Raw genomic sequence first — 66722 nt, 5'->3', positions numbered from 1 at the left:
TCACCCTCATAGAAATCCTTTAAAAAGACTTCATTATTAATAGTTAAATATCTACCATTTATTGAGAGATTATTGTAGAAGTACTAGATGTCTTACAGTTTGGATCTCATGATCTCTGCACAACACCCCAGAGAAATATGGTCAAGTCTTGGTCAAGGTCACGTGGCTATTGGCAGTGGTCAGGATTCAAAGCAGACCCATTTATGCTGTGAACAAATTACCTGTCCACTCTGCTCCCTTCCTCAGTGACTGAGCATTTGTGAGCCTGAACCAGGTGAGGTGGCAAATGGGGGTCCTCAAGGAGATTTTAGAAAGGGACATGCAAAGTAGGCCACAGACCAGGTATCAGGCTAACGGGCCAAGGGTCAGTTGTTTGTAGTGTCAGGGAAGGCGGCAGAGTCAGGGGTCAGCAACACTGTCACAGCGGTGCTTGAAGCATCCCATGGGAAGGAAGGATGAAAATCTCCCTCTTCCTTGGTGATGGAGAAGCCCAGGACAGGTGGGAGTGGAGAGACTGGGAAGCCCCAGCAGTGAAGCTGCTGGCTTGTGATCAACGGGTTAACTTTGTGAACTGAATTAAGTAACAAGAGTGGATGCCTGGAGTGGAGCAACTTGGTTGGTTTGTGCCCAGGACAGAGGGGACGGTATCTGCACTTCCAACAGCTGGCTGACCGGGTAAAACACTTCCCTCAAAGCCCAGGTCACTGCGGTTGGCGGGGGCGTCCTGGCGCCTTCAGTGGCAGAGGCAGAAGTGGAGAAATACCAGGCAGCCTGAGCTGATTTCCAATCACAGTCTGGCTCCTTGGTTCAGATATTTTGTCCTGAGAGGCAGAGAAATTTCCAGGAAAAAGCCCCAGGCTAGGAACCCAGAGGCCTGAGTTGGAACCCCAGGTGGACCTCATGTCAAAGGACCAGACCTTGTCACATAACCCCCTGAGCGCCCATGTCCTCAACTGCAGACAGAGAATCACAGAGCCCTCCCTGCCCCTCCCGAAGAAGCCAGTTCTCTTGGGGCCTTAGTGTCCCCTTCTGTACAGGGGAGGTGATAACAGCACCTCCTTCTCCCCAAGTAACACATAACACCTGCCCTGAGAAAAAGCCTGGCGCAGAGGGACTTTGCTGCTGCTGCTGCTGTTTTTAGGCTAATTTGAGATAGATGTGGAAGTGCTTTGAGAAACACAAAGCACTCCATGTTCAAATAAAAGCTGTTACTTCCATTCTTCCTTCTTCCCACCTGGGTCCTCAAAACATCCCTCTCCACACCAGGCAGCTGCATTACTCACCGGTACAATCACCCCAAAACCTGCCTTGAGCTCCCTCCTGCCCCATGTTCTCCCTAATCTGACCACCGCTTCACCTGACTGACTCAGACCCCCTCCCCCTGGCTGACCCTGAACCCCCTCCCCCTGGCTGACCCTGAACCCCCTCCCCCTGGCTGACCCTGAACCCCCTCCCCCTGGCTGACTCTGAACCCCCTCCCCCTGGCTGACCCTGAACCCCCTCCCCCTGGCTGACTCTGAATCCCCTCCCCCTGGCTGACTCAGACACCCTCCCCCTGGCTGACTTGCTCCTGCCTGGCCCACAAAGCCCCGTTCTGCTTCCTCTGCTCTGGAAGCCTTCCCTGACACCCCCAGACTGGGCCAGGGGCTCTTTCTCTGGGCTTTGCCAGCACCTGTGCTGACTCCTAGCTGAATATGCTGTAATTTTCTGTTTTCACATTTTGTTTTGTTTTGTCTTTTTTTTAGTCTCTTGCCCTCACCAATTCCCCTCCCCTCCCCTCCCCACTCCCGACCCCCACCACTATGAGCTCCCCACACACAGACAGGTGTCCAATGTGTCCTTTGTGTCCCTGGAATCTGGTGAAGTCTAGGCATATGATTTTAGGCTCAGCAAATGTGTATGTATTTGAATGAATGGGTAAATAATGTATATGAAATCACTCTTGACAGTCTTAAGAATGATTATTTTTAATAGTTCATTCCACAAATACTCATCGATCACCTGCTATTCTTTGCAAAACCTCTCCTAGGTGCCTTAGGCAATGCACATGAGTCCCTGCCCTCAAGGTGTTTGCAGGGGAATGGGAGAAGCCCTAGTGTAACTTTATTCCCTACAAACTTCAATAGCATATATATATTAGCATAAAGATGTGCTATGAAACAGGCCCAGGTGACGTGGAAGTACAGTGAGGAACAGCTCTGCGGTGGTGGTGGTGGGGGGCGGCTTCGGGAAGGCTTTCTGAAGGAGGGGGTGGCTTGAGCGCTGCCTGTCAAGGAGCCTCGGCAAAACCTGTGGCAGGACCCAACCCTCCCCCAGCCCTGGCCCATTCAGTCTCACAGCCCGGCCCTGCCTCCCTGAAGGCGGCCAGCCCGCCTCAGCTCCCTGAGGCAGCCACCCCGGGACCACAGGGAGCCCTTGCCTGAGACCTCTGAAGCGCCCCCTCTGGCCAGGGCCTCAAGGCCAGCAGAGGCAGAAGTTGGTGGAATAAGGCTTTGGAGATACCAAACCCTGGCCCTGCCACTCACCACTGTGTGGCCTGACATGTTGACTTTACCCAAGGCTCAGTTTCCTCATGCATAAAATGAGGGCAACAATTATAACTGGTGAGATGGTGACACAAATGAAACAATACATATAAAGAACCTGAAACATTAAAAAAAAAAAAACTCTAGGGCTTCCCTGGTGGCGCAGTGGTTGAGAGTCCGCCTGCTGATGCAGGGGACACGGGTTCGTGCCCCGGTCCGGGAAGATCCCACATGCCGCGGAGCGGCTAGGCCCGTGAGCCATGGCCGCTGAGCCTGCGCGTCCGGAGCCTGTGCTCCGCAACGGGAGAGGCCGCAGCAGTGAGAGGCCCGCGTACCGCAAAAATACAAACAAACAAAAAAACCTCTATAGGGCTTCCCTGGTGGCGCAGTGGTTGAGAGTCCGCCTGCTGATGCACGGTACGTGGGTTCATGCCCCGGTCCAGGAAGATCCCACATGTCGCTGAGCGGCTGGGCCCATGAGCCATGGTCGCTGAGCTTGCGCGTCCGGAGCCTGTGTTCCTCAACGGGAGAGGCCGCAACGGTGAGAGGCCCACGTGACGCAAAAAAAAAAAAAAAAAAAAACCTCTATAAATGTAACCTCTTTTTACTTCTAGGATCCATCAAACTGCAGTACTTCTCAGGCAGGGTGGGTCTCTGGGCCTAAAGGGTGTGTCACTCAGACATCTTACAGGCCCTGCCCCTCCCTCTGGTCTTCAGGTTTTTCCTGGGATCCCAGGAAAATGATGCAGGTTAGTAAAGCCCAGACCTCCTAAATTTTACAGGTACATTTAAGAATCTCTCCCATCAGCTGGTCAAGAATTAGCCTGTAATTAGACTGTAGATGTCTGAAAAGAGAGAATGGTCCCATCTGAGCCCTGACCCTGTGAAGCACAAGAGGGCAGGCGGAATTACCCCAGATGAGGAAACCAGGTCTGGAGAAGGGAAATGACTTGGCCAAGGTCACACAGGGAGCTAGCAGCAGAGTTCAAACCAAATCTACTCCTGCTTCTACCACGTAGAGTTACTATCTAACAGGCTTGATGCCAGGGCTGAAGGCCCCAGCAAATACAAGTCACACCTAGAGCCACGCTACCTAACTCAGGGATTGGTTAGGTTTGGGGGAGATACTTCTGGGAGCTAATCAGAAATGTCTAAAACCCTCAGCAAATAGATCTAGTTCTTAGCTCTGCAACATAAAGCCCTGAGACCTTGAGCATGTCCCTTTCCCTCTCTTGGTCCCCCCCTTCCTCCTTGTGGAATGAGGCAATTTTCCTTGAAGTCCCCAAGATGCCTTGTCCCCTGACTCTCAGGGGCTCCCAGCATTCAGAGGAGGGGGTGTAAGGCCAAGTCTCCAGCCTTGATCTCATTCTCTTTCAAAGGACACAAGCCTTAGGAATATCTGGCCATTCATCCTACTCCCTGCCCCACCCCCTTCCCCTGCCTCCTGCTTCCCAGATGGATCTGTCCCTAGTCCCCTGGTTGTCAGTGCTGCAGCTGGCTGGCGGGGAGGGAAGGAAGCGGCCAGATTCATAACAGCCTTGCCTGTATCTACCAAGTAGATAAATACCCCCACCCACCCCACTCACTCTGCAACTGTATCATCTCCAGTCATCCCTCTCCTCCCTGCACCCCATGCCCCAACCACAGGAGCCTAACAGATTCCCAGGTCAACAGCTCCTTGTAGCTGGACCCTTTGCTGGGGGGATGGGAGCCTTCTGAGCTGCACATCTCAGGGAGAAGACGACTTGGACCTCTGCTTACTGGGTCTCCTCTCTGTTCCATTTGTCCCTGTGCACGAGGTTGGTAGGAACAGTCACAAGTCACCTTGCCTGACACATTAAGGATGACGCAGAAGCCCAGGAACGTTCAATGGCTTGCTCAAGTTCAGGGTAGGAGCAGGAGGGGGAATTCGCTCACTCAGTGTCTGGGAGGCACTTGGCCAGGACACCAGGCCTCCCCTGTACCCACCCCACTCCCGCCATAGCCTCACCCAGTATGGTGGTTGGGTAGATATGGGGGAGGGGAACTCTGTCTTCTAACTCAGTTTGTTGTGCAGATTCAGGGAGAACTCAATTTCAAAACTGCCAGTGAGGCGTGGCAAAGGGGGAAAAGATAAATCAAAGACCACTCACCCTAAAGAAAGGAGGCTTCAGACCCACTGATACACTCCCCCGGCCCCCTGCCAGCTCCCAGAGCCTGACACAACACCCGCTCCTACTGAATCTTTAATTAAAAGAACCAGGCTTACATGGGGATGGGTGCCAAGCTATATAATTAATCTGCACCAGAGACTGCCCCTCCTGGAGGGCTGAAACAGATCAAAGCTCCCTCTGTGGAGCACACACTCTCCAGGGGAGCCAGAAGCAAAAAAAAGATTTGGAAAACCAAAAACATAGATGAGGAAAAAGAGAAGAGTTGGGAGTGAGGGAATGTTTGAGGAATGCTGGACAAGAAGGGCACAGGGCTCCGGGCCACGCTTGTTCCCTTGTGTCTCTCTTCACCCCCGGCCTCAGTGACAAGACAGTTGGTGTCCTCAGCTCCAGGTCACTGCAGCGAGCCCCCTGTCTCTGTCCACCTGACCCAAATGAAGCTCCCTCTTATGACTTTCTTTCATCTCTGTTCCCAGTAACTTACAACCCTCCCTGACCACCCACCTTCTCTTTCAGGCTTCCAGGCCTTTGCAACTGCTGCTTCATCTACCTGGAGCGTCCTTGGGTTGGGTTTTTGTCACCGGCAATCAAGAGTCTAACATAAGAGAATGCTCACCTGGGGGCACGGAGCAGAATGGATAGCTGTTAAGTGTGTGCACTTTGGAGGGAAATTGCCAAATTCAAATCCCTATGCCACCATTTGCTAGCTGTGTGACCCTGGGCAAGTCATTTAACTTCTCTGTGCCTCAGTTTACTCATCTGTCAAATTGGGTTGTAACAGTACCCAACTCACAGAGTTGTCATTAATGAGTTAGTATCTGTAAATATCTGATTAGAAGGATACACCATGTAAGCACAGGCCGTTATTACTGCTATGACCACACCCTGCTGGATTGACAGGCAAGGGCTCCTTTGCAAAGTAGGTATGTGAGTTACTCATTCAGCCAGATGGGCCGTGCCTGGTTCTGTAACCACGGAGCATCCCCTTGTGTGTTGTCCTCCAAGGCCACATCTAAGAGTGGGAGGACTGGACCACCAATGGGGGAGGAGTTAAGTGGGAGAGGACTGTGGACAGAGAGAGAGGGGAGGGCTGGGGAACAAGGGAGTATGCACATGGGACATCTAGGAAGTCCTTGTCTTCCATGTAGTACCAGGAAAGGGACACCCGCAGGCTCTGCAGAGGACAGGGCTGAGCTCTGGTCTCAGCAATCCTTGCAGGGGGACTTCTAGCCCACTGAATGCGGCCTCCTATCCCCACAGCAGCTGGTTTCCTCCTAAAAAGTCTTAAGTCAAATATACCTCGGCACCAGAAGATTAATTTATCTTCAGAGCTCCCCTTTGGTCTATTGGAGGTATTCACATTCCTCCGACTCTCATAACTTTACTCTGTCTCACAAGAACTCAGACTCCTGGCCTTATTTTGCAAATAGAGCATTTGTCCCCCATCCTTTACCTTACAAATTACTTACAAATTTGCTCCTCCGACTGAGCAAAAACATTTTAATCTGCCCTGTATAGGAAGGGAGGAAGGCAAGTGGGGAATGGGGTAGGATGAGGGATAATTAAATACATTCTGCTACATGAAAGAAGGAACAGCACAAAGCTTTTTTAAAATAATTAATTAATTTAGGCTGCATTGGGTCTTCGTTGCTGTGCGTGGGCTTTCTCTGGTTGCGGCCAGTGGGGGCTACTCTTCGTTGCGGTGTGCAGGCTTCTCATTGCAGTGGCTTTACTTGCTGGGGAGCACAGGCTCTAGGCACTCAGGCTTCAGTTGTTGTGGCACGCGGGTTCTAAAGCGCAGGCTAAGTAGTTGTGGCGCGTGGGCTTAGTTGCTCCGCAGCATGTGGGATCTTCCCGGACCACAGCTCGAACCCGTGTCTCCTGCTTTGGCAGGCGGATTCTTAACCACTGCACCACCAGGGAAGTCCCATAAAGAATTTTTAATGTGCTGCTTTTCCCAGTGAATTAACATAAACAATCCCTCTCTCCTATCTGGTACTCAGTAAATAAGACAGAATGACTGTCTTTCCTTGCTCTGATAAGTCATAAAGTCCATGCAGCCAAGTCAGCAGTAAACCTAGTTTATATGCAGTTTTTGTTTTGGGACCCCAGGCCAAGGTGAAGAAAATATTTGTTGAAAAGAAGTGAGAATGTTCATTCACTGTCTGTGTTTGGTAGTGGGGGGGGGGTCTACCTGGCTTGGTGTTGGGAACTGCAGGGTGGCCTCCCTCTCCTCCAAATGCAGTTCTCTGGTTTCCAGACAAACCAGGGTTAGGCTACCCATCCTTATGTGGGACCCCACAGGCAGCTCCAGTGAATGACCGCGATGTGGGACCTCATTCCAGCTGAGCACAAAAGTGCGCAGGAAAGAAGGGGAGATTCGGGCAGGACAGGTTCTGGCCTCAGTTGGGCCCTGCTTTACTCATTACAGATATTTCAGGCTCTCCCTAGTGCTGTGACCGGTCTGTCTGTCCTTGGTTCCACCGGGGAATCGCACGCAGATCCTGGTTACTACTTGTACATTGAGCATGCTGGGAGATTCTAGGGACAATAATTTCTGAGTAAATTACCTAAGTGCAGAGGGTCTAACATGGGAGCTAGGAGAGCACAGAGCAGGGACAGGAAGTGGGAATAAGTGATTTGTGCATTAATCACAAAGCAATCAGTGGATGACAAGGGGCCCTGGAGCCACTGGGTCTGTCCAGCTGGACTCGACAGAGGGAAAGGTCACACTTGCTCCATCCATCACCAAGACACCCACATACCTGGCTTCCATGTGCCCAGGCCTCCTGTTTCTGGCTCAGCAGAGATGCTGCTCTGACCTGGCTCATTGTCCTTGATCCTCTGGGCCATCCCAGCACCCACATGCCCTGCCACACCTGGCACAGGCCACGGGGTCCCCTTAGCCAGCACAGTGCAGAGGAGGGCATGGCTTTGGCCAGTTAACCTTTGTAAGGCCAACTGGCCCGAGGCAGGGGAACGCAATCAGACTCACAGGTTGCATCAGACCGAAACTTTCCGGACCACCCAGTTCCAGAAACTTACCTGGAGACTTTCCGGACCACCCAGTTCCAGGAACTGACCTGGGGACTTTCCACCCGGCCCAGGCTTCCCGCCTTTCGAGGGGTGGGACTAACGGTCCCAAGACTGATGCGACCGGCACCAGATATTGCCACGATACCCGAAAAGACCACCAAATAAGGAATACCCTGCGCCCTCCCGGATTCACCACACCCCTTTCCCTTCTTCCCCTATAAATTCTGCCCAAACCCTCGCCCGGGCGGGACTTCTCTGGCCCCTTTCTCTCGGACCAGTGAACCTCGCCCGGGAGCGTTCCCAAATAAAGCTTGTTTAAGCACTCCTCCGTTTTTGGTGCCATTCCTTACAACCTTTAGGAAGCCGTATTGGGGGCTGGCCCTCCTCAGCTCCCGAAGTCTGCATCCTCCTCTTCCTACACCTTGTATCTTCCTGGTTGTCACGGGGCAGGGAGAGAGGGCACATTTCCCACTGCTCTGCCACCAACTCACTCTGCTGATCCTCCCCAGCTTCCTCCTTCTCCTGTCAGGTCCATCCCTACCCGTCAGTCCCAGACAGCACAGAGGACCCTGCTGGAGGGAGCTCCTTGCCTACCTTCCCCAGCTCCTCTCTGACTGGAGAGGAAACCAGGTCTGGAGAAGGGAAATGACTTGGCCAAGGTCACACAGGGAGCTAGCAGCAGAGTTCAAACCAAATCTACTCCTGCTTCTACCACGTAGAGTTACTATCTAACAGCCTTGATGCCAGGGCTGAAGGTCCCAGCAAATACAAGTCACACCTAGAGCCACGCTACCTAACTCAGGGATTGGTTAGGTTTGGGGGAGATACTTCTGGGAGCTAATCAGAAATGTCTAAAACCCTCAGCAAATAGATCTAGCTCTTAGCTCTGCAACTTAAAAGCCCTGAGACCTTGAGCATGTCCCTTTCCCTCTCTTGGTCCCCCCCTTCCTCCTTGTGGAATGAGGCAATTTTCCTTGAAGTCCCCAAGATGCCTTGTCCCCTGACTCTCAGGGGCTCCCAGAATTCAGCAATGCACATGAGTGCATTGCCCTAAAGTCTTGGGTCCCAGGTGCAGATCAATTTGTTTCTGACATTATTTTCATGGCAAGTGTGTTACGCCTTAAAGGGCATTTCCATTTGAACGGGAGCACTGTCTTTGCCCAGATGTGACACTTGGCAGTGGATCTCAGCAGTGGTGACGGTCTGGGGGAGGAAAGAGTCTTGACTATAAGGGCTGATTCATGGTTCAAATCCACAGCTCTGGATTCAGACCCTGGATTTCAATCTGGCACAACAACTTCCTAGCTGTACAACCTTGGGCCAGTCATCTAACCTCTTCTAGTTCCTCATCAGTAACAGGTATAAACATACCCACCTCACAGATCAAGGAGAGGATTTAATAAGTGTATATTTTAAGAACCTGGTACAAGTTTGAAACTGCTCCCCTTTGCATGGTAAGGCTGGTGTTTCTGGCATTGGAGAGGGGGTGAGGGGAGGTTGAATCAAATTGTCCTCTGAAGCTGAATGCCAGGAGGGCAGGTTATTTTAAAGGTACTTGGCCCCAAATATCTATAGCACAGCACCCCTCTGGATTTTCACCATTATAGTCATTTTTCAGGGGAAGCATCATTGTTCCCCTAGGGTCCTCTTTTGAAATGTGAAAATCCTTGGGAAGTCAAAGTCACTAATACTGTACCGTGAGAAGTTGAATCCGATGATTTTGTTTATTTCATTGGAGAAAACACAGGGTGCCCTGCAGCTCAGAGTCCAGAAGAAGCAAGGATTGTCCCAGCTGTGGAAGGCACACTATGTGCCAGGACCTGAGCCAGGCACTCGCTTACCCATGACCTCATTCCACTCTCACGACAACTCTCAGAGGTAGTTATTGTAAAACGGTAATTTTTTTTAAAGGTAACATCAAGATCTTTGTACAAATATAAAATTAACACATGTCAATGATATCATTTAACTCATCAATTAATGAGGGATCTAGCAAGATGTTACAATTGCTCAAAAGAGAATCCAAAGCGCAGATGTACATAAGCCATCAGGAATGCTTGCAATTAATTTACTCAACAGACACAACATTGGTCAATATCCACAGGGCAATAATCCACTGCATGTCCACTGGATACAATTTGTATTTTTATTGGCAAAATCATTTGCACTATGATCAGTTTTCTACAATTTACAGAGTGGTAAAAGAGCTCAAAGACAATGAAAGGCAAAGATAATCCAAAGAGAAACTACACAGGACACCCAATAACCTTTTTTGCCCATTTCAAAGTCTTTCACAACTTTTCCTAACATGATGACTATCCTCCTTTCATGACAAAGCAGAAATGACAGAGACGGGCACAGAAAGTGGGAAGGGAAAAGCCATCTAGTGCCAGCCCCATCGGAGTGCTGAGGAAGTCCATGACAAAGATGTCACATCTGGGATGAAATTAGGAAAATAAGAATGAGATAACTTTCTCATAAAGCTATAAGATTTTATTCAAAGGACCATCCTTTATTAGAGACCATCTCCTTCACACATTTGTGGCATTAAAATGTACTTTCCTTTATGAAAGGATGGCGGTAATATATGGTAGCAGTAGTTGTTCTTTTTTTTTTTTAATTTATTTATTTGGCTGCGCTGGGTCTTAGTTACGGCACACCGGATCTTCGTTGCGGCATGCAGGATCTTTTAGTTGCGGCATGCAGGCTCTTAGTTGTGGCATGCATGTGGGATCTAGTTCCCTGACCAAGGATTGAACCCTGGTCCCCTGCATTGGGAGTGCGGAGTCTTAACCACTGGACCACCAGGGAAGTCCCGAGTAGTTGTACTTTTTTTAATGTATGTGTTTGATGAAATAAAGGCTGGCAACCCTATGTAAGTCCCCATCTTAAAAAAAAATGTCAATTTTTATTGCTGTGCTTTATTTTTAATTCCATTCATCTGTGATAGCCAAAATTCTGGAAATGCTGATCCTGTTCACAATTCTGAAATTTTGTGCTGTAGGTAAATTCCTTAAAGGATGATTCCTGAGCAATACTACCGAGGTCCCCTAACCTATCAGAGTTCTCCTTGTAGTGGAGGATGGGAAGCTGATTTGGACAGGGCATCCAGATATGAGGCTGAATAGAGAAGGAAGAAGAAAATGATGACCAATGGTCTGACTCCCAGGGATGCCAGAGGGGGGTTAAGATGGAGGAGAGCTAGGAAGTCACCTTCCCTGGCACTGGCCTCAGAATTCATTCTGTGCGTTGTGCTGCAGGCCTGTCAACAGCCTTTACCTACACCATCCTCCCTGCCCGTAGCAGAGAAATTTTTGAGGCTCAATAAAACCTGGCCTACGCTGGATGTGGTCCAGGAAGGATAGGCAACAGGGCTTGGGACCACCTCCCTTCTGAGAGCCCACCCTAAGGCCTAGGGTATAGGGATGTAAGCAAAGTAAGGAAGGAGAGGCGTTACAGACTTCTGAAGCCAACGACTGACTAGACCTGGAGGACTGGAACAGAGATTTCCTGGCATGTTAGATATTAACATTTGCAGCCTGGTTTTCAACTCCTCCATATCAGGAGTTTCCTTGGCAAAGCCCTGCTGCCTCGCCCACATTTGCCTGCCCCACTGCTACAAGTCGGAAACAGCAGAGGGACTGCTTTTAAAGGCACGGTGCTGCCCTCCAGAGAGCAAGACGCCCCGGTGGCCCCTCCCCAAAGATCAGGGAGGGTAGGCGCTGGAGTTTGGGGTTTCATTTGGGAATGGTGGGTTGAGTCCGAAAGAGGATCCACAGGCACAAGCATTCTGTGTCAAGTGCCTGCTTTCTGCTGGACTCACAGCAGAGAAAGAGAGCAGAGGGAAGGAGATAGCTCCCGAAGGTTTTCTTAAAAAGTGCATTTAAACTTAAGACTATAGTGCAGCTGAACAGCTGGATTGGAAAATTGGTTGTTTAGCTCTGCAGTCGGTGTCAGGGCCCACTGGCTGAGAGAGAATAAAAGCTGTTTGAGTTTGTCAACTGCCAGTGCTATGAACCAAGGCAAAGGGCCTCTAGGGAGCGGGGACTCAGAGACCTCTTTTCCCCATTTCCACACATCAGGGGGAATGACAGCACTGAGCTAAGGAACCATTGCCAGGGGCCTGGGCTGGTAGCACGACAGGCAGTGGCCCTGCTCTAGAGTTTTCCTGTTCCCAGCTCTGCCTTTAAGGAATCACAGACCCAGAATTCCAGAATCTCAGATCCAGAGGGGACCAGAGATTGCACAGAATGCCCGCTTCAGCTCCCGGACAGATGGTCCCCTAGCACAGATGCCCAGTGCCCCAGGGAATGCTTACAACTCCTCTGCCCCGATGTTTGCCAGCTCAGATGGGTAGTAAATTTCCTTCTTGTGTGTGCTGAAACCCACATCCCTTCCACCAACCAGCATGGTGGGTATATCCCTTAAATGGGAATAGCCCCTCAGATGACCTGACCCACAGGTCACAGACTACCCAAATTCACCTGCAGGCATTTTTTTCTTGGCCTAACTAGTGCTTAAAACTCTTTTGTTAAATCCAATATTTACTCCAGCCCCAGCACTCCCTGTTGTCCCCTGGCCCAGCCACTTTCCTTGTCTGTGAGACCCGGCTGGTCTCCAGAGTTACACTATGGGTTTTTGCAGTGACCATATATGAAGAGCCTCCTTGGTCTAGTGTTCATTCCCTTCCTTTATAAATTAGCCTCTTCCCTTCCAGAGCTACACTCACCCCAGGGATTTCCTTCCTCTTGTCATGCTCTTATCTCCATCTTGTGACCTTTATTAATATAAAACCAACCAAACCAGCAGAGCAATTTTACTGTTCCTTTTCCTGTGCACGTGCATTTAAGTCAGTGGTTCCAATCAGCAGCAGTATCACCTCTACCCTACCTTCTGGGATTTGGGGAAACCGGGGGTGTTATCATAATGACTGGGGCAATTAATGCTTGGGGGCCAGAGATGCTAAGTATCCTGCTGTGCAAGGGACAGTCCCATTAAAAAAAAAAAAGCCACTAACCCTCACGGAGAAACACTGATTTAAATGGAACTGGCTTAATTTTTTTCCTATATCTTTTATTTAACTTCTTTCTCTATATTTCTTTAAAATGGGGATAACTTATTTCACTCACAGAACACTACATTTCCTTCATAGGGTTGTTGTGAAGATTACGCAAGATAAAACAAAACAGATGCCTGACACATCTGAGAACATAATAAATGTTAGTGATGATGGCCGATTTAAAAAATTGAGTGGTGAGACGAGAACAGGTGTGTCTACCCATGGATCTGGAGTCTAGTCCTACTAGAATAGCTAGTCTGCCATTAAACAACCATGTAATTCTGACCATGGCATTTCTCCTCTCCAAACAATGAGAGGTTGTACTAGATTTCTGGAGACCTGTTCTTCCCAAATATTCTACGGTTCTGTGTTACTAATAAGATGCATGACATACCCTTTTGATTTTCTTTCAGGCTTTCCTAGTCTGGGCCAGCACTCCCAGGAACAATGTTGAGAGCTGACCTGAGGCTATATTTCCTCCTACATCAGATTAAAGGACAAAGAAGACAGGTAAAGAAGAAACAGTGTGTACAGGACACATACACACAGGATATCATTTCTTCCCTGAAGTCTGTGATATTTTGCGGGAGGCTGTGTTGGCTGGTGGCTTCAACTTTTTCCAGTTGTCTCCCTTCCTCAAATGGAGAAAGAGCTTTCTCCCCAGAAAACATCCTTTTGTGCTGATCACTAGACTCTCACCACAAAGGGATTCAGGGAAGCAGCTTCTGAGGCTCAGCAGTGAGGCAGAGGCTCAGAAATAGATCCCCCCATCCTCCCTTCCCACCTGCTAGAAGGAAGGCTGACGGTGATTGGAGGCAAGAGGACATCAAAGTGAAAAAACAGCGGTTCAGCTCATTTGAATAAGCCAGGAAGAAAGGAACTGCAATAGCTTCTTATTGAGAGAATAATTCGTACCTAGGTTACATATAGTAAGAGGAGATGGAGCATGGATGGTAGAAATTAACAAAATAAAAATCAGAAATATAATCTTCTTTGTGCCTGATGTGGAGTTAGAGTACCATTTACTCCGAATTTCTTACTTCAGATTTCCCTCCTGGATATTTGAGGAATCTTACAAATGATTCCTCTAAGCACCAGGAAGAAGAATATTCAAATAAGACTTGAACCTAGGGGGTTATCCTCAGGCAGATTCAAGTATGCTGTTTTAGTGGCAAAGGGACCTTCCTCTTAGATTTTACAGATTGCTGGGGCCCTCTGGTGGAAGATAAAGGTTACATCTGCTGGTTAAAGGCCACACTCACGGTTGAGGAAGCTGCAGCCCCCAGTTCTGAGGTAAGCAAGAGAAAGAGGAAATATCAGGTGCTAAGTATCTCACAGGCATTACTTCATTTGTTCCTTAACGCTCTGTTTTCTAGATCAGGGAGCTGAGGCTCAAAGACCCTAAGTGAACTGCCAGAGGTCACCTGCTAAATAGCTAACTGGCAATCCTAATTCAATGCCAAGGATTCCAGAAATCCTGATGGTCACAAATGTTTTAAATACAGACAACACACACACAGAAGAAAAAGAACACAGATGCAGTTATCCCCAGAATGTGTCCCATATTTAGGTAACAGATTTATCCAGTTTTAAGCAGTGTACTTTGCTGGAGTTTGAATTAACGTTTTTCAACACAGTGCCCCAGAAGTTTCATGTTTCTTTAAATTGATTTGAATACATGGCTTATTTCCCACTTTTTCTTTTAAAGGTTAATGATGAAGGGGAAAGAGCCGCAGAGGGAGAGGAAGCAAGATGGGGCTACCTAGACCAAATGTGTTAATTAGCCAAGCAATGCTTCATATCACTTCCCCTCTTTGGGTGTTGAAGAAAATGATCTTTAAGGACACGTTAACCTAAAAGATTTTTTTTGCATACCTTGCCCTAAACCTGAAATGACTGCTTACTCCTCTCTCCCTTCTTTTCTCCACCCCTGAAAGTTTTCTGTGTGTGTGTATGTGTGTGGCAGAAACATTTGAGTATCTAACTGAAATTTAGGAGTCTAGTACGACAAAGCAAAAATCCATTCTTATACTCATGACCTTGCCCCCAGCAATTGCCCGCTGTTCCTCTTCCTCCCAAAACTTTCTATTATAATTATAGACTACAGCAGTGATTCTCAGAATGTGGTTCCTAGACCAGCAAAACCAGCATCACTTGGGAACCTGACAGAAGTGCAGGGGCTTGAGCCCACCCACACATACTGGTCGGAACCTCTGGAACGAGACCTAGCAATCTGCTGGCCAAGCCCTCCAGGTGATTATGATGCTTGCTAAGGATTGAAAGTACTGCTCGAGAACAGGGTTCTTAACCCAGGGTCCACAGAGAGTGTTAGGGGGTCTAAAAGTTCCTTGGGTTTGCATGTAAAATTTTACATATGTATTTACCCTTCCTGTGGAGACAGGATCCACAGCAGCCACCTCCTGACCCCAAACAAGCTAGGGACTACTTACGGCCCTACAACTCTGTTTCATGGTAAACATCCTCCTGCTTGCGCCCACAAACTCTTCTCTTTCCTCCACTTCTTTACCTTAAAAGATGCCTGGCTTTCCCCCAAAGAATCTTAGTGGTCATTTTCCCACACCTCCTCTACCTTCAGTACAGGAGATGGGCCTCCCCTGTACTGCACCCCGACCATTATCCGTCTGCACATAAGTCTCTGCTCTTTTAAGACTTAAACGTATTCTTCTCTTTTCTCCTCCTTTATTATGTCATCTGCTGACCTTCCAGATACCTTCCCTCATTCATTATAGACTTTGGGTTCCTACAATCCTGCCATCATCCTGGGTGATATCAACATCATATGAATGAATGATTCATCCGACACCCTAGCCTCACAGGACTGTCATTGACACATCAACATCAAAGAATTTCACCCCCATAACACTTCAACCACTCACTCTGTGCCACACCTGGGACTTGCCCTTACCTGGGATTGTACCAGACGGCTAAGGCTGAGTTACAGTGTGGTAACAAATCCCCAAATCTTGGTGGTTTCCAATAAAACGTTTGTTTCTCTGCCCACTGCAGGACAGCTGCAGCTCTACTCCCTGTTCTCGCCAATCTTGGAGCCAGGCTGAAGCAGCAGCCCCCGTTCTAGGGTGCACTAGCCTTGTGCTGAGAGAAAGGAGCAGACTGGCCCCCTCAATGGTCCCCAAATCTCTCCTCAGAAGTAACATGCTTCATTTCCACTCACATTTCATTGACAAGCCTGCTGTGAGAGAGGCAGGAAGCACAGTCCTCTCCAAGGCCTGGTGGAGAGATGAGGCAGACGTCTTTGAAGTCTTACTAGGACATCAATCTCTCTCAGAATGTGGCAACCTGTCTCTTCTGCTCTCGGCCCACTCCTACTATGCCATTCTTCCAATTTCATTAAGGCTTGCCATTTCCTATCAGCCCCCTCCTGGAAATAGTGAGAGTAGATACCCTGAACACTTAGTCAGTGCTGACTTGACATCTGTTATCCCGTGAGGTATCTGGGGCTTAGAGAAGTTACATAACCTGTCTTCACTTTCTTCTCATGATTGTCTTCTAGATTAGAACCATCACTTCAACCATTAGGGAAACCGAAGAACCAGGCAGAATTGCAAGCCCAGGTGGGGCACATGAATGTGTAGTAACAGCAGACCGCAAGTTGTGTGATTTTCCTCCTGAAGCACTCAGCAGCTGGACCTACTGGTTCTCAACCCGGGGCGATTCGCTCCTTAAGTGACATTTACCAATGTCTGAAGACATTTTTGATGATCATAATTGGTTGGGCAGGGAGTGCTACTGGCTGCTGGCATCTAGTGAGTAGAGGCCAAGGATGCTGTTCAACATCCTACAGTGCACAGGACACCCTTCCCCACAACAAAGAATTTTCCAAACCAAAATGTCAATAGTGCTGAGGTTGAGAAACCCAGGTCTAGAGATGGGGTAGTCTCAGGCACTTGTCTTGCAAAAGTTTCCTACTCTGTTCTCTCTCCTGTTCTCCAGCGTATCGGTTTCAGACCTTCTCCATTCTCTTCAAACTCTTATCCCAACTACATCCTCTTATCATACTCAACTCTCTCCTTCCGTGCTTTCAGCTACAGTCTTCTCAGATGCCATTGTTTCCTCACCTAAAGGCCCTTGCGTGTCTCCTCTTATCCGTGGCATTCCTCCCCACCTCTTCAAACTCCTATCCTGCCTTTAGATCTGTTTCTCATTTCTTCAAGGAGGTTGCTCTTAAACCCTTGATTAAATGAGGCCCCTCTTCTATATTTCTCATAGCAGCATGTATTTTTCCAACATAATTCTTCACATAATAGTATGTGCTTAACTAGTTAGTTTCCCTAAGCCATGAGAGCAGGGCCCACATTCATCATCTTCACCACTGTATTCCCAGTACCTAGAAAGTATAAGATACGTAATAGATACTTAATATTTACAGCCCAGGGCTTTCCTGAGCTCCTTTTCCACTTGAATCTCCTCAATGCACAAAATCAACACATCCAACTCATGACTTTTTTCCTACCTCATCACTGCCACCAAAACCCTACACTTTTACCCATATTCTTTATCTCAATGAATGGCACCACCATCCACCAACTGTCCAAACCATGCTAGACACCTCCCTTTCCCTCACATCCACATTCATTCATGAAGTCTGTCACTTCCACCTTGATTTCTCTCAAATCCATGCACTTCTTTTGGGTTTTTGTCTCAGACACAACGGTTTTAACTGCTGACTCTTCAATTCTTAGTTGCCTTGGACATATTAATTTTGCTAAGCCTTAAATACCTCCTGGGATAATAGATGCCAAGTCAGCACATACTAAGTGTTCAGTAAACGTTACCTATTATTCTTTCCAGTTCCACTGCCATTGGCTTCGGAGTATCATCATTTCCAGCCCAGATAGCTGCCACAGCCTAATGGTTCTCCCTGCCTCTGATCTAGCCAGCACTCCAGTCTCTTATCAACAATGCAGCCAGAATGATCTTTCAGAAATGTAAATGACATCATGTCACACTCCTGCTTAAAATCCTTTGATGGCTATCCACTGCCTTCAGGATAAGGTTCAAACTTGTTAGCTTGGCTTATCACATCTTCATTACCCAGCCCCTCCAACACTCCAGTCCCATCTCTCGTCACTTCTCCAGGCACATCGTTTGCTCCAGTTATGCGGAACAACTTTATGTTCCCAAACAAGCCATTCTCTTACCTGCAGTACTTTCATTACTGCTTCCTCAGCCCATGTGGAAACTGTCTTCTGTCCCTAACGTGACTGGTAGACTGTTAGGCAACTTGAGGGAGCTTCCTTATTCACTGTGGTATTCCCAGTACCAAGCAGGCTCTGGCTCCTATTAACCCTTAATAACTTTATTGAGCGAGTTTAACTCTTACCCTTTATTTTGAAAAGAAAGCAAAAGGAAAACATTAATCAAATGAATTTAGGGTTGGAGATATACATAGCAAGATTATCCCTGTATCCCCAAACCTGTAATGACCTGAAATCTTTCTAATAGCACTAATGCTTTTTATACTTTTAGAGGTTGGATTTGAGCAAATTCTAGCAAACAATCACTGGCTAGGCATTCGTCTGCTAATAACAGATTAGCTCAGTTACTAGTTTCAGCTTGCCTTCTTCTAGCCTCAAGACTACTTTCAATAAGGATAAACCTGCAGTACCAGGAATTAAGGTGAGTAGGATACAAACCCCAGGAAACAAAACATGGTATGCAGTTGTTATTATTAAAAAGTAACTTTTGGGACTTCCCTGGTGGCGCAGTGGTTCAGAATCCACCTGCCAATGCACGGGACACGGGTTCAATCCCCGGTCCAGGAAGATCCCACATGCTGCAGAGCACCTAAGCCAATGTGCCACAACTACTGAGCCTGCGCTCTAGAGCCGTCGGCCACAACTACTGAGCCCACATGCCCAAAGCCTGTGCTCGGCAACTATAGAAGCCACCGCAATGAGAAGCCTGCGCACCGCAACGAACAGTAGCTGCTGCTCGCCACAACTAGAGGAAGCCCGTGTGCAGCAACAAAGACCCAATGCAGCCAAAAAATAAATTAAAAAAAAAAAAAACTTTAAGAATTCACAAAACATGGGAATGGTTGTGTGGACACAGAAGCTGGCCTCATCCTTGTCTCTAATGCTCCTCTTGCTTTTTTTGTTTTCATTTTTTAAATGCCATCCCTACTATTTCCACTCTCTCTCCCACCCCACCCCCAGGCCTCCTCATACAGGTGTATACTACCTAACTCTAGGGGGATATCATTTGTATGGCAGCGTATGAAAGGTGCTCCCAAAAGTTGTGCAGTGAGCACCAATCTGTGCCTACTATGTGACAGCCGTAAGCTCAGGACAACTGACCAGATGCTTTACCCACCTTAATGGCCTCAGCTACCAGGGAATGATCTTTTGAAAAGCATGTGCGTACTTTGTGACAAGCCCTCAGTACCTTTCACACTAGCCCCAATTCAAAAACACAACAAAATAGAACCCTGCACTTGGCACCTCTTCATAAACTCAATAGAGGCAAATCCATTGTCATCATTTGAAATCTCTTCACTAGCAAAGAGGGTGTTGGACAGGTTGATATATTCATGGGTTCAGAAGAGTTTGGCAGTCTTGGGCCAAGAAGAGGGCTTGCCTTAAATCATTCTAGACATGCAGTTGCTACTGTATCTGCTCTAATTCTCAAGGCCTCTAGTGGGGGTAACTCCACAACTCACTGCCTTAGCTCAATGCTAAAAATACTCTGCAAAATTTTGAGGTTTCCTTCAAGATTGGGAGCCTAAAAATGAAATACAGCAATTACTCTAACAGTTAACTGTGTGTATGTTGATTGGAGGTGGGGGGGGGGATTAAAAGTTGTTGTTGTTTTTGAGTACAATAACTTCTATTTATTCTCTTCATTCCTGTCAGACCAAAGACTATATAAAGACAGAAGACAAGATTTTGCTATATACAAAGCCAATTACATACTTCCCCAATAATGACACCATGAAATGGCAAAATGAAAAATATTTAATACACAAAAAAAGCACAACAGAATCAACAGATATTAAAAGCATTACATAGTGCAAACACCGAAAAGATACATAACTTAGTGGTGCTTATAAAGATTAGGCAAGAACTCATGAAAATATCTCCTTTTCTCATTTGGTGGGCTGGTCACTATTCAGTTATTTTAAATTGCCTTTTTCTTCCCATTTTATGAAACCACATTTGCTACTCCTATTAATTATGACTACCTGATCAGATATGTTATTTGGAAAATTGCATGCTTTCTGTATACCGACTGCATTTTATGCCATCTACTCAAGTGCATGTAAGACAGAATTTTTTATACCAAGACCATAGCAAGGCAGTTGTAGCTACTAGCCAAATCTACACACACACTTCTCTCAGAATCTAGAGGCAGAACTCTTCTAGACAAGAGCTCATGTCAAGCAAAGGATATCTGAGCTAGAGGCATGGGTAAAAGGAAGCAATATAGGCTCTGCTAGGCAGGCACAAAGGGGAGTTCGTGCTCAGCTTCCAGGACATGAGGTATTCTGAATATATACCCCAGAGCTTGGTCTACCCAAAGCGTAACAACTTCTAATATCTTATTCAAGGCAATTAGAGGTTCTATTGCGCTCCCACACTTAATCCCCACAACAAACTATGAGGTAGAAAGAGTAGTATGTGGACTCATTTTACAGATGAGAAAAATTGAGGCTTAAGAAGGTCAAGACTGGGACTCACCATGGTGGAATAATCTTACTCCTTATCTCTATCCAAGAGGCACTTAACAGCTCCTAGCTATAGACTAGGAGAGAGTTCTATTCAAGAGGCTGCTTTGCCAAGTGCTGAGGAAGCCAGAAACATTTCATTCCTCCTTTAAAACATGTTCTATAACTTTCTAAAGGGGGAAAGAAAAAACCAAAGGAGACATTTTGATTCTTTATGAAAAAGGAAGTGGAAAAAATGAGGCAAACTGTAGGGAACAAAATGTATACATTGCTATATTTAAAATGGATAACCAACATGGACCTACTGTATAGCACAGGGAACTCTGCTCAGTGTTATGTGGCAGCCTGGATGGGAGGGGACTTTGAGGGAGAATGGGTACATGTATATGTATGACTGAGTCACTTTGCTGTGCACCTGAAACTATTACAACTTTGTTAATTGGCTATACTCCAATATAAAATAAAAAGTTTAAAAATAAATAAATAAAACGGATAACCAACAAAGACCTATTGTATAGCACAGGGAACTCTGCTCAATATTATATAACAACCTAAATGGGAAAAGACTTTGAAAAAGAACAGATACATGTATAACTGAATCACTTTGCTGTACACCTGAAACACATTGTTAATCACTTATACTCCAAAATAAAATAGAGTTAAAAATTAATAATAATCTTCCTGTAGGAAGAGGACAGGCTGACCTCAATTTCTAAATGCTGAGACAATAGGGGAACTAAATCCCCTGTTGCCCCATCATACACACAAATCCTCAACTACCGTTGTTTTGTACTAGATGGTAGTTCTGATGTCATATCTTTCCTTCTTATTGCTAGAATCTACCACCTAACTCTGCAAGAGAAACAATCCCCAGGACTGGCTGGAAAAGAGGAACCTTATCTAAAGATACTGTAGTTACAACCACCCAAGGGGTAATACAGAAGGCCTTTGGTATAAAAGCAATATTCAGAAGTAGATAATAACTTTGAACTCCAAGAAAAAAGAGCAACAGGATGGAAGGAAGGAAGGGGAAATGTCTGACATCAAAGTACTTACTGTTTAAAAAAAAAAAAAAAAGCCTTAGGATAAGAAATTAGATGCTCTAATAGACTGTTATAATAATGTCAATTTGCCAAATTACAGCAACTATTACAGCAACTATTCGAGAAAGGAGTTGCTCTGACAGCACTATTTGGCCCTTTTTAGGATCCTTGACCCATCCTGCCCCAAGAAATGAGGAGTTCTATTTGCTGTGCCATGTTCCCAGAAGACATTTAATAAAGATCCTGAATGAAGGAAAACAATCTGAAGAAACAGCATCTTGGATTTCAGATAAGCTACCAAGATATACTAACTACCTCTTTCTGCAGATACACTGCTTTCTCTAACATTTCAGTCATTCAAAAGGCTCTTGAAAGAAGTACAGTAAACCCAAGTGTAGGTTTATTATAATATGCTCTTTAACAATGCCACATTCACCAACAGTAGAATTATTTGGGATTGCACGTTCATTGCATTAAAAGATCTCAAAATGCTAATAGGACATTCTCCCATAGGAGAGAAGAGATCTGTGGCTCTTAAAGAAAGAATATAGCAATGGCAAACAAGGAAAGCTCTGTCAACGAAAAGGATATCTCAAGGCCATCTGGAAAACTGTCTTCAGATTAGGTCTGGGGAGCTACTTGAACCACTACCTCAGATAATCCTCATTTCCAGTTTAGCTTTAGGGTCCTCTATATTCCTCCTCAGCTAATCACAAATCTGGGAAATTCCAGCAAAGTAATCTCAGCATAGCGTATGGCAGTGCAAAATTTCAGACATTTGTAAACACTGTACATGTTACTTTTGGCACAGGGGAGGGCTTGCAGGTTCCTTTATCTTTGAAGTACAGATTGTAAACACAGCCAGTCCACAGACATTTTTAGCAAAAGCTTTAACAGTCTTGATAGTGTGTGTGCACACATGTACACCCATGAATGGGAGATCTGTCAAAATGAATTCTTTAGAACATGGGCCTGAATAATTTAAGCAGCTATCTGGCTAAATGGAAAACAACAGATTCACAGTATCTAAAATCATATACTTTCAGAAGTTCATATAACTCTCTGTAGGAAAAAAATCAAATAGCTGGTTAACAGGTTTCCTCCTTTCTAAAGAAAACCAAGAGGTAACACTACAATAGCTTTGTAGAACACGAGAGCTTAACATTTACTAATTTCTCAGCGACTGTCAAAGGAGCCAACATTGCATCGAACTGACATTAAAAAAGTTTACAAATGATCCTGACCTTTAAAAATAAATTCTTACAAACAAAATAACGTCCCACAAAGCATTACATACATCTAAATATACATAAATTATTATTAAAACACAACTGAATACTTCAAATGCTTGGCAGTGATTCAATCTTATATTATACAACTTCATGGCAGTTTGGAAGCTGGCCTGGCTGGACACTGACCACTGTTCAAGCCTAGGACTGGGAACCTATGATATTCCATAGATGGACTGTGAAGAAATGCTTATAAGTTTAAAGCCTTGATCTACGATTTTTATAAAGTCTGATTTAAGTATTAAATACAGAAGCATACCAAATATTATAATTATGGTGCAAGTAAAATGAGCTAACAATAAGAGACGGAAGACATTTTTAGCTATAATCTAGAAATTCACTGCTTTTCTAAGGATTTGTCATTTCTGGTCTGAACATTTTGTCTGGGATAACATGGTCATAAATATTAATTTATATAACTAAAATAAGAAATTTGATGCTAATGTGGGATGATTTCATTAATCACAAGTCTATGGCGTGATGCAGCGGAAACTATAAACTCCACTGACACCTACTTTAACAGATCCTTTCCTCACAATTAAGATCTCAATCCTAGCATGGCTTACCTATAACTAGGAAGACCATAATAATTTAATGTCCAAAAGAAGACATTTGAGAGTGAAAGGGGAGCAACAGAGATGAACTGGATAGGATGCTGAAAAATAGGGGTAAACTGGCACTGTCTCCAGAAAACCAGAGTACATAGTCACCCTAACTACAAAATAAATGACAGTGCTTGGAAGTCAAGAGTTTCATCATCACATAGCAGTAAACTATGACGTCTTCAAATACAAACCATGTCTTGCTTATCTGTACCGCAGTGACATTGAAAAAAAGAACAAAATCAAAATCAGACCAAGAAGATGGCTTAACGATTCTTGCGGGTAAAGAATTGCTCTGATAGTTCTATTTGGCCCTTTTTAGGATCCCTGACCCATCCTACCCCAAGAAACAAGGAGTTCTACTCGCTGTGCTATGCTCCCAGATGACATTTAATAAAGATCCTGGATGACGGAAAACAATCTGCAGATGCAGCATCTTAGATTTCAGATAAGCTACCAAGAAACACTACCTACCTCTTTCTACAGATACACTTCTTTCTCTTTAATATTTCAGTCATTCAAAAGGCTCTTGATAGAAGTACAGTAAACCCAAGTGTACATTTATTGTAATACTTTCAGCTCAAATGCACAGCTTAAGATCTTCTAAGTAAAGTACTTACTGCTAATGGGGACAGTAAAAACCCAGGTGACCCAAGGGGAAAAGAAAGTAAGTAGAGTAACGTAAGAGGATTCTGTGCTAGGCAAGGATGCACCAAATTAGCATCAAACATCTACACACAAATAAAAATTCTAAATTTTTTCTTATTTAAGTTTTCTAAAAAACTGCAACTTTATAAGGAATCAGAGGGTACAAGTGCAGATTCCAGCTCTCCCTGCTCCTTCTTTGAGTTATCACTTGCAAAAGCAATTAACTGGCAAAAATAAAACAAAATCGAGGGCTATCAAACTATTATGAAGAGAGTAATGGTGGGGGGGAATTAGGGTAGAAAATTATTTAACTTTCTAAATATTCAGAGCATTTACCATAGTCTAACAAAACACTGAACAGTCTAACAAAACACTGAACTTGAAGAACTGGTTCTACTTATTGGGGGGAAAAAACCCTTGTCCCTAATGCCCGGAGGGAGCCAGAGACCTGAGTTTCATTCCCCAAGAAGGAAAAATACTGGAGAAAAGAGTTCAGGTTCCTCTGCCATCTTTACTTGTCTTCCCAATGGGAGGAGTAACTTATCTGATTATATAAGAGAGCTTGATATTTACTGTGCCTTTTCTCTTTGGGGAGAAAGGGTTAAAAGTCTCTGTTCTCTCTGAAGTCCTATTTTGGCTGCAACTCATATTCTCCAACAATATTTTAAGGTTATCAGTTGTTCCAAATTCAATATGCACCACCATTTAACAAATAATGAGAAGGAAGCAAGTACGGTTTAAAGGTTTACTACAAGAGACTTAGATTCTAGTAATAGCTCTATCACTAGCTGTGACTTTCAGAAGTCATTTATCCTTTCAGCCTCATGTGCAAAATAAAAGGGGTTGAGTAGACGAGTGCATCCTAATTTTAAAGTTCTATGAGTTTAACAAAACTTCTCTAGAAATTAAATATAATGCTAAACAAAGGGATCTTGTTCTACTTCCTGCACCTTAAAACACCCTTCCTTCTAAGGCACGGCAGGGCTTCCAAAAGTGTGGTTTGTGAACTTGCGGCAGCTTCCAGAAACACTTGTTCAAATGGAAATCCCTGGCCCAGACCTCAGGGATCAAAGAGTCTGCGTGTGCACGCACTCCTGTGAGTGTATGCACGTGTGTGTGTTTGGGGCCGGGGGTTGAGATGGGCGTATAACAAGCAACACAGGTGATTCTTATGAGCCTTAAAATTGATAATTCTAGGGCCTTGGTTTTCAAAACGACTACATTCATACCGGTACCCAGGCATACACCAAGATTTTTTCCACAGGGAAAGCAGACAAGAATATCTGTAAGGAAAACAACTGAAAGATCTTCAATTTCCATATGTATTATCCTAAGATTTACGTGATCAGATAAGGCCTCTTCAGAGCTATCATTTCTCTTTAATTACTTTCCTTTTCACAACTGCTATACTGTTTTCAGAAGAAAGGCTGCCTCTCACCCATCTAAAATCTTACTATGGGGCATTGCCTCAGAATGTAAAAAACCTCAGAGGCATCAAACAAAGACAAAAAACCCCTAGCAGACTCCCAAGAGACAGGAGGAAAGAGTAAAGCAAAGAGAGCTTTGGTTAAAAACTGTGTGCCTTCTCTTTTTTAGAACTGTCGTTGAGAAGAGGTTGTGCCATAGATGTATATAATACATTTAACTGAATTAAATAAAGTCAAACACTTTGACTGAAAATGAAATCTGATTTGGCTGATTAGTTTTATAATGAGAATAGGCTTTGCCAGTTTATATGACCCGACTTTTTCTATAAATTCAATCAGCTAAATCTACAGATCCAAGGTTTGGGCAAAAATATCTTGAAAGGACATCTACAATATACTGGATGATACATCCTCTGTAAGTACTTAAATTTTAAAAATTTAGAAGTCGAATTAAACATGTGCAAAAGGAAAACTAATCGAAGGTGAGAGCCATGAAATGGTGGAGGAACTGCCTGCAAAGTGGCACAAGAGAACATTCTGAGGTGACAGAAACATCCTATTAGAAGGGAACACTTTGTTTGCTAATTATACCTCAATTTTTAAAGTACGCAAAATATCATATATACTTTTTCAAAATTCTTTTTGAGGTACATTAGCAAAAATGTTTGCTACCACTGTTCTAGGCACTTTACAAACATATTGGTTCCTCTGAACAATGCAACATAAAGTGATCTACTTTATACATAAATTACTTATGTTTTTTTCATTGTTAGCTTTAATATTTTTCTAATAGCCATCTTGGATTTTGAGGCCTAAGAACATTCCCTAACAGAAAAGAAGAGTAAGGAATAAAATTAACAAAAGAAATGATTAATCTTCAAGTAATTTGCTAAATGAAAGAATGAATGTATTTCTATTTGTACTGGTAGTTGCTCCCTCCCAGATCTTCATCTTCTTTTTTTTTTTTTTAAATAACTTCCTTTTTTTCCTTTTTTTAAATATTTACTTATTTATTTGGCTGCACCAGGTGGGAATCTTCGCTGTGGCATGCAGGATCTAGTTCTCCCACCAGGGATCAAACCAGGCCCCCTGCACTGGGAGCTCAGAGTCTTAACCACTGGACCACCAGGGAAGTGCCAGATCCTCATCTTTGAAGACAGAATGAAGTGATTAACTTCTCTTTTAATGTTACTGGTGTCTCCAAATTGATAATCTAGTTCGAAAGAACTTATTATCAAATTCCATATAAGTTTAGAAGCAAAAATATGTCCTACAGCACAAATGTTTCCATGAATAAATGAAAGTATGAAATGGGTCACACTGAGATGCTCAATACTGACATTTTGATATATGACCAGGCCCTGTTAGTATTTGTCTGCAACTCATTGATTCAGCTATGCTATAAAAACCTTAATAACCAACTGAATCTCCTTCTTGCAAATAGGACATGAAGCCCCAGCCTTCTTTAATCTTCTGGCACAATGAAAACAAGTGACAAGATGGCCTGTCCTCCCATGAATTATGTTCCCGTCTCGTGGTCTTTTCTCACATAGACTACATGGCTTCAAGAGATTCTGGCAATCCTCCATGTTTTCTGTACCTGTTCTCTGTTCATAAAGGTTATCTGATTTTTCTCCCATGCTTGATATGGTCTCTTGGCTTTCAGAACTGTGAGCCAAATCCAAGAATTCCACTGAGTTGCAGGGACCAAAAAGTTTGGAGTTTTCTTCCTTTACATATATATCTTTAGGTCTAACAACTGGAGCTGATATGGTTCTTCTGCAGTCAGGAACATCAATTCCTTCACTTTCTTGCTTTTCAGGTATGGCAGTGATATCAGACGTGGAGAGAGAATGGGTTAACTTAGAACAATCTGAATACCAATCCTTCCTCAAGGCCCAGCAACGAAAACAGTACCTCTTGCTTGGAGAGTTAAATTTCTTGCACTCAGTACACTGCCACTCATCCTACAAAGACAAGTGCAGCCAATTAATACTCACTCAGTGGAGAACATGATGCTGAGGAAAAGGGAAAGTAGGCCAAATTCTCATCATCTCACACTAAGCTAGTAAGAATCCAGATATTCCAAACCAGTGGTCTAGCTTAGAACTTGAACAAAGTCTATGGCTACGTGTAAATAAGTCTTGAGAAGTTTTACAATGACAGTGACATAATTGCCATTTCAAGCCAAAATTTGATGTAGCTAATCTTTTAAAAAAAGTTAAATCATTTTAGCTTTCTATTTAGTCTGGGTAGAATTTACATTGTTTGCTTTTCCCCACTGCCTTCTTTTTAGGTCATTTTTCTTTGTATAACTTACTCTTTTATTGAGCAAGAGGCTAAAGAATGAAGAAAAGATAATACTCTTTCTTTCCTACTAATTAAGAAATGTTATAAAATTTGTCAAAAAGGAAATTAAAATGAAATTTGAAAACTACTACATTTACTCATGCTCTCTCACTGCTCTCAGGATCATAGGTAGCTAATTGTATGCCTAAATCACATTCTCTGAAAAATGAATGTTCTTGTCCTTGAATGCCAAGTAATTTTTTTCCTACTTCTCCATGTTCAAATTAGGAGATACCAGAGCTCAATGAATTTCAAATGCCTTTCTTAATTCAAAGGTAGCTACCTGGAACAAGTCAAGAATATTTAATGTGGATAATTGCCTGGCTTTGACAGGATCAATGACTTGACACATGCTGACTTGATTACTTTCAGAACGAAGGCCAAGCACTTCAAGTTTAGAAGTCATAACTCAACTGCCTATACTGAGAGGCAGGGACACAACCATTTGTTAAACTGGGATGTTCTCCAGAGAGCCTCGGAACATTCTTGCCAGTTTAAGATCCTCAGATTTCATCTGAAATGCTATACAAATACCCAAAGGAACTTCAAAGATCTGGAATTCATAATTGATGGTTTGTCACAGTCTAATTGGCATCACTTTTCTTTTTTAGTAGTACATAAAATAATAGGGCTTATTAAATTCCATGGCATCTCTGAATTGATGAAATATAGTCTATTTGCTTAATAGGTTTTCTGGGCCCAAGTAGCCTCAAAAGTCTGATGAAGATGGAAACACTTATCTCTGCTACTTGTATTATGGTCAAGAACACTTAATGGACCAATATATCTCACCTTATTACTTAGCTATGCACACACAATTTTCAATGAATTACCATAATGGTTAGCAGTGGTGGGGTGTGAGCTAGGGGGAAGGATCAACACTAGAGACAACCTAAAATTTTTATATCCTTACACAGCAAAATGTAAAATCCCCTCCTTATCCTTCCCCCACCACCCTTCTTCCCACAGTGAGTTAGCTGAGGAAGTACTAAAAGGGAAATGGGGAACTAGCATGAAAAGAGAAAAGCAAGGTATACATTTGAATCTAAACCTGAGTTGCCAATTGGTGACAAATCCACACCTGTTATCTAACAGCTTAATACTCAATATTCATTTATCAGCCCCCATTAATATAAACCTGTGTAGAAGTTAAGCCATTTTCCATTTGTTTCTATTTAAGAAAGCACTGAAAGTATTATACTTGACCAAGAATTTTAGATAGCTTATAGGCGTATCTTTGGGATTACAGAGAGGTGTTTAGTGGGAAAAGCAGTACAGGACTATTTTGAATAACTGTGTATCCACTGCATAACGTCCAAAGAGTTCTGAAAGCAGGGAGAAAGGCACACAGAGAGGCATTTAAGTCATCCCTTTTCAAGGCAGGGAGAGGATTAGATCAACTCATCCCCTTCTCTTCTCAAATTCCAATAAAAATCTAACAAGATGTAAAGAAACCAATACCTCTACCTAGGAAAGGTAGATAGAAATGGGGGATATGGCATTCTTCAACACAAGTGAACTGCTGGAACTTTAACATCTGAAGACGTGGGTGGTGTAAAACAGCTCTTTTACTAGAAACTCATACCTCAGAGGTAACTTCTATATCAGTATCATCACTTATGGACTTAGAGTCCTCAAGGTCATCATTTTTTCCCACTTCAATCACCTGAGAAAGCAAAGACATCTTATTAGCAAGGTTTACCTATTTTATTTTATTTTATTTTATTTTATTTTATTTTATTTAGGTTTACCTATTTTAGATGTCATTACCTGAGAGCAAAAAAGACAGAAGAGCTTCAGTTTAAAACTCACATTCTTCTCCCAACACTAGCACTTAAAAAGGAGACTGCTTATATGTGAGACATGATTCCATACATACCTAGCTGACATTTCAGTAGAATAAAGCACCCAGAGGGGTTACCAAATATCTTTGGCATTCAGAAGAGAGAGGGTTCCCAAATTTATGCATTTAAATAAACAATATCAGAGTATAAATTATTAAATGGGGAAATTTTTTATCTTGAGAATCTATGTAGGCATTCACAAGAATAAAACAGGATTACATGAGAAAATGGAAGTAAAAAGCACCATACAGAATGAGAAAATTAGATGTGAAGAATGAAAACAAAGTACATTTTACTTTTCATATTCAAAAGTAAAACTAGTTATGTGATACTCTGGACTGTCCTATAAAAACATGCCCATGGACCAGGAAAAAAAGTCAAGAAATGTGGGAAGCGTCTTTTAAATTTTGAAATTTAAAATTCTAAAAATTAAAATCCCAGTTTTGTGATCCAATGAATGGAATAAAACCAATTATGATACAATTATGAACCACTGTATAGCAACTTTCTCACAAAAGTTCAAGTATTTTAAGTCCCATCTCTCTCTATAGAAGTTTCCAATGTCACCTCTGTCTTCATTCTAATAACTTGTACTCCCTCCTAATGCTACCAAAAAATAACTAGCTCAACAAAGACCAAGCATTTCCTGCCTCCCACAAACCTATCAGAATACCCTTCAGGGACCCAAATTACTATGAAAAGCCTTTAAATTAAAAGAATGACCCAATTTAGGTCTGGTTTTTGCAGTATTTATTCAATGGATATTTACTGTGACTCTCATCCAAGTCAGCACTGGACCTGCTGCCCAATGCTTTTTGAGACTTGAGCATGTGCCTATATGACTCTTCATCTTGGTGTGCTTACACCATGTGTACTATGAATTCTAACTCTCTTCCTTCCTCCTATTTAAACTCTAAAATATGTAGGAAGAGCTCATCTGTTTAGTTCCATTTAGGTATAAAGCAGGTATGGAAACTACTGAGAAGTCTAAGAAATAAAGATTTTTTTTTGCCCTACAGGATTTTGTGGCCATTTAGAACTTTGCCTTGTTAGCAAAGCAAGGTCTCCAGAAGAAAAAACTCCACAATGAGAGATTAGACAAGCAGGAAAAGGGTACCTTATTGCTTCTAACAAACTAGGAGATTTACCCATGAAGGCCTATCCTATTTTTAAGACAGGCTTGGTTAACTTAATGTAAATCTTGAAACTAGATATAGGAAAAGTATTTTTAAAAAAGGGGGGAGGATTAGAGCTTCCCTGGTGGCACAGTGGTTGAGAGTCTGCTTGCCGATGCAAGGGACACGGGTTCGTGCCCCAGTCTGGGAAGATCCCACATGCCGCGGAGCGGCTGGGCCCGTGAGCCATGGCCGCTGGGCCTGAGCGTCTGGAGTCTGTGCTCCACAACGGGAGAGGCCACAACAGTGAGAGGCCCGCATACCGCAAAAAAAAAAAAAAGGCGGGGGGATTACATGAGTCATTTGTTCTACAAAGCAGCACAGGGTCAGGTCACCAGATTTGAAAAGATTATACTATATGCATGTAAATCCAATCAATGTGAAATTTTTCCACAACATACCTTTTTGTCTCTCACCTTCCCTACTTCTTCACTTGTTTGTTCAGGATCAGTAGCTTCAACTTTTATTCCAACACCAAACTGCTCTGATACTGACTCATTCAAAAACCACAGGTCATCTGTGGTGTCTGAAACAATGGCAGTACCTATATCCTAATATAAAGAAAACAAACATGAGTTTTTGTAGTCAGAGGTTTATTAGAGATGTTGAACCCAAGTAAATGAAGCCAAAACTCAATGTCCTCACACATCTCTAAAGAACGCCTAGCCTTTCTTCCACAGATATGTATTCATTCAACAAATATCTACTTGGCAGCTACTACGTATAAACTAATGGGTGGGTATAAGAGCACCTGGCAAGGAATTTTCTATTTTAACCATAAATCAGGCATTAACACCAGAGAAACAGCACTAAAGTGCTTAAAAGCTAAAAACTCGTAGTTGCTCAACTAAATAGAATCTATCCACTACAGTCCGTTCTGAGGACCTAGAAAACTTCTATTAATTGTGACATATTCTTTCCTGTAATAGTCAATGATGTTTACCAAAGAAATATGAGAAATACTGATGATAATTCAAACCTTCTGTCTTCTTTCTGAACTTTTTTTTTTATTTTGAGGTAAACTTGGTATATAACACTTCTTTCTTAATTCTTAACTTTAAATATAACTTTCTACATTCATCAACGGACATTTTATGACGTGTTTTTTCTACAATATTCATAAGAGACAACTTATTATTTTGCCATTATTATACGTCCATTCACTTACTGAACAAATACTCACTAATTGCCTATTATGTGTCAGATGCTGCCTATTGCTTCTATCTAGGCAACAGAATAGAGTGGTCAATAATACAAAAGCTCTGGACTTGTATTTCAATGTGGTCAGACAACAAACACATAAACAAAATAAAATAATAGTTTTACAATGTGAGAAGTACAATGGAGAATATAAAAGAGCAGAATGGTGATAGCCTGAATTAGGCTGTAACAGTGAAAGTAATAAAAAGTGGATAGCTAGATTTTAGGTATGTTTTAGAAAAAGCGTTGATAGCCTGAATGTGGTATATGAGAAAGAAAGAAATCAATGATATCCCTTGATACTTGGCTGGAATAACTGGGTGGAAGGCAGACTTATGAAAAAGGAAACGCTGAATAGGAGTGTTAGTTTAAAAAAAAAATCAAGAGTTCTGTTCTGAACATGTTAAATGTCAGATCATCTAAGTGTTGAGTAGGCAGCTGGATATGGAAGCTGGGCACTGAGGAGAGAGGTCAGCACTGAAGATACAGATTTGGGCAACACATGCATAGAGATGGTACTTAAAAGTCATAGCACTGAATGGGAATTCTTAGAGGATGTAATGTATGGTTCAAGAGTAACCAAGAATGTTACTCTTCCAAAAGAAAAAAAAAGTTCCTCTTCAGATGTGAAATTCACCTGATTTGTCTGTAAATCAGTTGAGCCATTACTTCTAGGTGTATAGTTATTTCTCAAGTTTCCTAAAAACCACCAAGGCAAGCCAGCTACATCCCACTCCTCAAACCCGAGGTCCAGTCTTGACGTCTCATCTTGGGTTAAATTTGCCACCAAGTCTTCATCTACAAAAGTCAAATGAAAAGGATGGTAACTATGTACACAACACTTAAGAATCAAGACTCTCTTTATAATACTTACAATCTCTTGTGTAAGAGAGGTAAAAAGAAATTGCTCTTCCCAGTAAGAAAGAATCAGAAATCAAATACCTGTCTCAGTGGCAGAGCCCAAATCTCCTTCCCCCAGTTTTAGGCTTCATTAGCAAGTAATGACACTAGAGATCATTCATCTAGTGTCATATATATATATTATATATAATATATATATATATTATATTTTATATAATAAAATATAATATATATATAATATATATAATATATATATATTATATTTTATATAATAAAATATAATATATATATTATATATTTTATATATATATAATATGTATATTATATATATTATATTTTATATATTTTATATATATATAATATATATTATATATAATATAATATTATTATATTATATATATAATATATATTATATATATTATATATAATATATATTTTATATATTATATATTATATATATAATATTATATATATATTATATATTATATATAATTATTATATAATATATAATATATATTATGATATTATATATATTATATATATTATATATTATATATTATATATATTATATATAATATATTATATATTATATATAATATATATAATATTATATAATATATATTATATTATATATAATATATATTATTATATTATATTATAATATATATTATATTATATATAATATATATTATATTATATATTATAATATTATATTATATATAATATATATATATAATATATATTATATATATATTATTATTCTATCAATAAAAGGATATCTAAATGGTCATTTATTGGCAATTTAAACATCCCTACCACTGTAACAACTGAAGAATGACTTGCTCCAGTACATGATACCTGACAATGGCTTGATTCAGTGGACTGCAAATGATGACGGCATAGTGGCCCAACCCTTGAGATAGAAACAAGGTGGTACAGACCATAATGGGCAATCACAAGGTTGCCAAGGCAGTCTCACTGGTACCACATATTTTCGGACATTTCTCAACAATTCATATGTTTTAATAGGTAACAACCACTATGAAACACTGAGCTCTAGGCTGTCCAAATAAATATATACATATGTCCTTTCTGGATCAATAGGCTCTTTTGCAGTTAAGATATCTAAAATCTAGAAATATTGCAAATCCAAAACATATTAAGGGCCCACATGTTCTCAATAAAAGATCTCGCGTTATACATCGGGCTTCCCTGGTGGCGCAGTGGTTGAGAGTCCGCCTGCCGATGCAGGGGACACGGGTTCGTGCCCTGGTCTGGGAAGATCCCACATGCCGCGGAGCGGCTGGGCCCGTGAGCCATGGCCGCTGAGCCTGCGCGTCCGGAGCCTGTGCTTTGCAACGGGAGAGGCCACAACAGTGAGAGGCCCGCGTACCGCGAAAAAATTAAAAAAAAAAAAGATCTCGTGTTATACATCTAGATGATATTCAAGGGAGTTACAAACATAAGTTTGTTGCTACCACATGAAATTCTTTCCTTCTTTCCCACGTCCAATCTTTCTCGTTGTGCTTTACTCTTTTCCTACTTTCTTACTCTCCTCTACCTCTTCCCAATGCCCTAGGGATGCCAATGGCGACCGAGGTGTTTAAATGTGCTAAGACACATACGGTTGAAAAAATGTCTGCAATAAATGGATCCCTGACAAAACAAAAGGTTACCCTCTCTACTTACAAATTTTGTTGTTCTTGCCTATTAAAAGGCATATTTGTGCTCACGGAAACTTCAACTATCTTTTACTTACTCATTGCTGAAATTATGAGAAACCTAATTCCTGAGAGGGTGCCACATTAAAGTTATCTTCAACTATTCAAGCTCTATAACTTCTTGGGAAGGGAATGAAAAGAGGTCATTCTTTCCACATATAAAAATTCTCTCCTTTCTACATGTACACCTCCCTGAAAATACTAAGCTATTTCTTCTCAAAATTTACATCACAAACTTCATAGAGTCTCTTGAATTGGCTGTTCTTATATTCTAAACAGCCTTTTGAGTAGAAAATAAGCCAGCACCTGTATTTAAAGAAACAAAATTACACATTTAATACCATGCAGACTGGAATAAGCTCCAACATAACTAGATAGTCCAAAATTCAGTTTATATTCAAATGCAATCTGAAGAAGACAATCCAGCATGATAAACAGATTAAATTTTAATTTAATCATTTAAAATAATTTCAGCAGCATAATTTTCTGGGATGTTACTAGAGGTCTAACCTGCCAATTTTGCAAGTTTGAGTCAGGTACCTATACTAGAAACCATCGTGCCATAAAATATCTTTGAGGAATTTATGATTTTACATTATCTTTGCAGGAAAATTTTTAGGAAATGCTTTATAAAGTAGGGTTTGGGGAAAACTTCCAAAATGTTGATCAACTCACTTAACCTGACCATACTATATCTAATATGAATGGTAAAGATCTAATGACTACCATCCAGGGGCAAAGGAGGTACTAGGCTTCTTATGTCTCATTCTTGGCTGTGAGATATTAAGTATATTTTACCATCTTTGCAAACTTCAAAAAAATCTATGAAAATTAGCCTTTGCCTCAAGCAGACAAATAAAAATAAAAATTCTAACCAGATCAAATGTATAACAGGGATGCCAAGATTTAAAAGGCCAAGGCAGCTGAGTTACCAGGTGGCAAACTGATAAATGTGTGGCTATCTTCTGTTAGCATGCTAGCTAAAGGAAGGGTCTTGCTCCATCCAGTCATCACATGTTGCTAAAAAAGAACTACCACCTTCTTCAAAGTTAACAGTGGTGACTAGGGTAAAAAAAAAAAAAAGGTTTTCGGAAAAGAATGAAAAATAAGTATGACATATGCCCCCACGACTCGACATACAAAGAGACAGCATTATTATTTTCTGAGTTCTCTATAACGGTCTTAATTACTGCTTGTTCTTAATATGGATAGATGCCATTTCTAAGTCACCACTGGGACTTCCCTGGTGGTCCAGTGGTTAAGAATCTGCCTTGCAGGGGTTCCCTGGTGGCGCAGTGGTTGAGAGTCCGCCTGTCGATGTAGGGGACACAGGTTCGTGCCCCGGTCCGGGAAGATCCCACATGCCGCGGAACAGCTGGGCCCGTGAGCCATAGCCGCTGAGCCTGCGTGTCCGGAGCCTGTGCTCCGCAACGGGAGAGGCCACAACAGTGAGAGGCCCGCGTATTACAAAAAAAAAAAAAAGAAAAAAAAAGCATCTGCCTTGCAATGCAGGGAATGCCGGTTCGACCCCCGGTGGGGGAACTAAGATCCCAAATGCCGCAGGGCAACTAAGCCCGTGCACTGCAACTACTGAGCCCTCGTGCCACAACTACAGAGCCCACGCGCTCTGGAGCCTGCGCGCCACAACTACTGAACCTGCGCACTCTGGAGCTCGTGCACCACAACTAGAGCCTGCGTGCCACAACTAATAAGCCTGTGCACCACAACTAGAGAGAAGCCTGCGCACTGCAACAAAGAGCCCACACGCCGCAATGAAAGATCCCACGTGCTGCAACTAAGACCCAATAAATAAATAAATAAACATTAATAAAAAATAAAAGTCACCACCAAAAAATAAGAAACAGAGAGAGAAACAGAGAGAAAAAAAGAAAGGTCTACATAGCCTTAATCCAAAACTTACCTTCTCTAGAATTTCTGCATTTACGCTGTGAGGTAGGCAGTGCGGGAATATTGCCTTCTTCAGTTCTTTTCCTGGAATTGGAACTTTCCTCTACACTTTGCTGAAAAGAAGGGAAAGGTGTCTCTCAGTGCAGTAGAAATGACTGTGACCAGGGGATGTAGCAGTTCCATTCTGGCTCACCAGTTAGTGTGCGACACAATGGGTTACGCACAAGAAAGGAAAACTCTGGAGTTCACAACAGTCATCAAATAAAGGCAACCTCTCCTCAACCCACTGTGGGGAAAAAAATCTGCACAAAAGGCCAAAATCTACTGTTAAAAACAGGTTATCAATATAAAGCCTCTAGCCTACACAAAATTAGGCATAATTCAGAAAAAAAGAACGTATACCAAGATGATCATAAAGTTTTCCCAGGTTTGGGGAAGCTTTAAGAAATGGCCTGACCTGAACTTAATTGCAACAAGCCTGTTAAAATTTAATAAAGCAATTTCCTCAGACACCTACATACCTACACCATCACACACACAGGCACATACAAACCCTAAGAAAATGCAACTGGAAGAACTGAAGATCAGAAGTGCTACATCCCAAGGAAAGATTCAGAGACTGGAACTCTGTTATGGGCAGAACAGAGAAGGTTCACTCTGTCCCTAGTCTGTGAACTCCCAAGAACCTTTCTTGTTAAATTCTTACCGCATTCAGGGAAAGGTCTTGGGAGTCCAAGATCATAGGTACAGAGAAGGGGCCACTCTGTACAACAAAAGAAGTCACCGTGTGGTGATTTTACCTTCAGTTGGTCTTGACTTGGAATATCCATACTGTGATCCTGTGCGAGAGCGAGAGTCTGAGCAGCATCTGGATAGCAAGTAAAACAAAAGGAAAACCTTCCCTGGTAATAACCATTCTTTCCACACCAAAAGGACCTCAGCAAACAACCCTGGAGCCAGGTTTGGTCCCTAAAGATGATTCTGACCGGCCAAGGCTTTCATCCAAAAGGAAAGGAAAAATGAAAACTAATAAAAATGGCATAGATCAAGAGAGGCTATTTTCAAAATATATTACCAAAATATAATCTGAAGAAAAATCAAAAATGACTAAAAAATGTTCTTCCATAGCACGCTTTCAAATTCAATACAGAAAGTGATTCCAAGCACGGAATAATGGAGAGTATTTTATCATCTATTCCTATAGGTGTGTTTCCAAATTTGCCTAACTTGTTAACAATAAGAAAAAAAATTTGGCTTTTTAATTTAATTTTTATTTTCAAGTGTTAAAGCTATACAGTATTATGAAATCTAAAAATCTGGGATTTTTCCCACTTGCTTTATGACACAATAGCATCCTCATGCATTCTAAGTGTCAATGATGATTTCACAGTTTAAATTCCCATCCCCTGAATATAGATTCGTTTTTTTAATCAACCAGTCTTATTTTTCCCAGTTTCTATAAACATTTCCTAAGAAGGAAGAAGTAGATAAAGTTTTTCTCAAGGCCAATAAAAAGAAGCAAAGGAAAGAATAACCTGAGAGAATTTCTTAGATAGAGAAAAATGTATTTCAAGGCCTTGAAAATTTTTCAAGCACAAAAGAAGATGAAAACTTAGCTACAGGAAAAAAAAGATGCAGAAAATTTAATAACCTGGATCACTCATTATATGAGGCTATTTGTAACTATATGCACCCAAGTTAGGTCTATCATGGATTGGGTTCATCAGCTACTATCAGGTCCAGAAATAAGACACTTATGGAAAATGCCATCCTCATCCAATAAAGACTGCCAGAGAAAGAATACAGATCCTACAACTGGTCTGACAATTGAGCTGTTTGGCACAAAGCAAACACTTTCAAAACTGTAATTATAAAGAGCATTATTTCTAGAAGCATTTTTATAGATAAAATGGAGATACTGAGAGTTTCTTTCAAGAGCCAGCATTTTCTGACCACAGCAATCTTTCAAGATCAATTAATATACAATGCAGTGAAGCATTTCTTTAATAAAGTAATTTGATTACTGTCATTTCTAGTTCTATATACTACCTTAGGTTAAAACTATTTGAAGCAAAAAGAAATTATCGGAGAAAACTATAATGTTCAAGGAAATTTTAAAATAGATACAAAATTTGTCATATATATTTCATTTTATTAAAATACATGTGGAAATTTGGAGAAATGATTTATAAAGAACCACCTTCATTTCTTCAATCGTCAAAATAAAAGGTTTATCTCATTTGCAAAGGTATAAGATAGTTGATATGGAAGGTGCTTTTCTCATTTGCCTTTCAAATAAAACACATGCAACCCAATTTATGAAGATCAGCAGATGGCCAACCACAAGTACTAATGCAAGTTCAAGTCCAGAACAGACAACCACTCAAAATTACTTTGGGACAATTTCCTGGTTTTGATCACTGCACTACAGTTATGTAAGATGTTACCATTTGGGGAATCTGGGTAAAGAGTATATGCAAATCTTTTTAATACCTTCATAACATTTTTGTAAGTGAAATTATTTCAAAGTGATAAATTAAAGAACAAAGAAAATGTTTCAAAGATTTAATATTCAGATTTTTTAAATGTGTTAAAAAAATTAATTGAGGCAAATTCTGTTACTAGCAAGGGTTAAAGAGACATCAATGTGTGGCACAAAGGAAAGAGCAAGGACTGGACAGTCACAAATATCTGCTCTATCCCTTATCAGTGGCATCTCATCTTGGACAAGTTACTCATTCTATTAAAAAAAAAAAAAAAAAAGCCCTCAGTTTCTTCATCTCCAGACCTTCCTCACAGGGCTATTATGAGGATAAATTGAAATGTTTGCTACAGAAATGTTCACTTTAATATATGGCATGTTAAATTCTGCTGAGGAAGTGCAAGAAAGAAAATGAGAGAGAAAAAAAGTGAAAATTATACCCACTCAAGATATTCAGAGAACACATCAATCAGAAAGCAAATTTTAGTGAAAGAATAGATAAGCAAATATAAAATTATCTGTGTATTTCAAGCCTGTAGTGACTATCCCTGGAAAACCATACTATTTCACAAGTGACTGAATTTCAAATAAATGCTGTATCATTTGCAAGGCCTTCCCTCTCAAACAGAAATTTACAGCTGAGTGAAGTGGGCAAATGGCTCAGTGAAACCAAGAGGCTTCAAAATTCACTGTAAGTTCAAACTCACATTTCAATATGAGAGCAAAGTCTCTTTGCTCTCACTTTAAAGAGTAAATCTTTATTAGGAATGGATTTTTTTCAAACTATTTGTTTCAGTAAACTATTGAAAAATAACCTATCTAAAGGGATTACAAACTTGGGCTTTCTTCAAAGGACAACCTTACCTAAAATCTAATTTGAAACTCACAAAATGGCTTCATGTAGGAATGGAGAAAGAAGAAAGTTTCACTATTTGGAAATGAGTGAGAGTGTTACATTTTAGTTGTATCCAGTTTATTCACTTATCTCTAACACACCATACTTCAGATCCCAAAGCAGCCAGTTTCCTGCACATAACTAATAAACTAAACTCAAAGGGCAGTATTTAAAAGATATAAAATCAAGCAAAAGGTTAGACAAATTGGCATTCAAATAACAGAAAGCTAAAACCTTTAGGTGAAAAGTTCTCGGGGGGATCTTTATAAGATGGATCAGGGTGACACCACATAAGCCCACAGAATCTTAACATCACTGAAAGAGGGACAGGTAGACCTTACAGGGCTCTGATGTGATGCAACAGATATATAAAGCACCACCTATGAAACATTCTCAACAAAACATTTAACCTTGAATCTATCCAAGCACTATTTGTTTACCAAAAATAGAAGAGACAGAGAAACATGTTAAACAACATCACAAGGATACAATCTGCAAACTAGAATGTGGGAAATTCTACAAGACAAATCATCTATTTCTTCAACAAACAAATGACATAACAAAAGGAGGGTTAAGTTTTATAGATTAGAATTACTTAACAGACATATCAGCCAAAGGCAAAGTGTGGACTTTGTTTGGATCCTGATTTGAATAAGCCAAATGTAAAAAGACATTTCTGAAATAATGGGTTAACCATGCATGAACTGCCTATTGGATAGTATTATGGAGTTACTGTTTATTTTGTTTATTATGTTAATTTTGTTGGGTGTAATAATGGCATTGTAGTTGTGTTTGAAGGAAAAATGTCCTTATCTGTTAGAGATTTTTTTTTAAAAGCCTGTGTAGATGAAGCAAATATGGCAAAACATTAACAATTACTACATCTAAGAGGTGGGCATTAATTATACTAATCTCTATTTTCACTATATTTGAAAATTTTCACAATGAAAAGTCAAATAACACAGTAGTAACATTCTGTGTGACAGGTATCCCTCCCAGTCATGCCAAGACAGCATTCAATTTCCATCTTGATCCTCCTTGTTCTCCCATAATTTGCCCCCCTGAACTCAAAATTGTGATAAAGACTGAAGAAATATAATGAGACATACCTGTAGTAGCAGTAGATAAAGTGACAAGATTCTTTCTTAGCATATCATAGAGAGGGCTGTCAAAGAGATAAAATTAAAAATTAATCCCACGGTTTTCCGTTAACATGGCATCTCCCAACATTCTTTATAACATATGAAGAGGCAGAATATTTTCCCCAGAATAGATTTTATTAAATTATTTAAGCATCAACATGTTAATACCCAAGCCCTTGTGTTACTCTGCAACCATTTAAAAAAACTAATTTACGTTTTATTTCATAAGCTAACAGTAACCCAAGTGGGGAGATTTCCTTCAAGACTACTTCCTTCTAAGAACTGAGTTTTACATTTTATTGGGGAATGGAGGTGGGAGACTTAGAAGAAACAGTCATCACAAAACTATAGAGAGAATGAGAACAATGACTTCTCAACTACTAATTAGCTTTTGACTGTGTAAGTCAATAACCATACACCCTGTGCAGCTGGAGAATGCCATGCAACAGGTAAGAATAGCTCTAATATGATTCTTATGAAGCCCATCGTTAACCTCAAACTGCCCAGCAATTCTACATTTCTCTCATCAGCTCACTCTTCCTCTCTATAACAACTGTTTCACAAAATTCTAATCTCGCCACATCAATCTCCCTCCTACCTAGGCCTTTACACATGATGTTCAATCTGCCAGAAGCTCTCCTTCAACCAGCTCCCTCTAACTAATTATCCTTCAGCTCTCAACTCAAATATCACTTCCTCAAGGAACCTTTCTTCCACCCCTAAGACCCTAAATCCCATCCTCCAACACAGCCTCATGTACCTCTTTTATGTAACACTTATCATAATATAATTTTACCATGTATTGATGTGATAATTCGATTAAGATGGGGAAGGGTGTCTACTGTCTCACTCTACTCTTTAAGCTCCATAAAATTAGACACTGTGCTGCTCACTACTATGTTCTCAGTGCCTCGCAATCACCTGATATATGTAGGCCCAACAAATATTTTGTGGACTAAAAGATTAAATAACCATTAATAACCTATGGAGATTAAGTGGTTAGGTATAAGCACCCCGAAAAGATAAACAAACCCTCACTCTTTTTACCTTGGATCTTTCACAGAGAAGCTCTGACGACCTAGTAGCTCTCCCAAAAGATCTCCACCACAATATACCATATGCTGCTCCTGCTGATCATAAAGCTGCTTCACCATTATATACTGGCCTAGATAGTGCATGACCTACATGGGAACAACATACTATGAAGAGATCTGTCCAGCTGCTGCCCAAAACACAAATTAAATGAGGAAATAAGGTAAGTTAGTTTACTAGAGAAAGAGGTAACATATAATGAACATGACTGTCAGTGCTTGTGTAAGGGGTCCTACAAAAGGACAGTTGCCCCCAATTACTCGGTTCATCTACTTATTATCATTCTGGACACTATCAGACCCTTACTTTTTAGAATAAAAATGTACCAGTCTGATAATGAGAAAAAGTGGTGAATTTACTTAGTATCCCCTTAATGTTCTCACCAGTCCAAGTAAAGGGGTCTGTTCTATTACTAGAAGTAATAAACTTTAAATTTGCCTGGATCATAAAAATATTTTCCAAGTCCAGGGGCACATAACTACTATAGGCTTTGATGTATGTTCACTTAAGTCTTTTTAGCAAATGAAGTACAATGGTAATAAGCCATTAGCACTATAAGTGCATAAAACAGAATTTAAGTGTTTATCAAATAAAAATTTAGTCTACCTGACCTTTTTCACAGAGTTCACAAAATGGGAGGGAACACACACAAGTTCTTGGTTCAAAATTTTTAAGTTATCCAATTTTCCTAATGTGATAGATTTTCCTCCAGGTGATAGATTTTTTTTTAATTGCTTAATAGTTAAGTTCACTTAATGATAGTAATAATTTTATCACAGATCACAAACGGACCAAAGTAGCTATCTTTATCTTTAGGCCCTGACTTCCCAAGAATTATAAGATATTTGCACAAAAATTTTCCTAATACTGTTTCCATTATATTGAAGCAATGATGCTCTTAGGCTCCCATCCATCCCAGGCAACATGTCCCAATATTAACGGAGCTCTCATAGCTAATCAAATATCTAGAGAAAAATAAGATGAGAAAGAACACCTACTATAAGAAAAAGGAGGAAGGTTTGTTTGTTTGTTTGTTTTTGGCCATGCCATGCGGCATGTGGGATCTTAGTTCCTAAACCGGGATTGAACCTGTGCCCCCTGCATTGAGAGCGTGGAGTCTTAACCACTGGACCACCGGGGATGTCCTGGAAGTTTTATATTTATGTCTGTCCAACTTCCAGAAAAAAATAAATCCACTACAAGTATACAAAACAAGATCTTCAAAAACACTACTCTGAATTTCTATATGCTAGTATTCTCATTATACCATATTGCCTCAATGCACATACTGATAACCAATATTTAAAAATAAAAAACTAGGAAATTCCTCTTTATGCACCAAGTAGTGTCAAGATTCATAATAAAGAGCTTACTGTGTAAACTGACTCCGTCCAACATTTCCCCCATAAAACATATGTAATTAACTCTGTCTTAACTCAGGCAAACTCTGCCATGCTACTGAAGGAGACAGCATAATGCATTATAACAACTTTATTGATATAAAAATCCACACTTTAATAACAGTTTGGAAAAAAGTCTTACCAGAATTTTACATACAAAGTCCAAAATGACAAACTTAATTTAAAATGATAAAAGAAATATGAGTATTCAAGAAAATCTGAAATGCCTCCAGATTTGTTTCCTTGAGAGGTAGAATGACTCAGGAGCATAGCATTGCTAACAGCTTTTATGAAAAGTCAAAAAGAAGCTTGAGAATTTTGTTTCCTCTGTTTAAGAAGGGTTCGATCTTCACCCTACTAAATCCAAGCAGTTCAAAGAGATTAACATTTTAATACTGAGTCTTTTCCACTTAAAGAATTCAATTTGTTTCTGTGTTAAAAGAAAACTTTAGAAACTAAATAAGTTATTTAAATGCATGTTTAAAATAACTCACAGTGCTCAAAAGAGTATCTGACAGATTTATAATGAAAAACTACTGCATTTAATTCCTGCCTCACAGCATATCTTGTAAATCATAGACAGTGTCTTTTTTTTTTTTTTTTTTTTTTTGGCCACACCATGCGGCTTGCTGGATCTTAGTTCCCCAACCAGGAATCGAACCCATGCCCCCTGCAGTGGAAGCACGGAGTCCTAACTACTGGACTGCCAGGGAAGTCCCTCGATGGTCTTTAAAATACAACAAAAGATGCCTCTCCAGTACCACAGGAATAGAACTTCCTTTCTTAGGCCTGATTTCAGAACTATACATTCATAGGCTTCTATTATACTTCTCAGCTTTTCTTTAAGCTGAGAATTTTCTTTGATGGCTTACCTCTTTAACAGTGAACATTTCACCTTGTGCACCTGCTGCCTGCAAAATCTTCAGAAGTGGCAGTTTTGGTCGTACCTGATATAAACATAAAATAAATTTGCTATTTACATTTCAATTAGACTGGTTTCTGAGCCCCAAGGGAAAAACAAATCTCCTTAAACTTCTTTTTTAACAAACCCTGGTTCATACTTAGCATCTAATAACTACAGAAGATCAGTCTATTACTTGTTAACTTCCTGAAAAATCACGTTTTCAAAAGGCAGCACATTCATACCCACTAGGATGGCTATAATAACAGGAAAAAAGAAAAGAAAAAAATAACCAGTGTTGGCGAGGATGTAAAGGAACTGGAACCCTTGAGCACTGCTAGGGGGAATGTAAAATGGTGCAGCTACTGTGAAAAATGGTTTGGCAGTTACTCAAAGAGTTAAGCATAGAATTACCATATGACCCAGCAGTTCCACTCCTAGGTATATATCCAAAAGAACCAAAACCAGGGACTCAAACAAATATTTGTACACCACTGTTCATAGCAGCATTATTCATAATAGCCAAAAGATGGAAACAACCTAAATACCACTGACAGATGAATGGATAAACAAGATGTGGTATATACATACAAGGAATAGTGACTTTGTTTGCCATCTCCTGACTCTGATTATACAGTCTGTCTTTAGTCACAGAATTTAATTTTTTTCATTTTATATGATCAAATTTGTCTCTCTCATCCTCTTACAGCCTCCTTGGTTTTGTCTTTTTTTTTTTTAATATTTATTTATTTGGTTGCACTGGCTGTGGTAGGCGGGCTACTTTGTTGCGGCATGCAAACTCTTAGTTGCGGCATGCATGTGGGATCTAGTTCCCTGACCAGGGATCAAACCTGGGCCCCCTGCATTGGGAGCATGGAGCCTTAGCCACTGCACCAGCAGGGAAGTCCCTCCTTGGTTTTGTCTTATTTAAGGTCTCTCTTATTCTAAAGTTTCAAAATACTTCCTAAATTTTCTTCTAATATTTTTTATCATTTCACTTTTTACATTTAAATCTTTATCTCTCCGGAATTTGTTTTTGTACAAGGTTTGAGGTCTTCATTTGCTTCCTTTCAGGGATGGCCAATTAAGTCAAAACCATTTATTACATAAGCCACATTTTCCCCCATCAAATCTAATTCCATCTTTATCATAAATTAAGGTACATAATATATATATGGTGCAATGTTTATGAAACCACAAAACAAAATTATGTATTTTATGTTAGAGGAAAAGATCTGGAACAAGACACACCAAATTGATAATAGTGTTATCTCAGAGGGAAGGGACTTAGGCAGAAGAAGGGAGGAGATGATCAAAGAAATCTCTACAGATAAATACTTTATAAATACATGATAAAGACTGAATTTTTTATAAGAATACACTTACTATATTTACAATTTAAAACTGATTTTTAAAGAAAACAAATTATATACAATGAAGTGAGAAGGAAGACAAATATATAACTTGGCCCCAAATCCTCCACTAGCCATCCATACCCTAAAACAGGATAGGTGTTTAAAATGTGCCATTTTGAGCAATCTGTAACCTCCAAGTATTTATTTAATCAATGATCAATTCAAATTTATAAGCATTGATACTGTTTACTAGTTTCCCTAATATGACATTTAAAAAAGGAATCTTTTCTGCTCTGAATGAAATCCTACAGTCAGTGAAGTCAGTTACATGACCCAATTTAATTTTTAAAAACTTAAAGAAAAATAGGAATGCCTAAAAATAAGTTACCTGATTGGTTTGTTCTGGAGAGATCCTGCAAGCACTGTCAGATGTTGAACAATGGGCAGAGGTGGAAAATGTTGTCATTTTGGCAGTGGTGAAATGAAGTCTGCTGATAAATCTAAAAGGAAAAAAATTGTAAAAATCTCTTCTAAAGTAGAAAATTCTCTTTAGGATTTACAAAAAAAGCAACCAGCAGAAGTAAAAGAAACACATATATCACAGCACCCTACACAAGTGCAATGTACCCATGCTGAGGTTCTTGTTACCCTTCTGATCACTTTCTAGTTCAGATCCTGCAAAAAACTGAAGAGCTTCACTAAGAATAAGAACCATCTATACTTCCCTCAAGTGAAGCCTGCAAGAGAAACAGGTTCAGGCATGCTCCAACCTCTACACTGATGATAATGAGTAAACTGTTTTGGCTGAAAGTGAAATTTGCAATCATTACCTCCCCAGTTCTCTGGTATCTCCTCCTCTCTTGGACAGTGCTCAAGAGCACCCCCTAGGAGACAGATGCAGGGCTGGGGGAATTACCAAGATTAAGTAATAGATTTAAAGACTCCAAGAGCACCAAGGAAAACCTCTGCAACATGTTGCAACATGTCTTGGCAAGAGACCACAGGAAAGTCAGAGTCAAAATATTCAGTATCAGTTAAAGCAGCTTTTAAAATGTGCCAAGCCCAAAGAGTAAATACCTAAAAAGAGTAAATACCTAAATACCTATAAAATGGGTTGAACCAAGGTGGACACACATCATCAAAGGAAAGATATAGCATGAACTGAAATAAAGGGTAAGGTTTAATTAAAGTTTTTCACCTTTTAACTTTTGTCCTTAAAAAAAAAAAGCTATAGAGAAGGAAAATAAATTTTTAAATAAACTTGAGTTTACCTTCAGAACTTTTTCTAGTAAAAAGGTGACAAACGTCAGTGAAATTTATAAATAAAAAAATCAACAGAGCCTGGGGACTTCTCTGGCAGTCCAGTGATTAAGCCTTCGCCTTCCAATGAGGGGGGTGTGGGTTCGATCCCTGGTCGGGGAGCTAAGATCCCACATGCCTCCCCATCAAAAATCCAAAACATAAAACAGAAGCAATATTGTAACAAATTCAATAAAGACTTAAAAACTGGTCCACATTGTAAAAAAAAAAAATCAACAGAGTCTGGTTTACAGCTAACAAGGTTCCTCACTCTTCTGAGAAGACTTATTAATGACAACAAAGTATAAATTCAACCCTCCTTCTGAGACAGGAAGGGGGCAGGGCACAACTGTTAGGTAAAACACTGACTGAAACTGCCCACCCTGGCCAAGCAAAGCAGTAACAATTTGCATGAGTTATTTTAGGACAGGAGATCCTTGGTAAGGAACTATCAAGCCACCACCAACCGGAATAATATGGGAAAGGTCAAGAGGAAAGAGGAGACGCCAGTCCACATGTCCTACTAACCTCCTAGAATCCTCCTCGCTGGAATCCATCTTGGCTGAGCGGTTGCGCGCCACCAGAAAGGACCCTGAGTCAAAATGACTGGCCAACCCGGAAACTAATCCCATCACCATAAAACCCAAGACTGAAAGCCACTTGTGGCAGAGCAGTCCTCCTGAGTTCCCTTACCCTCCTACTCTGCCCGGGCGTCCCTTCCCAATGAAGTCTCTTGCTTTGTCAGCACGTGTGTCTACTCAGACAATTCATTTCTGAGTGTTAGACAAGAGCCCACTCTCGGGCCCTGGAAGGGGTCCCCCTTCCTGCAACACAACCTTTGAAAGAATGGCACAGCCTAAGAACCTGACATAAACTGGTTAGAACCAACTAGGTCCAAGATGGAGGACAAGTCGACTTCCACTAGACCTTGAGCCTCAGTATACACTCATTGTAACACATCAGCAAGCTAAATGACACACCCACAGGTACCATGACAGTTCTAAGGCCAACCATAAAGGTCAAAAATTGGTGGCCCAATTCCTGAAAATCCCCACCCCTTCCCCAATATAGCTGGAATACTCCTCCCACTCATTAGCCTATAATATTACCCACCCCTATAAAAACTGACAACCCCATACCCTGGTGCCTCTCTCACCTTCCGAAATGGCCCACACTCTCTCTACGGAGTGTGTTTCTCCCTGAATAAATCATCTTTCATTTTACTACGGCTTGCTCTTGAATTCTTTCCTGCGCAAAGCCAAGAACCCACACTCGGACTTGCCTGAGACCTGGGACGTGACCATCCTCTCATGCCCCACTCTCTTTCCTGCAACACTTCTATCAGCTTCCCTTGCTACAAAATGGGAAGTCAAACAGGATACAAGCATAACTTGTAGGGATTTTTTGTAAATTTATTTATTTGTTTGTTTATTTTTTGGCTGTGCTGGGTCTTCGTTGCTACTCGTGGGCTTTCTCTAGTTGTGGCGAGCGGGGGCTACTCTTCGTTGCGGTGCGTAGGTTTCTCATTGCAGTGGCTTCTCTTGTTGTGGAGCACAGGCTCTAGGTGCTTGGGCTTCATTAGTTGTGGCACACAGGCTCAGTAGTTGTGGCGCACGGGCTTAGTTGCTCCGTGGCATGTGGGATCTTCCTGGACCAGGGCTCAAACCTGTGTCCCCGGCACTGGCAGGCAGATTCTTAACCACTGTGCCACAAGGGAAGTCCCATAACTTGTCATTTTAAAGCAAATAGCGTTTAACTGGCATTTCAAACCTTATTAAAAAAAAAAACTCATCTTGAGAACAAACATATGGACACCAAGGGGGGAAAGCGGTGTGGGGGGGTGATGTGATGAATTGGGCGATTGGGATTGACATGTATACACTGATGTGTATAAAATTGATGACTAATAAGAACCTGCTGTATAAAAACATAAATAAAATAAAATTCAAAAATTAAACAAGAACAAAAACAAAAAACACCTCATCTCCCTAAACCTGCTAGTGCTATAGTCTCCCCCATCTCATTAAATGGCAGCTCCATCCTTCCAGTTGCTCAGGTCAATGACCGTGAAGTTATCCTCAATTCCTTTTTTTTCTCACACTTCACACCCAGTCTATGAATAAATTCTGAAGCTCTATCTTCAATATATATCCAAAATCAAAGCATTTCTCACTACCTCCGTCATTACTACACTAACCAAACTGCCCATCTCTGAACTGCCTTAGCTCGTAAAGGTTTTCTTGCTTCCACCCTTGCCCCTCTGGCTCCTAACCTCCTCCTTTTGTCTTTGCTCAAAATGTCATTTTATCAATGAGGCCACACATTTTAAATGTGACCACACATTTTAAAAACTGCTACTCCCAGCCCCCAGTATTCCCTATCTCCTTCCCTGCTTTATTCTTCTTTTCTTCACTGTCCTTGTTACCAACCAACACAGTATATACATTTTAATTTTTATCATGTAAAACATAAGCTGTAAGTGGGAAGGGATTTCTATTTATTTGTTCATTAATATATCCCCAGTGCCTAAACTGTCAATTATGTACATAGTAGAACAACACGATGGATACAAATATTAATAATAGTTTGGACAATTTCCAAAAATGGCCCCCAATAAACCACATCTCCCAACTGGCTACTCTACTGGTGACCACACAAAAAGGCCACGTGGAGAGGCTCAGTCATCCAGCTGAGCTCAGCTTTCCAACCATACCCTTCAAAGTATCACACATCTTGGGACATTCCAGCCTCAGGTGACACCTAACTCCAGCTGCATGACAGACTACAAGCGAGACCACCAGAACCAACGCATAGAATGGGATGTTCATCCCACAGAACTCAGCACATAGCATCATAAGAAATAAATGGCAAAGACTTATATAGAGCTTAATCTGTACCAGCACATATATTAATCTGTTTAATACTTAAATAATCCTATGATGTAGGCACTATTATTATCCTTACTTTATAAATGAAGCAAGAGAAGCACAGGGACATTATTTGCCCAAGATCACACAATTAGGAAACTGCTGAAGTCAAGATTTTAAACTCAGAACAGCTCTGAAGTCCCCACTTAGCAATATTTTTTTCCCATTAGACTTCAAGTACACAGAATTAATCACAATTCTTTCCTTCAATACATACTCTCATTGTTCATCCACACATGGCCCACTTTTACTTGAGTTTTCTTAATAATGCAATAAACATCCACAAACTAGGACTCTGGCAACAGTCTATATTTACCCATAAGATTCCCCCTCCCATTCCCCTGCCTCCTCCCAACAATCATCCTGAATTGTTTTGATTTTCTTCCCTTCCTTTTTATGCACTTTACTGCATCAAAATGGAATCCTAAAAAGTACATATTTTCAGTTTAGCTGCTTTTAACTCACAAAAAAGGAAGTATGTTGTATGTAATTTTAGGAATTTTTGTTTCACTAAAATAAATTCCTACTTCCCTGTCACTTGAGTTCCTTCATATAACATAAAAATTTACCATTTTTTAAAATTTTATTGAAGAATAGTTGATTTACAATGTTGTGTTTAATTTCTGCTGTACAGCAAAGTGACTCGGTTACACATATATAAATTCTTTTTCATATTCTTTTCCATTATGGTTTATCACAGGATACTGAATACAGTTCCCTGTACTATACAGTAGGACCTTGTTGTTTATCCATTCTATATATAATAATTTGCATCTGCTAATCCCAAACTCCCAGTCCTTCCCTTCCCTACCCCATTACCATTTTTAAATTTACAATTCAGTGACATGAAGTACATTCACAATGTTGTACACCATCACCACTATGCATCACCAGAACTTTTTCATCACCACAAACTGAAACTCTGTACTCATAAAACAATAACTCCTCACTATTCCCTCTCCCCAGAGACCCTGGTAACCACTACCCTACTTTCTGTCTCTATGAATATGCCCATTCTAGGTACCTCATATAAATGAAATCATACAATATTTGTCCTTGTGTCTGGCTTATTTCATTTAGCATAATGTTTTCAATGTTCATCCATGTCATAGCGTATTTTATTCTTTATTTACTTTGCTGTATATTTCCAGTGTGTGATGGACATTTGAGTTGTTTCTAGGCTTTCACTATCATGAATAGTGCTATTAACGTTCTTCTATATGTGCCAAAAAGTATCTCATGGGCATATCTACAAGACAGATTGCTGGGTTATAGCATATATGAATATTCAACTTTAGGATCTGACACCAAACTGTCCTCAAAGTGTTTGTACCAATTTATAATCCTATCAGCAATGTATAAGATACCCTGTGAATCTACCTCCTTTCCAACATCTAATGTCCTAAGACTTTTTAATTTTTCCCAATCAAATAGGTATGGGCTTGGTCTACAGTTCCCTGATCACTAATGATGCTATCTCTTTACATGCTTATCAGCCATATGTGTTTCCTCTTCTGTGAAATGTGTTGTCTTTTACACACTTTTCTAATTGATTTTGTTATACTTACTGATTTGTAATAGTTCTATATATATTTTTAATATTAACCCTTTGTCAATTGGATGTCCTGCAAATATCTTCTCCCAATTTTTAACCTCCTTTCCATTTTCTAGAAGGTGGAAAAATCTTTTTGAGCAAAAACTTAATTTTAATTAAGTCAAATTTATATTTATCAATCTTTTATTTTTTAGTCAATGATCTCTGCCTGGGTTAAACAATCTTTTACTCTCCAAGGTCTCATTTTCACCTAGACTGTCTACTAAGATTTGTGTGTGTGTGGGAGGGGAATGTCTACTAAAACTTTTAAATTTTTGTTTATGGCATTTAAACCCTTAATCCGTCTAGAGTTGACTTTTTTCTTTTTAGAGGTCAGTTTTACTCTTTTTCTATATGGATGGCCATTTTTTTCCCAGCTGAATTTATTGAACATGACCTTCTTGACTGACAGCCACCTTTGTCGTGTATCAACATGCATGAGTGTTTATGAGTTTTCTATTCTAGTCCACTGGTCTGATCTTCCTGTCTATACAATTTGACACTTTTTTTTTAAGTTTATTTTTTAAAGTTTTTTTGGCTGCACTGGGTCTTCGTTGCTGCACGCGGGCTTTTCTCTAGTTGCAGCAAGCGGGGGCTACTCTTTGTTGCGGTGCGCGGGCTTCTCATTGCCGTGGCTTCTCTTGTTGCAGAGCACAGGCTCTAGGTGCGTGGGCTTCAGTAGTTGTGGCTCACCAGCTCTAAAGCACAGGCTCAGTAGTTGTGACTCACGGGCTTAGTTGCTCGCCAGCATGTGGGATCTTCCCGGACCAGGGCTTGAACCTGTGTCCCCTGCATTGGCAGGCAGATTCTTAACCACTGCTCCACCAGGGAAGCCCCTGGCACTATCTTAATTCTTCTATCTTATCAGGAGTCTTGCCATCCCACAGGGCAAGTCTTCCCCTCCCATTCCTTTTTAGAAGTGACCAGCTATTCTTGGGTCCTTAACTCTTCTATATAAAATTTAGCATCATCAAGTTTCATGAAAATCCCTGTTGGGATTATGAATGAAATTACATTTAATATATAGATCAAACTGTTTTTCAATTCATTAACATGACACATTCCTCTATTAAGATCTTATTTAATATCTCTTAGAAAAGTTGTACAATTTTCCCTTTAGAGGTCTAGCACATTTGTGTTAGACTGATTTCTAAAGTTGATATTGATACTACTGTGATGCCTTCTCTTCCACTGCTTTTTAGTGGTTTTTGCATATGTACAGAAATACAAGTGACTTTCAATAATCTTATATCCAGTCACCTGCTAAACTTACGTAATTATTTTTAATAACTTGTCTGTGGATCCTTCTGTTTTCTATGTAAATGACCATATCACCTGCAGATAAAATTTTATTCCTTCCTTTCCAATTCTTGTGCCTCTAATTTCTTCTACTCATCTTACATTACTGCTTAGGACTGTCAACACAATGTTGAGTACACACGGTATCAGGCATTTTTGTCTCTGATTTTAAAGGGAGTGCTTCTAATGTTTCCCTACATAACATGTTTTCTCTATTTTTTTCTTATGGTTATTCTTTATCATCTTGAAAGGGTTCCTTTTGCTCCTCATTAAGAATATATCATGGGGACCTCCCTAGTGGCACAGTGCATAAGATCCCGAGTTCCCAATGCAGGGGGGTCAGGGTTTGATCCCTGATCAGGGAACCAGATCCCATATACATGCTGCAACTAAGAGTTCGAATGACACAACTAAGGAGCCCACCTGCCACAACTAAGACCCAGTGCAACCAAATAGATAAATTTTTTTAATGTGGTTAAAAAAAATTTTAAAAAGAAGAATATATCATGGACATACACACTACTACATACAAAATAGATAACAAGGCCCCACTGTATAGCACAGGGAACTATACTCAGCATTTTGTAATAACCAGTAAGGGAAAAGAATCTGAAAAAGAATATATATATAACTGAATCACTGTGTTGTACACCTGAAACTAACACAACATTGTAAATCAACTATACTTCAACAAAATAAATTTTTTTAAAAAAAGGATTATATCATGGAAGAGTGATTTAGAAAATGCTTTTTCTGCACCTATCAAAATGATCATGATTTTTTTGGTTTTTTAATTAATGTGGTAAATTTTGAATTTCATTTATGGATTTTCTAATATAGATATCCTTGCACACCTGAGATAAATCCAACTTGGTTTTGGATATTATCCTTTTTTGCATACTGTTGGTTTTGATTTGCTAATATTTTGTTTAGGTTGTAAAGTCTCTGCTGGTGAATGAAATAAGTCTGTTATTTCCCACTGTCAAGTTTTTGTCTCATTTGGATGTCAGGGTTAGCTGGCAAATAGTCCCTATTTGTCTATTGCCTGAAAAAAAATTCTATAACAAAATTGAGATGTTCTAGTCTTTGAAAGATTTCTGACCTATAAAACTTATAAAACTTATAAAACCCAGTGCTTTCTTTGTGGAAAGATTTATGTATGTATGTATTTATGGCTGTGTTAGGTCTTCGCTGCTGTGCGCGGTCTTTCTCTAGCTGCAGCGAGCAAGGGCTACTCTTCGTTGTGGTGCACAGGCTTCTCATTGTGGTGGCTTCTCTTTGGTGCAGAGCACAGACTCTAAGTGCACGGGCTTCAGTAGTTGTGGCACACGGGCTCAGCAGCTGTGGCTCATGGGCTCTAGAGCGCAGGCTCAGTAGTTGTGGCACAAGTGCTTAGTTGCCCTGTAGCATGTGGGATCTTCCTGGAGCAGGGCTCAAACCTGTGTCCCCTGCATTGGCAGGCAGATTCTTAACCACTGCGCCACCAGGGAAGTCCTGTGGGAAGACTTTTAATTGCTGCTTTAGCTTAACAAATATTAGATTATTCAAGCTTTTTTCTTCTTCCATTTTGTCTAAGTCTTCAAAATTGCTGGCATATAGTTGATAGCATTCTTTTCATCTTTATTTAGTGGACAGTTGCATCCTTCTTTCCATTCGTGATATTGTTTAACATATCTTATTACTTCTTCTACTTTAAAAAATTTATTCTGTTCATTTCCTGATTATTATAAATTAGACACTTAGTTTACTCCTTTTATAATTGAATATTTAAGGCTAAAAATTCCTTCCCCCTCCTACCCCAGCACTACTTTTTTATTCAGCTCATAGGTATTGATATATAAAGTCTTCATTCTCATTCAGCTGTAGGTATTTTTAAATTTCCATAATTTATTTAATCCATGAATTATATAGCTATGCCTATGTATACTGTATTTCTCAAATGTATGTTTTTGTGATTAACCACTAATTTAGCAACACAGTGGGAGAGATCACCCTCTGCATAAAACCTGATCTTTGAAATTGTTACGGCTTTCACCATGGTCTAGTTGATGATCAATTCCATACTAAATGCGTGCAAAACTCTATGTTCATTAGGTTAAGCTTGTTGGTTTTTTACACTCTTCTATTTCTGCCAATCTGTCAGCTTGACATACAATTAATTAAGAGATGTAATGAAATCTCCCACCATGATGGTGGATCTCTCCATTGATCCCAGTGTAGTTCTACCAATTTCACTTCATCTGTTGTAAGGATTTTTAATCAGAGGCATTCATGCTTTAAACTGCTATATCTTCTTGGTGAGTGATTAATATATAGTGATTATAATTATGTAGTGTTTCTTTCCATCCCAATTAAGACATTCTGTCTTCAAGTATATTTTATCTTGTATTAGTATGGTCATGCCAACTTTCTTTTAGTTAGTACTTCCAGGCATGTATTTCCCCAATCTTTTAATTTCAATTTTTGCATGCCCTTAAACTTTTGGCGTGCCCTTGTAAAAAGCATATATCTGGATTTTGAGTTTTTTAATCCAATTTGTCAATTTTTATCTTTGGTGAATTTAGTCCATTTAATGTAACTGATATCTATAAATCTTCTCTTTCATCTTTTTTCTTTTCTTTTTTTTTTTAAGAACAAGTTTTGGAATGTCCAAAGAGTTTCTTTCTTTTTTTTTTAAAATATTTACTTATTATTTGGTTGCACCAGGTGGGCTCCTTAGTTGTGGCTCACCAGCTCCGTAGTTGCAGCACGTGGGCTCCTTTGTTGCGGCATGCAAACTCTTAGTTGCGGCATGCATGTGGGGCCTAGTTCCCTGACCAGGGATGGGACCTGGGCCCCCTGCATTGGGAGCATGGAGTCTTAACCACTGTGCCATCAGGGAAGTCTCCCCCACTTTTTTTTTTTAATATTTATTTATTTATTTGGCTGCACCGGGTCTTAGTTGTGGAACTTGGGATCTTTCAGTTGTGGCATGTGGGATCTAGTTCCCTGACCAGGGATCGAACCCCAGTCCCTGCACTGGGAGCTCCAAGTCTTAACCGTTGGACCACCAGGGAACTCCCTGTCTCTACCATCTGAATTTAGCATTCTAGTTTGTCCTACTCTTCCTTTTACCTTTCTTAAAATTGTATCTCTGTCTCCCTGCTAATAAGATATGAACTTCAGCATGATATCATTTGGACTTTAAATTCTGGGGCAGATATCTTTTCCCCTCTCTTGAATTTTCCTTTTCTCTCTTTTTTTTTCCCCTTTGGCCTTAGCCTTTACAACAATAAATGATAAGGTATCTGATTACCTTTATTTCATATATCTCTTGTAACATTTTCTGGATTTGAATCTCTCAGTACTTCATCTAGAACTGTCTTCAATGTGGGCCTTTAGGTGGCAAGGCTTCCAATACTTCATATGCCTGAAAATATCTGTATCATCCCCTCCTATTTAAATAAATGTGGTTAGGTATAAAACTCTTAAGTTTCCCTACAAAACCCTAAAAACACTTTTGTCTTCTTGCATTTAGCAATGTTGTTCAGAACTCTGATGTCAATTCATTTTTTGCTCCTTTGTGTGTGATCTGTTCTTTCTCTCTGAGGCTCCTACAATTTTCTTTTGTTGTGATACACTTAAATTTCACTATAATATGTCTAGAAGTGAGTTTTTCCTGACCTCTTATTTTTAGCACTCTAAGAAACCCTTCCATCTGGGGACTTTCTTTTTCCTTTTTAATTCTAAAAGAGAACAATTTTTCCATTATTTCTTCAATACTTCCTCCTTTCCATTTTTATTTCTCTAAGATTCCTATTATTCAGATGTGAGTACCTCTACATCTATTCTCCTTATCTTTTAACTTTTCATTTATATGTTTTTTTCTTTGTCCTTTTCTCCTTTGTTCTGGGAGTTTTCCTCAATCTAGAATTCTAATTCACTCAATTGTATCCATTCTGTTACATCCATCTGATGTGATGTTCTTTATTTCAACCACTATATTTTTCAAGGCTACTATTTCTGCTTGGTTCTATCAGCCTCTGCTTATTCTTGTTTCAAGTTGTTAATATCATCCCTACTTCCTCTAGAATGATTATCAGTCTAACTTTAAACTTTCTTTAAAATTTTATTTTATTTATTTATTTTTGGCTACATTGGGTCTTCATTGCTGTGCACAGGCTTTCTCTAGTTGCAGCGAGAGAGGGCTACTCATCGCAGTGGCTTCTCTTGTTGCAAAGCACGGGCTCTAGGTGCACGGGCTTCAGTAGTTGTAGCACACAGGCTCAGTAGTTGTGGCACACAGGCTCAGTAGTCATGGCGCATGGGCTTAGTTGCTCCACGGCATGTGGGATCTTCCCAGACCAGGGCTCAAACCTGTGTCCCCTGCATTGGCAGGCAGATTCTTAACCACTAAGCCACCAGGGAAGCCCTAACTTTAAACTCTTGATCCATCTGTTCTATTACTTATGTTCCAATGAAGCCTATATATTGTTCTCCTATTGAAATACCTGTGCTCTTCAACACTGTTATTTTTCCCTAGAGGACAGCAGCTATTCTGATTGGCAAAGCATAAGGGAGAAGACCAAATTCCAGCCAAAATCAGCCACAGTAAGCTGGAGTAAGGTAGGAAATGAACACTAAAGTAGAAAATCCCAAGCACCAGATAACCACAATCACTATCCATCCCATACAATCACAGCTCAGACCAAGGATTCACCTTCTGTTCCCCAGGGAGATACAGCATTATGATAGGGATTTGGGGAGACCTAAGAATTAAGAAGGTAACGGACAGAGAAGTGACTGCCTAAAGTCAGTCATCACTTGTTTTTTTTCTCAACTCCTCCTCACAAGTATATGCTTCTGTAATGCCCTGATTTACTCTTAAGGAAAGCTGGACTAGGGTTGAGTCACAGCAAGTGTAGAAAAAGGTAATTCCAAAGTACTGAGGCAGGAGAGCAACTAGAGCAGTATTCCAATATTTCCCTTCTTCCACAGTTTTATTCTCCTACAGCTATGCCTGCCTGACTCCTGTCCTAGGCCAAAGACCCACCCTCCCCCAACCCCCACCTCCACCCCACAAAGCAGTTCAAAAAAGTCCACATCACCCATTTGTTTCTCACAGTATTTTCCTTTTATAGTCCCTCTAGGGATGATTTGAGAGAAAGGAGTCAGCAGTCATGCCAGTTCAGCATCTTAGTAGGAACAAGACTTGACCGCTTGGCAGCTCTGAAGAATTTAAACGTCAATAATGGTTTAACATCTGGTAGAAAGTGTTGTGCCATTAAAAAGATACTGATTTAAGGGCCACAGAAGTTCAGAGAAAGACAAATTACTTTTGATTGCAAGGCAGAGGAGGAATGAGAGGGAATGGCAATAGCAGTGGGAGGACTTTAAAATGGGAGAACACTGGAAAGAATAGGAGAGAAAAATACCATGAGGAAAGGAATTGTTCTCGGATGTATGTGAGAAATGAAGTCAGTTGATGGGCTCTGAACCCAAAGCAAGATCTTTTCCCTTTTTCACCTGGAATCTGTTTTGAGTGCAACAGGGTTAGGTACTGTTAGCCTCTCCTTAATACAGAAGACTGAGGCTTAAAGAAGTCAAATAGGGCTTCCCTGGTGGCGCAATGGTTGAGAGTCCACCTGCCGATGCAGGGGACACGGGTTCGTGCCCCGGTCCGGGAAGATCCCACATGCTGCGGAGCGGCTGGGCCCATGAGCCATGGCCGCTGAGCCTGCACGTCCGCAATGGGAGAGGCCACAACAGTGAGAGGCCCGCGTACCGCAAAAAAAAAGAAGTCAAATAACTTGCCCAAGACTAAAGCTTATCCTTTTACATTCAGTTTCTCAAACCAGAAAGTTAGAGTCATCTTGACCTCTCCCTCTTCCCCCATTATCACATCATCAAACTTTATGGATTTTAACTCCTAAATCTTTCAAAACCACGCCCTCTCTTCATCTTCACCATCAATTCCCCAAATCAAAAAATGTTATTTCTTGCCTGTGTCACTGCAATAGACTCTTAACTGTCTCTCTAACCCCACTTCAATCCAAACTCCACACTACAGCCAGAAGGATTAAAAAACCAAAATAAAATAAACAATCCTACCCTGCCAGGCCCTGCTCCACTGCTTGCTACTGTTTGAAAAATAAAGAGCCTAGGCCCTCAGCACCTTGCCAGTCTTTCCAACTTACACTGCTCTTCCTTACACTCCCTGCACCTCATCCACACTGATCTTTTAGTTTCTCAAACCGGGCCTTTGCACACATTGTTCCTTCATTTTGAACACAGTTCTCTGTACAAGACTGACTCATCCTAAACCTTCCAGTCTCCAGTTAAATGTCATCTCCTCAACAATCATTAATAAGTGTTAAAACCATATAAGTGAAAGGTTGGGGGAAGGAGGGACTTAAAAACACACTGAGCAGGCTTACAGCATTTGACCCACTGACCAAATTTATCTCTAGAAAGAGCAGCATTCACACATCATGTACTTCCTGTGTGAAGCAACTGGAAGCACCCAGTACCTCCTATGAAATATTCTTGGCCCCCCACCCCCAATCCAAATCTAATCAAGCTTCTAGATCTAACTAATATGTGTTTGTAGGGGGAAAAAATGGAGGATGGAGGAATAACTAAACAATACTAAAAGCAGGCAATTAGGCAAATCCAGAATGTAGGAAATTCTACAGGGTCTTGGGTGCAGCATTACTGTTGAAGTGGACAGACTGTTATAGAGACTTAAAAAACACTACCCTAATACAATGTGTGGACCTTGTTCAAGTCCTAATTCAAACAAGCCATCTGTAAAATGTCATTTTTTCCTAAACAATCAGGAAATTTTGAATTATGTACTAGGTATTAGATACTGTTAAGAAGCTGTAAATGGTAGTAGAAAGGCACTGTGGTAAATTTTTAAAAAATCCTAACCTGATAAGAGCTACATCCTGACATATTTAAAGGTAAATAAAATGACACATCTGTGAAACTTTAAAATATTTCCTTAAAAAGGTGGGAAAATAGAAAATAACAATATTAAATTAAAACAATAGGTTTTAATTACCTTATTGAATGGTACACAGCAAATGTGTAAGAAATGACAACAATTCCATGTGTTTATCTATTGTATCTTGAAAAAACTAGTAATCTTGGAAATACTATTCCAGTTACCTCCTTGGTCAAGGCTTTTCTGACTCCCCAAAGAAAGCTGATGACACCACAGCACCTCTATTAAAACACTCACAACATTATATTTATGTCTTTATGTGTGTCCCCTACTGGATTGAAATCATACAGAGAAGGAACAGTCTTATACATCTCTCAATGATAACAGAAGAGTGGTTTTTACCCTACACTTAGTCCAAAAGACTCCTACACCTCATCTTCAAATCTCTACCTTTGAAGATAACTGTGATTTAAAGACTAATTAAAATAAAAGCTTCTTGTCAGAAGTCAGCAGAACTAATCATTCTTATCAATTCTTTAAAGCCCTAAGGACCTCTACTAAACACCAGTCTGACTGTCTTTCAACTAAATATGTTAAAGTAATAAAACCAACTGTTTTCTTTTAAAAAAGAAACTACCATTCAGATGTTGTTTTAGTTCTTACCAGGTCTGTTACACAACTAAAAAGGTGAAGTGTGTAGCAAGAGTATGCTCCAGCAGTTTGCAAAACAAACAATATGCTAGGAAACAACCTAAAAATCCATCAATGGGGAGCTGGTTAAAGAAATTCTTGTACAACCCTATAATTCAATACTACGCAAGCCCTTAAAAGAAAATATTATATGTAGACTTTATGGAAAGCTGTCCCTGATGTTATTTGAAAAACTTAAGGTACAGAACAGTAGACACAAAATGACCCCACTGTTGTTTAAAAATGCGAGTATGTGTGGAAAAAGTCAGGAAGGACATAATACCAAGCAGTTAAGGGTAGCTAGCTTGCGGAGGGGACAGGTTAGGGACACGTTAATGGACAATTAACTTTACACACTTCTGTACTGTGCTTTTTTTTTTCTTTTTAACAACAGGCAAGTAGTATTTTAGTTTTTTAAAAAACTTTAAAATAAAAAATTGTGATCCTGACCGTACTGTGAAACAAAATATTCCGAAATAAATACTTCTAAACTAAATTAATTTTTCATAGCAGGAATGTATGAGGAGGGAGGGAACTAAGCCCAAACTGAGATGTAGTAAAATTTAATACCAAAAGGTACCAAGTTATCTTTGATACTTGTTCCCCGTGCCAACATCCCAAAGCATGGAGCAGCTTCGTAACTAATAGATCTTTCCGGATGAAGGAAAACAGAAGCAGCATTTTCTCCGGGTGTCGCTTTAAAACACTGGTTTTCAAACTTGAGGGTGTACAAGAATCAACTGGGAAATGTGCTGATTAAAATACATATTCCCGAGCCCCAGCTCCTGGCATTCTGTTAGAGGAAGTCTGGGTGTGGCCCCCAAGTGAGCATTCTTCAAAAAAGCACTCAAGTGCCTCTGAGACAGATGGTCCGCAGCCCTGAAAATTACTGCCTTAAAATCTCGAAGACACCTCAATGTCACTCTCTCCGCCTCCCTCTTTCCCACCTTTCCTCCAAAGTGCCTCAGTCATCCTCATATTTTGCGTCCAATTAAGCATCGTCAATCTATTTCGATTTGGTTTGTAACCTGTTGGCCGACCTGCATCACGTCACTCCACCTCCATTTTTGTCCTCTGCTGATTCTCATCTTATAACCCTTCCTCCACCAGCCCTTCTTCCGCCCTGTGCGACCGTCCCCACGCCGCCACCCACGCCTCTAGCTCCTCCCGCCCGCTACCCCGGCTCCGGGGCCTGCAGAACTGGCCGCGCCGCGCCCGCTCCCCACTCTCCACTTCCCACCCCCGGCCTCCCGGCACCCCGCCGACTAAACCCAAAAGCCACACCTTACGGCCGCTCCATGAGTAGCTCCCCCGCAGAGCCCGGGGGGGAGGGGGCGTCAGTCACAGGCCCTAAGGCCTCAGCAGCATTTTGAAACGGCGAGTAGTGAGGGCGCAACTTCCGGCCTCGCCAACCCATCTTCCATAAGAGCTTCCGGTGAGGCCTCCAGAAACCATAGATGGGCCAACTGGATGGCTAGAGAGTCAGGAGGCTGAGCCGTCCCTACCATAGAGTAGATCCAGTCCGGGGAAAGAGAGTCGCAGGACCTGGACCACTAAGAGTTGTGAGGTTTCAAGAGAGATCATTTGAGGAAATTGCAGGATCTTGTGATATTCATAAACATGTCCTGGGAGATCAAAAAACAGGGAGGGGAGAAAGCTAAAAGCATAATCAGAGGTCGCCTTTTCAGCTCTTCAGAAAGCTGAAAAGCCGCTCCCTGTGTTTCTCAGTGTTAACTTATTCATTCTTACTCCCCAGAGGTGGCTGGAGCGGAGAAACAGCATCCTAGTGTTGTCGCTAATTGGGTGAGAATAAGCCTAGTATATACACGAATCACTACAAGAAATGCTAAAAGAGAGATGCAAAGGACAATGAGGTGGAGCTTGTTTGGATCACACAACCAGGTCATCTAGCCTGCTTTCTCCCGATACAAAAGCACCTTCAAACCTCTCAGGCAGGTTGTCTTCAACCTCTGCCAGTGCCAACTGGCATGACCTCCCCCCAATACCTCATTTCGTTTATTTTAGGGTGATTCTAGGTGTTAGAGGAATTTCTGGGCTGAAATATGTTATTTTGCCATTTCTCTTGGTTTCAGTTCTGCAGTTTGGAGAAGAGTAAGGCTTTATTCTTTCCAATATAAGTACTATTGGTTTGGGTTTTTTTTTTTGTTTTTTTTGCGGTACGCGGGCCTCTCACCGCCGTGGCCTCTCCCGTTGCGGAGCACAGGCTCCGGACGCGTAGGCTCAGCGGCCGTGGCTCACGGGCCCAGCCGCTCCGCGGCATGTGGGATCCTCCTGGACCAGGGCACGAACCTATGTCCCCTGAATCGGCAGGCAGACTCTCAACCACTGCGCCACCAGGGAAGCCCCTATTGGGTTTTTTTGCAGACAGTTATCATGTCCCATCTCTAACTCTCTCTTTTGTTTTTCTGCAGGCTGAAAATCCCCTCAGAACCTTCAACTATTTATTTGCCATGGCTTCAAGCCCCCTTGCCACCCTTCTGAACAAGTACCTCTTTGTCCTATTTAAAATGTGGCTCCCAGAACCAGATACACACGCATGCAAAATAAAATGGGGCAATGACCTCTCTTAATTTGCACATTGCACCTTGCTCTACTTCTGGCATCACCTCCGACTTAGGCGGAGATCCAGAGTTTTGTAAATAAGCTGAAGAATTAATTCTTTTTTCACAGTTGTTCCCAGAGAGCTTTTTTAGGTGAACCACTGTCAACTATTTCTCCTCTCTTTTTCTGCAATTAATTTTAATTTTTGAAAAAATCCCAAACAGGAGTTTGTTTTGTATCTTTTAAATAGTACCTTGTTACTTTAGGTCCTTTCCTACTGTCTCCTGGACTGTTGGAATTGTGATCCTGTCATGTAATTCAGTTTGTCGACAAGTATTTGTTGAATATCTGCTGTGTGCCAAGCACCAGTGTAGAGGATTCTAAAACAAGTGACACCTGGAATCTGCCTAGAGGAGGCCTCAGACTGTCCAGGTAAAGAGAATGTGATAAGTGCAATGATGAGCTGCAGTTAGCCTTGTCTGGAGAGTCAAGAGAGATTAGCTCTTTCACTTTTGCATTTTGCAAATTGTTGATTAACATATCTAACTTATTTTCATTTAAAGCCTTGGTAAATACGTTGAATAGGACATGATTAAGAGTAGAGCTTTTCCCCTCATGGTTGACTCTGATTCATGATTAATTGTTCCTCTTCCAGGGTTGTTCTTAAACCAATTATCCCACCTACTAGAGGTCAACATCTGGAAACATTTCTCTGACCTTTCCCAAGGAGTTCATAAAACCTCATTAAATGACTTGCTATCATGAAAACAAATCATAACTATAGTATTTCTTCTACCAGTCAAGTAATCTTGCCAAAAAAGAAAATGAAATTGGCTTAACAAGCTCATAACTGACTCAGTGATCACCGCTTCCTTCTCTAAGAACTGTGCTCACAAACCATTTATTCAATAAAGAAACAGGAAATCTGGGTTTAGTCTAGCTATTCTAGAAATGAGGAAGTTACATAGGTGTTCAGTTTCCCAATCTGTAGCGTAAAATGGCTGACTCAGATGACTTTTCTAAAGCCCATTGCAGCTTTAAAGGAATTAGAAGCCAATATTATTGGTCTAGAGCCTTTCTTAAAAGTTATAAGGAGTGGGTTTCCCTGGTGGTGCAGTGGCTGGGAATCTTCCTGCCAATGAAGGGGAGACGGGTTTGAGCCCCGGTCCGGGAAGATCCCACATGCCATGGGGCAACTGGGCCCGTGCACCCCAACTACTGAAGCCTGCGCACCTAGAGCCCGTTCTCCGAAACGAGAGAGGCCACCACAGTGAGAAGCCCACGCACCGCAAAGAAGAGTAGCCCCCTCTCACCGCAGCTAGAGAAGGCCCGCGTGCAGCAACAAAGACCCAATGCAGCCAAAAATAAATAAATTAAAAAAAAAAGTTATAAGGAGTTACTTCAGACATACAAAAAGGTATAATGAAGAATATGATTTCCTTTTCCCCACCATTCTTCCTATAGAACAATACTTTACCTATACAAAAAAGTTCCCTGCAGTCCCTTCTCCGATGGCATCTCCCTCCTTCAACTGCAGAGGGAACCATTATCCTGAGTTTGGTACTTACCCCTGCCATGCATTTCTTTAGACTTTTAGGTTATATACCTGTATATATTCCTTTCAAACATTTTATGCTTTAAAATTTTTAAAAATTTGTCTTCATGTTTGTCCCTCTGCACATTGTCTGTGTCCTAATCTCCTTTTCTCATAAGGACATCAGCCATATTGGATTAGGGCCCACGTGTATGACCTCATTTTCCCTTAATCATCTCTATAAAGGGCCTATTTGCAAATAGAGTCACATTCTGAGGTACTGGGGCTTAGAACTTCAACATATGAATTTTGAGAGGACACAGTTCAGCCCATAACAATAAATGGATGCACCACCATTTTTTTTTATCCCATCTCTTCCTTTGACAAATATTTAGGTGTTTCCTATTGTTTGCTCTACAAACATTGCTGCTATCAACATTCTTGTATGTGTCTCTGTGTGTACTTTAGGGAGTAGAATTATTGGGTAATAAACACATTGTCAACTCAATTAGATCGTGATAAAGTGTTTCCAAGTGATTGTAGAAGTATACACTCCTGAAAGGAGTGTATAAGGATTCTGTTGCTTCACATTTTCACCAACACTTGTATAATAACAAGGTTTTTTAAAAATAGATGTGAAATGATTTCTCGTGGTGGTTTGATTTATGTGTCCATGATTATTAGTAAGTTTGAGTATTTTTTCATATTTATTGACTACCCTTCTATAAATTGTCCATATCTTTTGCCCATTTTTCTATTGGTTTGTCTTTTTCTTATTGATTTATGAGTTCCCTATATAATCTGGATATTAATCCTTCTTAATTATATGTATTACAAATAACATCTTCAAATCTATAGCTTGTTTTCACTTTTTGAATGTTGTCCTTTGAACAGAAGTTTTTTAATGAAGTCAAATTTATTAATTATTTTCTTTATGATAGCTTATTTATTGTATATTATTTAAGAGGTTCTTTCCTGTCTATGAATCATAAAGACACTTTGTATATTTTCTTCTAAAAGTTCTAAATCTTTGCTTTTCACATTTAAGCCTTTAACTCATTTGTGGTGAATTTTTGTGCATGTTGTAATGCAGAGATCCGATTTTACTTTTTTAATTACAAATTGAACAACAAACGTATGGCTCTATTATTGAATCTATAAACTGTGAGTCTATAGGTTCTTGAATTAATCTTTCCTTCCCATTTAACATAATCATTGAAGGTTTTGTAGAAGAATGGAGCCTTTAAGAATGAATAGGATTTCAAGAGGCAGAGGTGGGAGAAGTCGTTTGAAGAAATATGGCATAAGTGATGAGGAGAGGGAGGAAGAATTAGAAGACTGTCTAAAAACCAGAGAAAGAAAGAGTCTCCTTTGATTGAATTGTTGATTACTGTATAGAAGATTGGCACTGTATTGAATTACACTGTCCAATATAATAGCCACCAGGCACATGTGGTTTGAAATGTGGCTAGTCCTAATGGAGATGTGCTGTAAGTGTAAAATACACATCAGATTTCAAAGACTTAGTAGGAAAAAAATAATGTAAAATATCTTAATAATATTTTGTATTGATTACATGTCAAAATAATATTTTGATATATTGAGTTGAATAAAGTATACAATTAATTTTATCTGTTTCTTTTAACTTTTTTAATGTGGCTACTAGAAAATTTTAAATTGCATATGTAGTTTGCATTATATTCCTATTAAATGGTACTGGCATGGGATGGATTTGCAGGCTGGATTTTGGATTTTGAATGCTGCTATAAAAAGTTCCATGTGTTATTCAATAAGCAGAATCAAAGGGTTTTGAGCAAAGAAAGGTCAATCTAATATTCCTAATTTGATGACTCAACATCTCATCTACACACAGCCACTTTTAGAAACCATTCTACCATTAGCCCTATGTGGATGATTAGCTCTGGTCATTTGATTCTTACAGAGAATACTTACTATGATAGTCCTTGTTATTGTTTTTACTGTAACATGAATGGAACAAATCTAATGTGTGTTCCTTTGAGTGAGAAACTGGGACATTAATAAGTCAAAATTTTTGTGTGTGTGTGTTTTTTTTTTTTGT

At 40.6% G+C, this 66722-nt stretch overlaps 1 protein-coding gene across 4 annotated transcripts; it reads right to left on the bottom strand.

Moving 5' to 3' along the window:
• Positions 1–19747: 19747 nt before the first annotated feature.
• Positions 19748–61959, bottom strand: MDM4 (MDM4 regulator of p53). 4 transcript variants are annotated; one of them, XM_079916489.1, is made up of 11 exons: positions 61831–61959; positions 46198–46309; positions 44426–44500; positions 42109–42242; positions 41029–41084; positions 37343–37410; positions 36556–36655; positions 32690–32850; positions 31254–31403; positions 29419–29499; positions 19748–27451 (listed from the first exon to the last, which is right to left on the bottom strand). In XM_079916489.1, the coding sequence occupies exons 2-11, from the start codon at positions 46273–46275 to the stop codon at positions 26879–26881; spliced, it is 1476 nt and encodes a 491-aa protein (XP_079772615.1). In that variant the 5' UTR covers positions 46276–46309; positions 61831–61959; the 3' UTR covers positions 19748–26878. The 4 variants fall into 4 exon arrangements, 3 of the variants coding, with proteins under 3 accessions (XP_079772615.1, XP_079772616.1, XP_079772617.1); XR_013827547.1 differs by lacking the exons at positions 19748–27451; positions 29419–29499; positions 31254–31403; positions 37343–37410 and having other exon boundaries at positions 32713–32850; XM_079916490.1 differs by lacking the exons at positions 19748–27451; positions 29419–29499; positions 31254–31403; positions 32690–32850 and having other exon boundaries at positions 33736–36655.
• Between the last annotated feature and the right edge of the window lie 4763 nt (positions 61960–66722).

This window comes from Stenella coeruleoalba (assembly GCF_951394435.1).
Source record: "Stenella coeruleoalba genome assembly, chromosome: 1".
NCBI lineage: Eukaryota > Metazoa > Chordata > Mammalia > Artiodactyla > Delphinidae > Stenella > Stenella coeruleoalba.
This window is presented reverse-complemented; position numbering and strand designations above follow the sequence as displayed.

Bases quoted from the DNA above. Each gene is read 5' to 3' on its own strand.
- MDM4 (XM_079916489.1), bottom strand. From the start codon at position 46,275: ATGACAACATTTTCCACCTCTGCCCATTGTTCAACATCTGACAGTGCT. The intron at 31,404-32,689 runs GTGAATTTCACA...TCTTTATATTAG, and splicing joins CTGATTTACAGACAAATCAG to GATATAGGTACTGCCATTGT. The intron at 27,452-29,418 runs GTATGAGTTTCT...TTGTCTTTGTAG, and splicing joins ATATAGAAGTTACCTCTGAG to GATGAGTGGCAGTGTACTGA.